Source organism: Mus caroli, unplaced genomic scaffold, assembly GCF_978045245.1.
Source record: "Mus caroli unplaced genomic scaffold, Mus_caroli_1 scaffold_8, whole genome shotgun sequence".
Taxonomy (NCBI): domain Eukaryota; kingdom Metazoa; phylum Chordata; class Mammalia; order Rodentia; family Muridae; genus Mus; species Mus caroli.
In genome coordinates this window covers 116,908,549-116,962,299 of record NW_028227263.1, presented here as the reverse complement: position 1 = coordinate 116,962,299, position 53,751 = coordinate 116,908,549, and the positions used below count along the sequence as shown (strand labels likewise).

At 50.1% G+C, this 53,751-nt stretch overlaps 4 protein-coding genes across 4 annotated transcripts; 2 read left to right on the top strand and 2 right to left on the bottom strand.

The window, feature by feature from the left end:
• The first annotated feature begins 19,231 nt into the window (after window positions 1–19,231).
• On the top strand, window positions 19,232–21,772 carry Eid2 (EP300 interacting inhibitor of differentiation 2). The gene has a single exon (XM_021168677.3). It carries the CDS (start codon window positions 19,400–19,402, stop codon window positions 20,108–20,110), a length of 711 nt encoding a protein of 236 aa, XP_021024336.1. The 5' UTR covers window positions 19,232–19,399; the 3' UTR covers window positions 20,111–21,772.
• A 5,326-nt stretch (window positions 21,773–27,098) lies between these two features.
• Window positions 27,099–28,116, top strand: Eid2b (EP300 interacting inhibitor of differentiation 2B). Its single transcript, XM_021169081.3, has one exon. The coding sequence runs from the start codon at window positions 27,154–27,156 to the stop codon at window positions 27,607–27,609; it is 456 nt and encodes a 151-aa protein (XP_021024740.1). The 5' UTR covers window positions 27,099–27,153; the 3' UTR covers window positions 27,610–28,116.
• A 6,095-nt stretch (window positions 28,117–34,211) lies between these two features.
• Window positions 34,212–41,053, bottom strand: Selenov (selenoprotein V). The gene is made up of 6 exons (XM_021168362.2): window positions 40,226–41,053; window positions 38,206–38,230; window positions 38,035–38,088; window positions 37,868–37,942; window positions 37,344–37,477; window positions 34,212–34,316 (listed from the first exon to the last, which is right to left on the bottom strand). Exons 1-5 carry the CDS (start codon window positions 40,981–40,983, stop codon window positions 37,400–37,402), a joined length of 990 nt encoding a protein of 329 aa, XP_021024021.1. The 5' UTR covers window positions 40,984–41,053; the 3' UTR covers window positions 34,212–34,316; window positions 37,344–37,399.
• A 493-nt stretch (window positions 41,054–41,546) lies between these two features.
• Dll3 (delta like canonical Notch ligand 3) lies at window positions 41,547–50,696 on the bottom strand. Its single transcript, XM_021168479.1, has 9 exons — window positions 50,634–50,696; window positions 50,224–50,505; window positions 49,226–49,283; window positions 47,938–48,180; window positions 47,564–47,781; window positions 46,399–46,621; window positions 44,197–44,776; window positions 43,895–43,979; window positions 41,547–41,573 (listed from the first exon to the last, which is right to left on the bottom strand). The coding sequence occupies exons 1-9, from the start codon at window positions 50,694–50,696 to the stop codon at window positions 41,547–41,549; spliced, it is 1,779 nt and encodes a 592-aa protein (XP_021024138.1).
• Between the last annotated feature and the right edge of the window lie 3,055 nt (window positions 50,697–53,751).

The window sequence follows — 53,751 nt, the reverse complement described above, 5'->3', positions numbered from 1 at the left end:
TGCACTCACTACCCCAATGTTTTCCTTTTCTACATTTATGGCATATTCCTGGCTGTCTAGGTTTATCTAATGGAGTCCTTTTCTCATTTTGGGGGCATTGTCTTCTAAAATGTCCTCTCTGGCCACATTTATAACAAGTATCATTATTAGATTTACCCAACTGCATTACAGCTGCTGCCAGGCCTGCATTGGTTAACGGGCCCCCTAGTTCTCTGCAAACCTTCATCCAAACTTCTAAACCTTTATGTTTATAGGGTGTAATGGCTGCTCTGCATTCCTTAGTGCATTGCTCATACACTAGCTGTTTTACCAAGGGCATAGCTGTATCAGGGTTTCCAAAAATTCTAGTGGCTGCCTCAACGAGGCATGCTAGAAAATCTGAAAATGGTTCTGTGGGACCCTGCAAGATTTTTGTAAGATTGCCTGAGACTGCGCCTTTGTTCGGCAATGCCTTCCAGGCTTTGGTATCTACCTCATTTATTTGGGCATAGATTGCTTCAGGATAATTTGTTTGATCTAAAGCAAAATGTCCTAAACCCAGAAGCATGTCTGCATCCCAATGTCTCTGAGGATCTTGTCCTGTGGCTATAATTTGCTGCTGCCTGACTGTTTGCATATTCATAGGACAAGGACTTCCAGTCTAAATACTGTCTGGATGACAAACAAGCCCGAGTAATATTATTCCAGTCCCCTGGGGTGAGGCAAGATCTAGCAAGCGCCTCGACCTGTGCAACTACAAAAGCTGCACTCACCCCGTAGGTACGGACTGACTCAGCCAGTTGCTTAATAGTTTTAAAATCTATTGGCTCATGATACCGTTGTCCCTGGCCATCTAAGAAGACAGGGAAAGTCAGTCCAACTTCCTTCCAAACCTCTGGGCAAAATGAGGTACCTTGTTTACCAGCTTTTGTGGATTCCTTTTTTCCTGTATACTCAGGGTTAAGAGGTGGAACGGTTGGCACTTTCGATTTTACTCTTTTGCCAACCGACCCCCTCCCCTTTTTTTTTGTTTTTTTGTTTTTCGAGACAGGGTTTCTCTGTGTAGCCCTGGCTGTCCTGGAACTCACTCTGTAGACGAGGCTGGCCTCGAACTCAGAAATCTGCCTGCCACTGCCTCCCGCGTGCTGGGATTAAAGGCGTGCGCAACCACGCCCGGCCCGACCCCCCCATTTTTAAAGGATTGGTTTTGTATGACCAATCTGGGTCATACCTATCCCTCTCATACCGAGCTGTCTCTTCTTCTAGGTCAGCTTCCTCATCTTTATCAAGCTCTGAGTCACTGGAGTCAGAACTTGCTGAACTTATTGTTAAGTCTTTTAATGAGGGATATATTTTTGCTATTTCCTTTTCTTTCTCATTATTTCCTTTTCCTTTTGAATTTGCCTTTTCTCCCTTCTCCTTTTCTTTCTTTTTCGCCCCTTTTCTTTCTTTTGCTTATGTGTTTTCTATCTTCCTCTGACATACTTTCTTGTTGTTCCTTGAGAATTTTCTGACCTGCCTTAACTGCTTCTATCAAACAAAAGCAGAGGCCAGAAATTACAAAAAACGAAACAAAAACGCTAAGAGCTACCCACACTGGGTCCACGGGCGAGAAAAACATCCCTCCTTTTAACCGGGGATCAATTTGGGAGACTTACTGGTACCGCCGTTCCTCAGATGAAGAGTTCTGAATCCACGAGATCCTCAGGTCCCGTGCAGGCCATCAATTTGTTGCACTCACCTCGTCCGGCAAGGAAAAACGCAACACGGTCGGATTCTTCTCAACAACTTTATTCCAGGAACACCTCGATGTTACAGGAACCCCGGGAACTCAGGGAGGACTGCTTATATACACCCCAGCACTGGGGAGGGCTATGTGTCCTCCTGGGATTGGTCAGTCTGCCGGCACTTTAATTTACATGCACCTGCTCAGGAGGGGTTGGCGCCAGATTCGGGCTAGCACCTGCGCAGTGGCGTGTACCGGAGACCTGCGCCATCTTTTAGTCGCCGGCTGCCTACATTTTATCTTCTGTCAGGATCATTCAAGGGGAACGGGGCTGTCAATGAACTTTTGAAACCTCAAAACCAACCCTCAGTGACACCCCTCCTAATCCTTCTCAAACAGTTCTAGTAACTGGGGACCAAGCATTCAAACATATGAGCCTGTGGAGACCATTTTCATTTAAACCACCAGTGTGTCTAATCAACGTGCCTGTTTGAATGTGTGAGTTAATCAAGGAAGAAATTATAGGAAATACCCGGCACCTGCTCAGGTCTTCAGGGCCTGGACTACCCCTGCTTTCTTCACTCCCTGAAGTAGGCAGTTTGGAAACTCAGGAGAACAACATGTTAGAAGGATTCTAGTAAGAGGCAAGTGGATTTCTGAGATCAAGGACAGCCTGGTCTACAGAGTGAATTCCAGGACAGGAGGACAACATGTTAGAAGGATTCTAGTAAGAGGCAAGTGCATTTCTGAGATCAAGAACAGCCTGGTCTACAGAGTGAGTTCCAGGACAGCCAGGGCTATACAGAGAAACCCTGTCTCGAAAAAACAAACTAAAAAAAAAAAAAAAAAAAAAGGAAGATTCTAGTAACCTCCCTCAGGGCTTTGGATTTTCAGATCTTTCTCCAAAGCTATGGATGTGTTTGTAGGTCATTTGCAACTCATCCCACCCTCTCTGCCTCAGTCAAGGCACCCTGGGTAGAGATATTTATCAAAGCTCTGAGAGTCCTCATCCCCAGACAAGGCATACTCTTCCAGTAGTGTGTCTATGTCAAAGGGCATAGACACCCAGGGAGGTTGGGAATGTCCCAGGCAGATTTGGTCCACCTCTAAAAGCTGAGAATCAGAGGTACCAGCTTCCTCTGGCTTTTTTGCTCCAAAATTCTTCTGTGACTCCTGGACACTGTTGTCTGAGCTCTTGGGATTCAGCAGATGAGCACAGTCAGCCGTGGATGTCGGGTTCTGGTCATCTTTCAGGGATTGGGTCTGCTTGCTTGGTGTCCCTCTTGCTGGCGTGGCCTTGTTAGACAATACTCTTGTCCTTGGCTTGGCCTTGCTAGATGATGCTCTTCTCCTTCGCTTGGCCTGGTTGATCGATGCTTCACTCACTGGCATGGCCTGGTTGGATGATGCTCCACTCACTGGCATGGCCTGGTTGGATGATGCTCCACTCACTGGCATGGCCTGGTTGGATGATGCTTCACTCACTGGCATGGCCTGGTTGATCAATGCTCCACTCACTGGCATGGCCTGGTTGGATGATGCTCCACTCACTGGCATGGCCTGGTTGATCGATGCTTCACTCACTGACATGGCCTGGTTGATCAATGCTCCACTCACTGGCATGGCCTGGTTGATCGATGCTTCACTCACTGACATGGCCTGGTTGATCAATGCTTCACTCACTGGCATGGCCTGGTTGATCGATGCTTCACTCACTGGCATGGTCTGGTTGGATGATGCTTCACTCACTGGCATGGCCTGGTTGATCAATGCTCCACTCACTGGCATGGCCTGGTTGGATGATGCTCCACTCACTGGCATGGCCTGGTTGATCGATGCTTCACTCACTGACATGGCCTGGTTGATCAATGCTCCACTCACTGGCATGACCTGGTTGATCGATGCTTCACTCACTGGCATGGCCTGGTTGATCGATGCTTCACTCACTGGCATGGTCTGGTTGATCGATGCTTCACTCACTGGCATGGCCTGGTTGATTGATGCTTCACTCACTGGCATGGTCTGGTTGATCGATGCTTCACTCACTGGCATGGCCTGGTTGATTGATGCTTCACTCACTGGCATGGTCTGGTTGATCGATGCTTCACTCACTGGCATGGCCTGGTTGGATGATGCTTCACTCACTGGCATGACCTGGTTGGATGATGTTCTTCTCCTTTGCTTGGCATGATTGAATGTTGCTTTTCTCACTGGTGGGTTCTGGTTGGATGATGCTCTTCTCCTTCGCTTGGCCTGGTTGGATGATGCTCCACTCACTGGCATGTCCTGGTTGGATGATGCTCCACTCACTGGCATGTCCTGGTTGGATGATGCTCCACTCACTGGCATGGCCTGGTTGGATGATGCTCCACTCACTGGCATGGCCTGGTTGGATGATGCTCCACTCACTGGCATGGCCTGGTTGATCGATGCTTCACTCACTGGCATGGCCTGGTTGATCAATGCCCCACTCACTGGCATGGCCTGGTTGATCAATGCCCCACTCACTGGCATGGCCTGGTTGAACGATGTTCTTCTCACTGATGTGGCTTGGTTGGATAATGGTTCTCTCACTGGCATAGCCTGGTTAAACCATGCTTCACTCTCTGGCATGGCCTGGTTGGGTGATGTTCCTATCACTGGTGTGGCCTGGTTGAACCATGCTTCACTCTCTGGCATGGCCTGGTTCACCAATGCTCCGTTCACTGGCATGGCCTGGTTCATCAATGCTCCGTTCACTGGCGTGGCCTGGTTCATCAATGCTCTGTTCACTGGCATGGCCTGGTTCATCGATGCTCCATTCACTGGCGTGGCCTGGTTGGATGATGTTCCTATCACTGGCGTGGCCTGGTTGAACCATGCTCTGTTCACTGGCATGCCCTGGTTCATCAATGTTCTGTTCACTGGCATGGCCTGGTTCATCGATGCTCCATGCACTGGCATGGACTGGTTGGATGGTGTTCCTATCACTGGCGTGGCCTGGTTGAACGATGTTCTTCTCACTGATGTGGCTTGGTTGGATAATGGTTCTCTCACTGGCATAGCCTGGTTAAACCATGCTTCACTCTCTGGCATGGCCTGGTTGGGTGATGTTCCTATCACTGGTGTGGCCTGGTTGAACCATGCTCTGTTCACTGGCATGGCCTGGTTCATCAATGCTCTGTTCACTGGCATGGCCTGGTTCATCGATGCTCCGTGCACTGGCATGGCCTGGTTCATCGATGCTCTGTTCACTGGCATGGCCTGGTTCATCAATGCTCTGTTCACTGGCATGGCCTGGTTCATCGATGCTCCATGCACTGGTATGACCTGGTTGGATGATGTTCCTATCACTGGCATGGCCTGGTTGAACCATGCTCTGTTCACTGGCATGGCCTGGTTCATCGATGCTCCATTCACTGGCGTGGCCTGGTTGGATGATGTTCCTATCACTGGTGTGGCCTGGTTGAACCATGCTCTGCTCACTGGCATGGCCTGGTTCATCAATGCTCCAGTCACTGGCATGGCCTGGTTCATCAATGCTCCAGTCACTGGCATGGCCTGGTTCATCGATGCTCCGTTCACTGGCGTGGCCTGGTTCATCAATGCTCTGTTCACTGGCATGGCCTGGTTCATCGATGCTCCATGCACTGGTGTGGCCTGGTTGGATGATGTTCCTATCACTGGCATGGCCTGGTTGAACCATGCTCTGCTCACTGGCATGGCCTGGTTCATCAATGCTCCAGTCACTGGCATGGCCTGGTTCATCAATGCTCCAGTCACTGGCATGGCCTGGTTCATCGATGCTCCATTCACTGGCATGGTCTGGTTGAACCATGCACCACTCACTGGTGTGGACTGGTTGGATCCTGCCAGAATCAAATATATATATATAAACTTGAGACAGGGTTTCTCTGTGTAGCCCAGGCTATCCTAGAACTCAGTCTGTACACTAGGCGGGGCTCAGACTCACAGAGATCTGCCTGCCTCTTCCTCTTGGATGCTGGGATTAAAGGCATATGCCACCATGCAGGGTTTTAAACAATTTTTTTTAATTTTTAATATTTTTATTACATATTTTCCTCAATTACATTTCCAATGCTATCCCAAAAGTCCCCCATAGCGCCCCCCACTTCCCTACCCACCCATTCCCATTCTTTTGGCCCTGGCATTCCCCTATATTGGGGCATATAAAGTTTGCAAGTCCAATGGGCCTCTCTTTCCAGTGATGGCCGACTAGGCCATCTTTCGATACATATGCAGCTAGAGACAAGAGCTCCGGGGTTCTGGTTAGTACATCATGTTGTTCCAACAATAGGGTTGCAGATCCCTTTAGCTCCTTAGGTACTTTCTCTAGCTTCTCCATTGGGAGCCCTGTGATACATCCAATAGCTGACTGTGAGCATCCACTTCTGTGTTTGCTAGGACCCGGTTAAACAAATTTTTAATTGTCATTTTTAATTATGTTCCTGTGCACATGAATACAGTGCCCATGGAGACCAAAAGAGAGTATTAGATCCCCTCAAGCTGGTGTTACAGGTGGCTGTGAGCCACCATGTAAGTGCTGGGAACCCACTCCTATGGCAAGAGCAGCCAGTGCTCTTAACTACTGAGCACCAGCAATTTATCTTTTCTTCATTTGCTTTTTGAGACAAGGTAGTCAGGTCTACCAGCTGACCCTCATCACCATTGCCCTGAGAGCAGGATAAGGAACGAGTGAGTCCAGAGGAAATGCACTCTCCTCAGATGAGGGACCAGCTGCTTCCTAGCCTCCTCATTATATCTATTATGTTCCCTCTAGCCTCCTCATTCTGGATCCAGGAAGGTAGGTGGTGTGAGACTCTCATCTGTGGCTGGAACAGGCAGACTGTTCCAACCCGAGATCACAAGACACGAAGGAAAGGCAGCTCTGGACTACCAAGGACAACATTCTCAGCCATGTGTGGTGGCACATAACTTTGAGCCCATCACTTGGAAGGCGGAGATGGGAAGGTCAGGAGGTCAAGGTCATCTTCAGCTATATAAGTTTGAAGCCTGACTGAGCAAAATAATACCCTGTCTCAAATAAAATAAAATAAACAACTCAATCTCCAGAGCACTGTTTTTTTTTTGTTTTTTTTTTTTAAGATTTATTTATTTATTATATGTAAGTACACTGTAGCTGTCTTCAGACACTCCAGAAGAGGGCGCCAGATCTCGTTACGGATGGTTGTGAGCCACCATGTGGTTGCTGGGATTTGAACTCTGGACCTTCGGAAGAGCAGTCGGGTGCTCTTACCCGCTGAGCCATCTCACCAGCCCCGGAGCACTGTTTTATCAACACTACACATGGGAGAATATAGGAATCAACCCCTTTTAGAAAAGGTCCTCCGGTTTTTGAGTTTGGCTTCCAGCACCACCAAGATGGCTCAGAACCATCTGTAGCTCCCAGTGTAAAGGAGGTGCTGCCCTCTTCTGGCCTCCCTGGGTCCTTCACATCCGTAGTGCCCAGACAGTGCCGCAGGCAAACACTTAGAATCTTGGTTGTCAACTTGACCATATTTGGAATTTTTAACTAAAACCCAAACAGTTGGGCATACTTTCAAGAGATGATTTTTTTCTATATTATTAGATATATTAAAACCCACCCTACGTCCAAATCCTTTGAGGTTAGAAACCCCATCCTGGCCAGGTAAGAGTGGAAGAAGCCTTTAATTCCCTCACTCTGGAGGCAGAGGCAAACAGAACCTTTTGAACTCTACCCACTGCAGTCCTCGCTGACCTGGAACTCACAAAGATCTGCCCGTCTTGGCCTCCCAAGCACAGGAGTTAAAACGTTGCGAACCAGCAAAAGGAAGGATTCTTAGTTCTGCCACTTCCTTTCCAGGCTCTAGTCTATCACAGGGAGAAACTAGACTCAAGGTTCCAGGCCCCAGGGGACCTGGAGACGTCCCAGTGGCTGAACAGCTCCCATTGTAAGGAGACAGTTGTCTAAGTCCAGACGTCTCAGGGACAACGTGTAAGAACACAGTTGTCTTACTGCAGACATTTCAAGGACAACTCCTCCGTCTTGCTTGGCAAGGTCAACAAGTTCATGTTCCCAGGCCCAGGAATCGACTCCTATCCCGATTAATGCAAACTCCCTATCTCAACTCTATGTCAAAATATGACTGGGCAGTGCTATAGCCCACCCTGCTCTTCCTTGCTTTATGGTCTTATCCTTTAAATATGCTGTGCAATGTCCCTTCAGGGTCATAGTTCAGCTCCCGAGTCTGTCCCGTGGCCCTGATCAATCACTAGTGGCTTGATTACAATAACTTTTTGTCGTTTATGTTGGATTGAAGCAGACCCCACAACAAAAAAAAGTGTGTACAACTAATATATACCAAATATACACCACACCTAGCTGATAATCTCTGAAGGGAGGGAAGGAAGGAAGGAAGGAAAGAAGGGAGGGAGGGAGGGAGGGAGGGAGGGAGGGAGGGAGGGAGGGAGGAAGGAAGGAAGGAAGGAAGGAAGGAAGGAAGGAAGGAAGGGGGAGAGAGAGAGAGAGAGAAAGGAGGGAGGCAGGGAGGGAGGCAGGGAGGCAGGGAGGGAGGGAGGGAGGGAGGCAGGGAGGCAGGCAGGGAGGGAGGCAGGGAGGGAGGCAGGGAGGGAGGCAGGGAGGGAGAGAGGGAGGGAAAGGTGTGAGGATTATGGGAGACCGTTACTCACACACTATCAGTGAACATGGTCGTACCATTCCTCAGCATATACCCAAAGGGATCTAAATCAGAATGCCAGAGAGCCACCCAGACACCCGTGATGACTGTGGCCACACTCACAGTAGCCAAGAGATAGTATCAGCCAAGAGGTCTATCGATGAATCATTGGATGAAGAAAACAAGGTCTAAGTCGCTGGGAAGTTGTTTTCAGTGACAAGAGGGAACTGTCATGTGCAAATTACTGGAGATCATTCTGTTAGGGTAGGTAAGCCAGACTCACAAAAATACCGCATTCCTTTCCTCTGAGAGCTTAACTAAAAATTAGAGTGAATAAGCAGGGTATGTTGACACTGTGCCTTTAATCCCAGCACTCAGGAAGCCCAGGCAGGTGGAGCTCTAAGAGCTTGAGGCCAGCCTCAAACAGAACAAGTTCCAGAATACTCAGGGCTACATAGAGACCCTGCTTCCCTGATCCCTCCCCACCCACCCACCCCAAAAAAAGAGAGAAAGAAAGCAGAGAGAAGAAGGAAGGAGCCAGGCAGTGGTGGCACGTGTCTTAGTTCCAGCACTAGGGAGGCAGAGGCAGGCAGCCTGGTCTATATGGTGAGTTCCAGGATAGCCAGGGCTACACAGAGAAACCCTGCCAGACAAGGGAAGGAAGTTTGGAAGGGGAGAGAAAAAGGAAGAAAAAAGGGAACACCACTCAAAAGAGATGGAGGGTGTCCTGGAGGCCGCAGCGGGGGAGTAAATATTATCTAACATGTATACAAATATGAAGCTCGTTATTTTGTACAACTAAAATATACCAATGAATATCATAATAGTTTTTTAAATTGAAGTGCAGGAGACAGAGAGATAAATGTATTTGTTTGTTTGTTTGCTTGCTTGCTTGCTTGCTTGTTTCTTTGCAGGAATCCAATTTTTATATAGCCCTGGCTATCCCCAAACTAACTCTGTAGACCAGGCTGATCTTGAACACAGAGCTCCTGTCTCTGCCTCCAGAGGGCTGGGATTAAGAGCGTGTAACCACTGCCTGGCTAAATGTATTTTTTTTAATAAAATGTATTTTAAAAATATTTTTGGGGACTGTAGAGATGGTTCTGTGGCTCAGAGCCCTTGCTGCTCTTACAGAAAACTCCAGTTCCGACCCCAACACCCACACCAGCTGATTCCAACCTTTAACTAATAGATTGCATTCTGTTCTTGCAAATAAAATTCCTGTTTGAGTCCCAGAAACCACGACCTCTTTCTCCGGGATCTCTCTAACCCTCTCCTGGTCTCCAGGTACACTCAAAATTATGCTCCCACAGACAAATACATGTAATTAATTAAAATGTTGAACAGATTGCTGGCCCATGGCTCAACAGTAGAATCCTTGCTTAGCCCAGGCGATACCATGGGCTCAGAGAGAAGAAGAAACAGAAGACAACACAGAAGCTAGGAAGGAAGGGGAGAACGGAGTCTGTAGCCCTGATGGGATCAGGCTGTGGAACTCCAAGAGAAGTTGGACACCTCCCATCTTAGAGCAGCCACAGCTATCGGTCCCACTCCACCCCACCCCACCCTCACCCCCCCACCTCCCCCACCCTCACCCCACCCCCAACCCCCACCCTTACCCCATCCCCAACCCCACCCCATCCCCACGGAGCTTCGGCCCTTTGCTCACCGGACATTGAATCCCTCTAAGCAGCAGATTTCTCGACCAGTCCGAACACTTCGAGAGTCCCTCCAAGACTGCACTCAGTGATGCAGGACTTGGAAATTTAAATAAAATCACACCTACATCATCAACCCGCGCCCAAACCCTCCCTAATCCAAGAGGGATAATCCTCTCCTGCGGCAACTCTACAGAACCCATTTTGACTTGAGTTGTCACGGAGGACACTGGGAGGCGGGAAGGTGTTTAAGCTCCAGATTCATCCCTCCACTCGGGATAGTCACAAAAGCAGAAGACAGTTTCAGCCCTGCATGGTGGCCGGTGATCGCTGCACTGTGGACACTGAGCGGGGAAACTTAAATTCAAGGCTAGCCTGGGCTACTGAATAAGCCTGGGCTCTATGCTGTGATGCTGTCCCTACATAATTTTCTTAAATTAAGAGCCAGGTCTGAGCCGGGCGTGGTGGTGCACGCCTTTAATCCCAGCACTTGGGAGTCAGAGGCAGGCAGATTTCTGAGTTCGAGGCCAGCCTGGTCTACAAAACCCTCTCTGGCCTAGAACTCTCTCCTGGTAGACCAGGTTAACATTAAACTCCAGATACATAGGTAGCAGAGGAAGGCCTTGTCTGACATCAACGGGAGGGGAGGCCCTTGGTCTTATGGAGGTTTGATGCTCCAGCATAGAGGGATGCTGGAAGGGTGGGGTGGGAGAGGGCAGGGGTGGGGGTGGGGGGTGAGCACCCTCGTAGAGGCAAAGGGGAGGGAGCAGAGGGAGGTTGTGGGATGGGGTCTTGTGGAGGGGTAACTGGTAAGTGGGATACCATTTGAGATGTAAACGAATGGAATGATTAATAAAAATGAAATAAAATAAGTAAAATAAATGTTTTTAAGAGAACTACAAAGCGAACTTGGACCAATGGTTAAGAACTGGTAAGGGTGTTTTTTGTAAGTGTCCAGCCTTGTACAACTCTAATGAAACTGTTGTTTATTTAAGATAATAGGTCATGAAGTTAGTCCTTGTTTCTGATGCTGTAAAGAAAATCTTGTTTTGCGGGAGATAACCAGGACACCTGAAAGGCCTCTGTGTGCAAAACAGGATGCAACTTTATGTTCTTAGCTTTTATAAGCCCCTGACCTATGTGGCTGCAAGCTACACTGGAGAACCCCCAATCTGAGTCTAGAGTATATTCACAGTCACGCTGGTGACTCTCCGAGCCCCAGGTCCTTAAGACCACTACGGTTCATTCTAACACGTTTACTTCTGGGACCAGTTTTAGGTTTATTTTTGCATACTGTACTGAAAAAAAGTCACACCATGTTCTTTTGCAAATTACTGAGTGCTGGAGTCAGGACTCCTTTCCCAGGAAGATGCTATGATGGTTAACGTTACATTTACGGGGCTGGAGAGATGGCCCAGTGGTTAAGAGGATTGACTGCTCTTCCAGAGGTCCTGAGTTCAATACCCAGCAACCACATGATGGCTCACAACTGTTTGTAATGCCATCCGATACCCTCTCCTGGTGTGTCTGAGGACAGCTACAGTATACTCATACTTAAAAGTAAATAAATAAACCTTACAAAAAACAAAAACAGGGCTGGCGAGATGGCTCAGTGGTTAAGAGCGCCAACTGCTCTTCCGAAGGTCCAGAGTTCAAATCCCAGCAACCACATGGTGGCTCACAACCATCCGTGACGAAATCTGATGCCCTCTTCTGGAGTATCTGAGGACAGCTACAGTGTACTTGCATATAATAAATAAATAAATTAGTTAATTTTTAAAAATTACATTTATGGTTTTAATTACTATGCTTAAAATGTGTGTATGTGTTATATAAATATTAATATATACCATATTAATATATAATATATCATATATCAGTAGTGGTGTTATGGGTCTGGGGTCCAAAGAGTCACCAGCATAACCATGAATATATTTTATTTAATAAAGGGACTTATATTGAGATACTGGTCTATACTCTAGACTCAGACTGGGGATTCCCCAAGTGTAACTTGCAGCCACATAGGTCAGGGGCTTATAAAAGCAAAGAACATTAAGTTATATGATATGTATTAAATATTGTATAAATACCCTGTCAGCTCACTTCCTCTTTCCTGGAATTGCTGGGCTATTCTTAAAAACTGTTCAATCTTATCAAATCTTTTACTGCCTCGGCTGTTCTTACAGGATAGAAAGGTTTGTAGGGGATAACTGCCAGTTCTGCTCTTGTGAAAAACTGCTTGCCTGCTCAAGATAAATGAGGGGGTCTCCAGACATCTATAGAAAGCCCTGCCTACACAAAGCAGTCTATGAGCTAACCCGATCCCAAAAGCTGTAACTTGGTGGGGTTTGCCTTTATAAACCCTTAACAGACATTCCTGGGTGACATGCCTGTGTGACGTACGCGAGGGCCACTTCTTGGGAGCATTCTCAGGTGCCAGGCGCCAGTCAGCCATAGCATCAGTAGCTGCATAAAAGCTTCTCATTTGCTGGGCGTGGTGGCACACGCCTTTAATCTCAGCACTTGGGAGGCACAGGCAGGTGGATTTCTGAGTTGAGGATAGCCTGGTCTACAGACTGAGTTCCAGGACAGCCAGGGCTACACAGAGAAACCCTGTCTCGAAAAACAAACAAACAAACAAACCAAAACAAAACAAAACAAAACAAAACAGCTTCTTATTTGTTCAAATGTATTTGTGCTCAGGCTGCTAAATCTCGGAATGACCCCATACTCATAACCCTTCAAACAATGTCTACCCCCCTCCTCTCGTTAATAAGTAGAAGAAAAAGAATCAGCCTTTGTAAGCCCAGGGAAAGGAGCTGACCTATAGTTACCCTCCAAGTTTATGAGGAAAACGGGCCTCAAGACCATGTTTGGGCCTTGAACTGGGAATTATTGGAAAGAACAGTATATTTTAAAATGGCTCATCATGACCTTAAGGAAAAGGAGAGTCTATAGGAGAGCTTCATTCGAGTGAGAAAAGAGGGATGGGGACATGAGTCAACTGCTAAGATCTCTTGCTAACAACCTGAGTCGGAGAGGTCCCCAGTGCACCCTCATTAGAGGCTTACAACCATCTGTGACTCCAGCTCCAGGGAATCCAGTGCCCTCTTGTGGCCACCATGGGCACTGCATGCATGTGGTGCACATACAAACACTTGGACACACACACAGATAAAATTTCAAAGTAATTATGTTTTGGGATGTGATTATTTATTTGTGTGTTCCTGTGTGTGTGTGCACGCACACACACACACACACACACAAACACACACATTCTTGACTATTGGACCTCCTGGAGCTAAAGTTACAGGCAGGTGTAAGCTGCCTGAACAACATACACTCCTGCCAAGGCATCTCTCTCACCTTAAAAAAAAATAATAATGTTTTAAAAAGTGAAAATAGGAGAGAGAGAGAGAGAGAGAGAGAGAGAGAATGGGGAGGGGTGTTGAGAGAAGAACCTTCTGAGAAATTACCTAGGGAAATAAATAGCTGGCTTTTTTAAGTTTTGAGGGGTCTACTAGAGGTTTCTTACCATGTGATTTAGTTCAACATAGTATACACAGCAAAAAGCATGGGGGAGCCAAGTATCACAAATTAAGAGCTGTTGGCCACAGGAAGGTTGCTTCTTAATTCTGTACCAGGGAGAGAATAGAGAAGGGTGTGACCTGGTTTCTTCACACACAGCCATCTTAAAGGGGCATTACCATCTGCCACCTACATGGTCCGGGGGATGCACCAAATCACAGTTCCAACAAAATTCAAACTAGGGAACCCATGAGTTTACTGGGCTTGTTTACAGGGCGTGGGCGAGGGACTGCTGACAGGAGCCTGCAGTACTGTGAAGTCTCACTTAGCTAGATGATGGCTTCCCTCAATCTCTGTGGATGGAGTTCACTCACACTGACTTCCCACTGTTTACTCCAGGGGCCATCCACAATTAGGGCACAATGGCAGACAAACGTGTGGGAGGAGCAGGTCCCAACTCAGGTGAAAGTCTGACGTTCCCTAACCCCTTCTTCTCTGAGGAAGCCTCCGGATTGTTAACAGGTCTACTCCTGTGGTCTCTGACCCTAGAGGTCTCCTGCAAATCTGCACTGCTCATCTGATGGAGATGTTTGGAAGACTGAATTCTATAACACGGGTGGATATCCACTAGAGGACTCATCTGTTTATCAGATTATCCCTTCACCCACTGAAGGTCTTGGAACCTTATCAAAATCAGCTGACAAGGAGCTGGAGAGGTGGCTCAGTGGCTAAGCACTTCAGGAGATACAGTTCGCTCTGCTGAGTCCTTGGGCATCCACAGGCTGTGCACCTTCTCTCTCTCTCTCTCTCTCTCTCTCTCTCTCTCTCTCTCTCACACACACACACACACACACACACACACACACACACACACACTACATATATTAGAAACAACAGCAATTTTTAAAAGGGGGCCAAGTGAGTTAGCTCAGTGAGTAAAGGCCCTTGCTGCCAAGCCTGACAACCTGGATGCGGGGATTTGAGCCATCACACCCAGATCCATTCCCTAAATGCATCTTTCTCTCAGCTGTTCTCCACTGGTGATGTTCAAATGTTATGTCTCAGATAAAAAGGTCTGAGAAGCCAGATGAAGTGTTGTGGGCCTGGGTACCAGAGGTTTTCCACGGAGATCTCTACCCAGGCTGGGTGGGAAGGCCCCGTGAGGGGAAGTGAGTGCAGGCAGGGAGACAAAGCCTCTGCCGCACCTTCCAGGTCGCTAGCTAACTCCAATAACTCTGAGCCTCTCTGAACTGAGTCAAGTCAAGCTGGGTCAAAAAGCCAACAATCCAGCGAGGAGGCCTTGGGCAGCTCTTTGGGAGAGAAGATCTCTTCCCAAGTGTTACAGCTCTTGGAACAAAAGGCTCAGACAAAGGAATAGTTCTCAAATACCTTTAATTCCCTGCTTGGCTCTCCTAAATACAGTTCTGGCAATGATTTAGAGTTTGACAGCAAGCCCCTCTCATTGCCTTGGACTGAGAGTTTGGGGGAAAACTTATTTGCATGTGAGAGGGCTTGGTGCTGTTCATAAGTGGCTGATGGCCACGCCTCTCCTGTGGGGGTTGTGGGGCCGTAACTCCAACAGGAGCCAGGGTCCAGGAGACATGAGAGAATTCCTTCTGTCCCATGTAAGTGAATTATCGCTACCGGGTCCTGGGGTAGCCCATTGCCCCACAAAGTATCATTATATGCTTTCGTTTGTTTGTTTGAGTTGGTTGGTTGGGTTTTTGTTTGTTGTTGTTTTTTGTTTTTGAGACAGGGTTTCTCTGTATAGTCTTGGCTGTCCTGGAATTCATTTTGGCCTCAAACTCAGAGAACGGCCTGCCTCTGCCTCCTGAGTGCTGAGATTAAAAGCATACACCACCACTACCTGTCATGTGGTGCATGCTTTTAATCCCCATAATCGGGAGGCAGAGGTAGTCATATCTGTGAGTCCAAAGCCAGCCTTGTCAACAGTGTGTTCCAGGAAAACCAGGGGTACATAGAGAAACCCTGTCTCAGAAACAACAAAAAGTCGAAAATACTGACTACAGCATCCACTGTGCGGGGGGGGGGGGGGGAGCGGTGCACAGGCGCACACAGGCACGTACTGTCGTGAAGGTCAGAGGACAACCTGCAGTAAATCCTGCTCTGTGAAAATATACTGAACTTGCCGCCACACTCTCCCAATCGGGCTCCCTCTGGTGCTGTCCGTGGTGCTGACTCGCACTGCCTCTGAGCCTCTGCTTTCAATAGGCAAGGGCTGGAGTGACGGGTTTTGCGGGTAAGAGATGCTAGATATATGCTTGGTCTTGGGCGTCCTGAGCCAATGCTGATCCTTTCAGAGCCCACAACAGATCAGTACAGATATCACCAGAGTCGAACTTGGTGAACCAGTGAGTTCTATTGGGGTTACTTACAGGAGCAGAAATGACTTACAGACAAGCTGTATCACCAAAGCTCGATCCAGCATGAGTGACAGCTTACAAAGCTGAGCAGCTGGAGCACACCGCACACCCTGGAGAAGGCTAAATAGGTTGGAGAGTGTCCTCCCAAGTGATTCAATTGGTCTAAACCTCTTCCAGGCAGCTTAGCTGGTTTCTGCTTCCTCCAGGCAGCTGGTCTGGTCTAGGGGTCTTCTTTGCGGCTTTGCTTGTCTGAGAGTGACTCTCGGCAGCTTGTTTACTTTGGGAAGGAGAGGCCTAGCGAGTCTGATCAGTTTCAGGGACTTCCTGAAGCCATTTTGAGATATTTGCCTTCCTGCTTAAGGAGCTTCCCTGCAGACTGGAATGTTTCCCTCTCCGAGAAAACTGTCACACAACTTGCTCTCCACTGGGCTGCTGCCACCCGAGCCCCTTTCATACTATTTCTACAGTTTACATGAGTACCCTTCAAAGCCTGCATGTTAAAGACTTGGTTCTTAGGATGCTCCAGGGGGGTGCTGTGAGCCTTTACAAGACACAGCTGAGTGAGTAGGAATGGTCCCCACAGAATGGTATGTGTTTATGCTTGGTCCATAGGAAGTAGCGTTATTAGGAGGTGTGGCCTTGTTGGAGTAGGTATGGGTTTATTGGTGGACATGTGTCACTGGAGGTAGGTGACACAGTCTTTGTTTCTTGCCTGCAGATCAAGACGTTGAACTCTCAGCTCCTTCTCCGACACCGTGTCTGCATATTTACCTCCATGGTTCCCACCATGATGATAATGGACTAAGCCTCTGAAACTGTAAGCCAGCCCCAACTGCTTTTCTTTATAAGAGTTCTTGTGGCCGGCCATGGTGGTGCATGCCTTTAATCCCAGCACTTGGGAGGCAGAGGCAGGTGGATTTCTGAGTTGGAGGCTAGCCTGGTCTACAAAGTGAGTTCCAGGACAGCCAGGGTACACAGAGAAACCCTGTCTCGAAAAAAACAAACAAACAAACAAACAAACAAAAAAAAGAGTTCTTGTGGCCATAGTGTCTCTTCACAGCAGTAGAAACCCTAACTAAGACGATGACTTTATATGAGGTTCTTAGGTTGTGGGAACAACCACAGTCCCAAAAGCAACTGTGGGACTCGGTCTTGTCATTCTCTCTGCTTCATGGCTCATGATGCAAAGGGTTCTCTCCACCATGCACTCCCCAAATGATGTGCCCTTAGCAACGGCCTACAGCAGTGAGATGCTCAATCTTTGACTGGACCTTCGGAATTCTGGGCTAAATAAACCTCTTTATATATTGGCTACCTCCGGTCTCATTGTGGTAACTTGATGCTACAAATCGATGTTACTAATGTTTAGTCACTAATGACTAATGTGACTAGATGTACCCATCAAATTACATCACAGTGGGCACATGCACAACTGCCAAAGAGCATGGCAACAGGCTCTTCTCTCGTGACAGCTCCTCCTACAGTGTTCTAGAAGCAGAGGCATTGTATGCATCCTACCTGAGCATGCAATCAGATCCCCCTTCTATTGCATCCGTGTTAGACCTTGAATTATGCAATCTCAGTAAGACATAGCCACTTAAGTGCCACCTGGAAAGCACCAGACAGTCTGGCGGGGACAGGAAGGGGGGTTGAGGGGGGGAACCCTACAGTTTCTGTAAGAGATCAGCATTAGCTCAGGATACTTCAAGACCAAGGTCTCCTACAAAAGAGATCTATTTGCCCCAGAGAGACAAAGGCAGGGAGTAAGAGATAAATGCTGGAGATAGAGGAGGAGGCAAGAGGGGAGGGAGCAAGAGAAAGGGAGATTTCTCTAGAAGGAGGCAAAGGACTGGGATAGAGAGGAGACAGATGCGGCACATTCTGCAAATGGCAATTAGTAAAGGCTCAAAGGGAAATCCCCGTGATAGGATGAGGTGTTTAATTTTGATTGGACAGGTTAATTTGGATAGCCAAAGGGAGCTTTTGATTGCTGGACTTCAGTGCTTTGATAGCAGGACCTTGATAGCCAGCTTCAGGAGGAGGAAGCTTTAGGGATGAGATCTTACAGTTTTCTTAGTAAAGCATTGGGAATAGGAGAGAAGGGCAAGGCCTGCCAGAGCTGTGTTTTGCCAAGCTCTGGACAGCTAGAGCCCCTTCGCTTTCCAAAAGTTGTGTTCACAACTCGGGGTCTGACTTGGGGAAAGAGTGATATTTAAGAGTCCACAAAGGAAAGCAGATAGTTGACTAAGTGACATAAGTGACGGGAAGGACTTGGCTGCTAGTATACACCAAAATGTTGAGCAGTCACCAAAGGTCTCGAGTGCCCTGTGAGCAGCCGACTCACGGGAGACGTCTGCTCTCTCTTACTGTCCCATTCTTTTCTCAACATGTTCGCACGCACGAAGACTTCAGAGAACAACTTTTGGGCGTCATTTTTTTCCTTCCACCATGTGGGTTTCTGGGATTGAACTCAAGTCATCAGATTTTTGGGAAAGTGACTTTACCCACTGAGCCATCTTGTTGGCCTTTATGGTTCAGTTGTAAGTCTATCTATTTTTTTTTTGCCTTTAATTGATAAATCATAGTATAGTTAATAGGTTAATATAGTTAATAATAACCTGTACTAGGTTAGTTAACTATCTAGGCATGGTGAGACATGCCTATCATCCCAGACTCAAGAAGCAGAGGCAGGAAGATCAGGAGTTCAAGGCCATCCTTGGCAGTCTGAGCTTCGTGAAACTGTTTCAAAAACACAACCAAGAGACCAGAGACCTGGCTGCAAGGTTAAGAGCACTGGCTACTCTGGTAAAGGTTCAATTCCAGCACCCAGAAGAGTCCAGTTCCAGAGGATCCTGCGCCCTCTTCTGGCTTCTGTTGGCATTGTATTATGTAGTGCACATATAAACATGGAAGCAAACCATCATGTCCATAAAATAAAATACATACAAATAAAGAAAACTTTTTTTTTTTTAGTTTTTTCGAGACAGGGTTTCTCTGTGTAGCCCTGGATGTCCTGGAACTCACGCTGTAGACCAGGCTGGCCTTGAACTCAGAAATCCGCCTGCCTCTGCCTCCCGAGCGCTGGGATTAAAGGCGCGCGCCACCACGCCCGGCAAGAAAACTTTAAAGACTAATTTTAAAACTAAAATTAAATTTAGAAACTTAAACCGATTGGTGGAAATGTGAAAGAGACCCCCCCCCCCACCCTTCAACAGAAAGGATGCAACCGCTCTTCTGACGGCTAGGTAGCAATCTCAAGGCTCGCCAGCAAATGCCCGGAGGACACGCGTGCGCACTGCTCCTCGGCTTCGCCGTTGGAGCTACGCCTGCGCAGACGGCGAGGCACGCGACCCCCTACCCGTGCGCAATGCGCTCGTGGACGCGCCCTCGCGTGCACGCCCCGCGCCTCACGGCCCCGTTCTTCCCGGGTCTCCGCGAGCAGCGGTGCTGACCCCGCGGTCCGACATGTCGCAGCTGCCCGCAGTCAGCAGCGCCCCGCAGACGGGAGCAGCGAGCCGCGACCGCCGGCTCCCGCAGGCCGAGGTAGGCGGCGGGCGGCGTGCACTCCCGGGTCCGGCGCGACCTGGGGAGACTCGGGGACGCCCAATGGCGGCGGCCCGGGAAGGCCCCGCAGCCCCTGCGGCGGCGCCCAGGGGAGGCCGAGTGGCTGCAGCCCGGGAAGGCAGGGCGGCGGCGGCCCGGGGAGGCCCTGGGGCGGCGGCCCGGGGCGGCGCAGCGGCCCGCGAAGGCCCGGCGGCGGCGGCGGCGTCCAGGGAAGCCCGGATGGCAGAGGTGGCCCGGCTGCTGGGCGATCCGCTGGAGGAGGAGGCTCCGGAGGGCAGGCCCCGGTCCAGGGCGGGCGGCCTGGCCGCGATGCCGTACATGCGCTTCCGCCACCCCCTCAGCGTCTTGGGCATCAATTACCAGCAGTTCCTGCGCCACTACCTGGAGAACTACCCGATCGCCCCCGGCCGGATCCAGGAGCTGGAGGAGCGCCGGCGGCGCTTCGTGGAGGCCTGCCGAGCCAGGGAGGCAGCCTTCGACATAGAGTACCTGCGTAACCCCCAGAGGGTGGATTTTGACATTTTAACCTTTACCATAGCCCTGACTGCATCAGAGGTGATCAATCCCCTAATAGAAGAACTGGGTTGCGATAAGTTCATCCACAGAGAGTGAAGAGTCGGACTGCGGGGAGGGCACGGCACCAAGACCTCGGCATCCAAGTGAAACCGCATCCTGCAACTTGGTTTTAAGAAGTCAAAAGGATCTTGAGAATGAGGCAGTGCTTCCTCAGAGGGAGGAAACGCGTCAGAAAATTGGGGGTGGGGGGGGAAATGTCGACAGCATCGTAAGACTCCTACCGTTTCTTGAGTTTATGATCGGTTGAAATTTCTTGTGTTATGGAAAAGGTCCATCCTCGTGGCTTCGTTAATAAGTAAAGGACGGTTTTGTAAAACTGTAAAGACTTAAAATTGCCAGTAATAGAGCCCACGACGAAGACGACGCGTGAAGAGTTAAAACTGGTTTTAGGACGAGGTTTCTGTGGAGAACTTGACCTTGTCAGAGCAGGCAAAGTCTTCACGTCAGAGTCAACAAGAGTGTATAGTGTAAGAGGGATTTTGTGTCTCAGACATTGTGAATGGCGAACAACATAAATATTGTATATAGTATGTGATAAATCGTGTTTCCAAACATACCAATTTTCTGGGGTTTTATTTTCCATTTTTCAAATGTTTTGTTTCGTCTTTGTTTTGTAATTAATCTATTCCTAAGTCCCAAGGCTATGAAGGATTGAGAGTCTTTTGTCCTTCTCTCCTTGTCCCCATACCTCATGCAGCCTCTGAAGGCAGTTTCCCTCCTTGTTTCGTTTTTTAAACACAAAATTTTATTTCTCAGCAGAGTTGACATATTTTGGTTTGGATATTGTGATTTATTGTGAAGATGCCTTAAAGAACCTTCCCGACCAGTATATTTACTCCTTAGGGCTATATTCTCTGGTTACGCTGTTATGAACCAGGAATATACTGGTGGACGGTGGGCTTTTTCCCATCTGTTTCTCCTGGCAGTATGACGCCACCTCTGGTAGATTGGCGCCTGCGCACACCAACTGGCCCGTGGGCAGGCACATACTGCTTCAGTTCTGAACGCATTTTTCATGTCTACCATCCCAAGGTGGAATAAGTCTTATACTTGATGGTGTTATATACCTACTACTTTTGGGGTTTTTTTTTTTGTTTTGGTTTTTGGTTTTTTTGAGACAGGGCTTCTCTGTATAGCCCTGGCTGTCCTGGAACTCACTCTGTAGACCAGGCTGGCCTCGAACTCAGAAATCTGCCTGCCTCTGCCTCCCGAGTGCTGGGATTAAAGGCACGTGCCACCACACCCGGCTTTGTTTTGTTTTGTCTTTTAAGTTTCCATAAAATTGACGGTGCGTCTCACTAGCTTCTTAGGCTTTTTGTTCTTGGTAATATCTGTAGCCTGATGTCTAGACGTGACAGTCCTGGGCCAAAGGCTTGCCTTTGTAACTTTACAGATGCAGCTAATTGGCCTGTTGGTCCTCCCACCAGTGATTGATAATTGGATGTTTTCTGACTCCCTAGCCAACCATCAGATGCACAGTGCTTACCAGACTGACGGTAGAAAAAAAGACATATCAGTTGTAAGGTTTTTATTGTAAGTTATCTTTTCACTTAAGAATGAAAAGGTTGGGGGCTGGAGAGATGGCTCAGCGGTTAAGAGCACTGACTGCTCTTCAGAAGGTCCTGAGTTCAAATCCCAGCAACCAGATGGTGGCTCACAACCACCGTAATGAAATCTGGCGCCCTCTTCTGGAGTGTCTGAAGACAACTATAGTGTACTTACATACAATAAATAAATAAATCTTTTAAAAAAGAATGAAAAGGAGAAGCCTGGTGTGGTGGCGCACGCCTTTAATCCCAGCACTCAGGAGGCAGAGGCAGGCAGATTTCTGAGTTCACGCCAGCCTGGTCCTCAAAGTGAGTTCCAGGACAGCCAGGGCTACACAGAGAAAACCTGTCTCAAAAAAAAAAAAGAAAGAAAGGAAAGGTGGCTCAATGATAGCACACTTGCCTAGAATCCCCCAGTGAGGGGCTGGGGGCGTTGCTCAGTGGTAGAGCCCCTGCCTAGAATCCCCCAGTGAGGGGCTGGGGGCGTTGCTCAGTGGTAGAGCCCCTGCCTAGAATCCCCCAGTGAGGGGCTGGGGGCATGGCTCAGTGGTAGAGCCCCTGCCTAGAATCCCCCAGTGAGGGGCTGGGGGCGTGGCTCAGTGGTAGAGCCCCTGCCTAGAATCCCCCAGTGAGGGGCTGGGGCGTGGCTCAGTGGTAGAGCCCCTGCCTAGAATCCCCCAGTGAGGGGCTGGGGGCGTGGCTCAGTGGTAGAGCCCCAGCCTAGAATCCCCCAGTGAGGGGCTGGGGGTGTGGCTCAGTGGTAGAGCCCCTGCCTAGAATCCCCCAAGGAGGGGCTGGGGGCGTGGCTCAGTGGTAGAGCCCCTGCCTAGAATCCCCCAGTGAGGGGCTGGGGGCGTGGCTCAGTGGTAGAGCCCCTGCCTAGAATCCCCCAGTGAGGGGCTGGGGGCGTGGCTCAGTGGTAGAGCCCCAGCCTAGAATCCCCCAGTGAGGGGCTGGGGGTGTGGCTCAGTGGTAGAGCCCCTGCCTAGAATCCCCCAAGGAGGGGCTGGGGGCGTGGCTCAGTGGTAGAGCCCCTGCCTAGAATCCCCCAGTGAGGGGCTGGGGGCGTGGCTCAGTGGTGGAGCCCCTGCCTAGAATCCCCCAGTGAGGGGCTGGGGGCGTGGCTCAGTGGTAGAGCCCCTGCCTAGAATGTACAAGTCTCTTGGGTCTGATCCCACCCCCAACACACACCACAAAAATCTAGTTCCTTTTCCTCTCATGACTGTCCAGATTTTTGTTGTAGTTGTTGTTTTGGTTTTGGTTTTTTTCTCTGTGTAGCCCTGGGTGACAGTCCGATGGCCCTCATGGATGCACAGTCTGATGGCCCTCATGGGTGTCAGTCTGATGGCCCTCATGGGTGACAGTCTGATGGCCCTCATGGGTGACAGTCTGATGGCCCTCATGGGTGACAGTCTGATGGCCAGTCTTGGTGGTCAGTTTGACTTACCTGAGGAAAGGGCCGTCAGGTGAGAAATTACCTTTAGCACTTTGGCCTTTGGGTAAGTCTCTGAGGCATTTCTTCATTGCCAATTGATGTAGCCCACTGTGGGCAGTGCCATCTGTAGGAAGAGTGGTTGGACAAGCCAGGAGAGGAAGCCAGTAAGCAGCGTTCCTCTGTGGTCTCTGCCTCAGTTCTGCCTGGGCTTCCCTCAGGGATGGACTGTGCGTGACCTTAGAGTTATAAGCTGAAATGAATTCCCCACAATTGTTTTGGTCAGTGTTTTATAACAGCAACAGAAAACACCAGGGCATACGGCAAGGGCTCTCACCCTGAGCCATCTCTCTGACCCTCTGACTTTTTTTTTTCCATGTGCATTGACATTTTGCTGTATGTATGTATGTATGTATGTATGTATTATTATTATTATTATATAAGTACACTGTCGCTGTCTTCAGACACTCCAGATGGCATCAGATCTCACTACAGATGGTTGTGAGCCACCATGTGGTTGCTGGGATTTGAACTCAGGACCTTTGGAAGAGCATTCAGTGCTCTTACCCGCTGAGCCATCTCACCAGCCCAGCCTGTATGTATTTTTGTGTGAGATCCCCTGGAACTGGAATTACAGACACTTCTGAACTGCCATGTGGGTGCTGGGAATTGAACCCAAGTCCCCTGGAAGAGCAGCCAGTGTTCTTAACCACTGAGCCATCTCTCCAGCCCCGCTCTGACTTCTGTTTATTGGCTCCTTGGCCACTGCATTCTGTTTAATGTGGTGAGTGACCATGACTTGTGAAAATGATTTCCATAGCCATCTATCCATAGTCTCTGGAGAGATGGCTCAATAATTAAGAGCACTGTTGCTCTTACAGAGGACCCATGTTCATTTCCTAGCAATTACATGTGAGCAGCTCACAAACACAAACATCTGCAATCCCAGTTCTAGGGGAGGGATCTGATCTCCTATTCTGGCCTGCACAGGCATCAGCCACGCAGGCAGAGCACTCACACACATGAGCTAACGAGAAAAGGAATGGTTGTTGGGGCTGGAGAGATGGCTCAGCTGTAGGAGCGCTTGCTGCTCAATGGTGAGAACCAGGATTTGGATCCCAGCACCCGTGTTGGGCAGCTCACAGCCACCCCACAACTCCCACTCCAGTGGATCCAGTCCTCTTTTCTGGGTGCCAAGGTCACCCACTATACTGGCTGGGTTTTGTGTCAACTTGACACAGCTGGAGTTATCACAGAGAAAGGAGCCTCCCTTGAGGAAATGCCTCCATGAGATCCAACTGTAAGGCATTTTCTCAATTAGTGATCAAGGGTGGGAGGGCCCATTGTGGGTGGTGCCATCTCTGGGCTGGTGGTCCTGGGTTCTATAAGAGAGCAGGCTGAGCAAGCCAGGAGAAGCAAGCCAGTAAAGAGCATCCCTCCATGGCCTCTGCATCAGCTCCTGCCTCCAGGTTCCTGCCCTGTGTGAGTTCCAGTCCTGGCTTCCTTTGGTGATGAACAGCAATGTGGAAGTCTAAGCTGAATTAACCCTTTCCTCCCCAACTTGCCCCTTGGTCATGATGCTTTGTGCAGGAATACTAACCCTGAGTTAGACACCCACACACGTGTACATACACATTCACAAACACAAAAATACATAAGCACACACATATAAATAAAAATAACACATTTTTAAAGGGAAGTCTGTTGAATTTTGTCAAAGGCCTCCTCAGGTTATGAACATAACAGACATGGTACAACCTGTAATCCCAGCACAAAGGAGGCAGCAGCAGGAAGATGCTAACCTGGAGGCCAACTTGTGCTGTGTAGCAAGACCCTGCTTCAAAACCGAGAATCTACAGATGCGATCCTAGGTTATGTCAGATGCACCATGGCGAATTATGGAATCATGTTGAGACTAACACAGCATGGTCTTTATATTCTTTTCAAATTTACTTTTTTTTTTTTTTTTTTTTTTCGAGACAGGGTTTCTCTGTATAGCCCTGGCTGTCCTGGAACTCACTTTGTAGACCAGGCTGGCCTCGAACTCAGAAATCCGCCTGCCTCTGCCTCCCGAGTGCTGGGATTAAAGGTGTGCACCACCACACCCAGCTCTTTTCAAATTTACTAACAAGCTTTTTTGTGTGTATGACAGGGTCTCACTACGTGTATCCCTAGATGGACTGGAACTCTATGTAGACCAGGATGGCCTTGAACTCACAGAGCTCCTCCTGCCTCAGCCTCAAGTGCTGATTGAGCCCAGAGCAGCACCACTGAGCTACACTCCCAGGCAGTACGTGTGCATCTCCCACAGTATATACATAGTGTCAGAAGACAGCTTGCAGGAGTTGGCCTTCCTCCCACTCTGTGGGTCCAGGGGATGCAACTGAAGACATCCTCAGCACCGTTACCTGCTGAGCATCTCGCTGGCCCTCTAACCCTAGGCATATTTTTACTTTGAGTCATGGTCTTCATTGCCTAGACTGTCCTTGAAGTCTGTAGCCCAGGCTATCCTTGAACTTTGTCTTTTGGCATTGGACACCTAGGTAGCTGGGGTTCCAGGCTTGAGCTGCTACCGCTCCAGATGCTAGTGTTGGGGACAGCAATGACAGGTTGGAGACATGTAGCCTCTGGATTCCTCAAAGGCACGAGAAGGCAGGTGCAGAGTTGATTAGGTGACGGAGATACAGCTGCATTTCAGACTCTTAGCACACTTTTCACATTAGCCCAGGCCGGCCTAGAACTTGCCAAGTAGCCCAGGATGAACATAATCTCATCTTCCTGCCTCCACCTCCCAAAGACTGGGATTGCAGCTGTGCTCCACCACGGGTAGCTCTCTTGTTTTCTGAGATTATCGACAGGCAGTGGCCACCCTAGGAGAGATTCAACAGTGTATTACACACAAGTAAGGGAAGTGCTGCCACTGCGTGGGGGAAAGAGGCGTGGAAGTGCCGAGAGAAATGGCTACACCAACCGTAACGAGCAAAAATGAAGAAAATATGCCAGCAAGATGGATCACTAGGTAGAGGCGTTCACTTGCCAAACCTGACAACCTGAGTTTGGATCCACATGGTAGGATGGAACTGACTCCTAAACGTTATCTTCTGATCTCCATACACCTGCCGTGGCTCGAACGTGTCTGCACACACATAGCTAAATGTGACACAGAAGCCAGACTAGAGCACAACTGACTAGCAACTTGAGTTCAATAAGGTTGGAAGGAGAGAAGGCCACAACGTTGACCTTGACCTCCACAGCTGCATGGTTCCGACTTACACAGACACACTAAAAAACAGCCCGGAGATTAAAAGCACTTTTTCTTGCAGACAACCCAGGTTCAGTTCCCAGCACCTGTGTGGTAGCTCAAAACTACTTGCTTCCTCCCTCCCCACCTTTCCTTCCCCCTCCCCTCTCTCTTCTCTGTCTCTCAGATAGGGATCAAACCCAAGACCTTACACCCTAGGCAAGTTCTCAGCCACTGAGCTATCTCTAGCCCAGTTCACAAACACCCTGGAACTCTAGTTACCAAACCGTCTGATCAGATACCGTCTTCAGATTTTCTTAGGATCCAGACACACATATAGCTTACATATACAGATATGTAACAAAACACCCATATATGTGTTTGTTTGTTTGTTTGTTTGTTGAGACGGGGTTTCTCTGTCCTGGATCTGGCTCCAGAGATCCACCTGCTTCTGACTCTGGAGTGCTGGTATTAAAGTCGTGCGCCGTGCGCCGTGCGCCGCCACCACCGATAATTCCAGTTTTCTGGAGGCAGAAGCAGGCAGATCTGAGTTCCAGGCCAGCTAAATGTACATGGACGCTGCCTCAAACAAGGCAATAAAATAATAATAATAATAATAATAATAATAATAATAATAATAATAATAATAATAAAGTAAAGTATGTGATGCAGCCCCTGCTGGGTTCAGAACTGGAGGCGGCCGTGGCGGTAAAGGCACATGGCACCCCTAGAGGGCGATAGAGGTCCGGGCAGCCGTCCTTACGCAAGCACTTTTGTTTTCCAGGGCGCCGAGGCCCGCGCATGCGCACATCTTCACGCTGCCGCCGGAGCCGGTGCTTCTGAGGATTCATCGGTGGCAATGTCCGAGCTTCCCGGAGAGAGCAGGATCCCGGACCTGAGCCCCATGAACGGCGTCGGCGACGTCCTGCAGGCGGGACTGGGCGGAGGCAGTCCGGTCCCCGAAGCCCAGGAAGACCCGCTGGCCACAGCCTCCCAGCCCATGGCGCCGGCCCCGGGCCTGGCTCCCGGGCAGTTCCCCGGCGTGGCGGGCCTGATGGCGATCCCGCACGTCCACGCGCCGCTCCTCCTCCTAGAGCTGTACGAGCAGCGGATGTTCGAACACTATCTGCACACCAACCCCCTGATCCCCACCAGGCTGCTCCACGACATCGAGGAGCGCCGCCGGGTGTTCGTGGAGGGCTGCAGGGCCAGGGAGGCGGCCTTCGACGCCAACCCCCCGCAGATGGACTCGCACGCCCGCGCCTTCATGCTGGCGCTCACGGCCTCCGACGCCCGCGGCCCCACCGCCGACTGAGGGGTGGCCTTCACCTATAACCTCCGAGGAAGGGGGCCGGAGGACCGGGACTTCAAGGTCATCCTCCGCCATGTAGCGAGTTGGAGGCCAGCCTGGGCTACAGGAGACTGTCTTTTAAAAATAAAAAAAATAAAAATAAAAGATTGGTGGCCAGGAAGTCAGGTGACTCTTAGAATCAAGGGCAAAGGCAGATGTCTGGGCAAATGTCATGAGGTGGGGAATCCAAGCCAGAATCCAGCCGTGGGCAGGGTGGAATGAAGCTGGCCGGGAAAGAGAAGGGCACTTGAGGCTGACAAGCGAAGAGGACTCTTCGGACTTGCACCTTGTGACTGTCAGCAATCTTTCCCTCCCCTGCACTGGTTGAAAATCATGGTTGCTTCACTGCCAAGGACGATGGTTTTGCAAAGATGAAGTCTAAGAAAGATCAATGAAAAAGACCATAGAAATCAACGGAGATGCGGGAAGAAACCAGGGGGTGTGCTTGTTAGATTCCTTTGCTCCCGGGTTTTACTGGAGTAAGAAAAGAGCTGTAAACCACTTGGACATTTCAGAATTGAGGGTCGTCCCATCGTCGGCTGACAAGATCCATGTATCGTTACTTCTTGTGTTTGATGTTCTGTAGACGAGTTGTAAATATTCAGATAGGGAAAATGATCTATGTGTTGTGAGATGAATATTTTTCCAGACCTTGTGTAATTGCAACCATGCGGAAAATAGATGAGTGATTATTTAAATGATGTAGGCACAAGACTCAAATTACGCAAAAGATACTCTGGGAAGTTAAACTTATCTGCCAAATTGAAAATAGGTATCCATACAGATTTGTGTTTTCTGTAGGGTTTTCAAACAGTTTTATAAGGCATATATGAGCTGGTACCAGTCTAGTTATCCCCCAATCCTGGGTGCTGAGGATGGACCCCAAGCCTTCTTGCCCTGAATCAAGGTAGGGTAGGGTTTTGGCTCAGTGGTTAAAGGTGTCTGCTGCTAAGCCTTATTACTGAAATTGATCCCTGGACCCAAGAGGTGGAAGAATCCACACCCATTTCCTCCGAGCACCACTGGTGCACACGCAATGTGAAAAAATCTACATAGTACTTATATCAGCATCTGAGGTTTGATATGTTCGGTTATTGTGGAGGTAATTCTATATTTTTTTTTAATGACTACTATTTAAGTCTGTATCAACATATTTAATGAACTAGTTGTCTTCTGGATATCTGGGTTGTTTGAAAGTGTTTCCTTTTGGTTGTTTTAAAGATTTATGTGGGGGCTGGTGAGATGGCTCAGTGGGTAAGAGCACCCGACTGCTCTTCCGAAGGTCCAGAGTTCAAATCCCAGCAACCACATGGTGGCTCACAACCATCCGTAACGAGATCTGGCGCCCTCTTCTGGAGTGTCTGAAGACAGCTACAGTGTACTTACATATAATAAATAAATAAATCTTTAAAAAAAAAAATAAAAAAATAAAAGATTTATGTGTATGTGTGTGAGCCTGCATGCATACGTGTGTGCCGTGTCCATGCAAAAGACTGAGGAGACCAGAAGAGGGTGTTGGGTCTCCCAGAACTACAGTTTCAGGCAGCTGTGAGCCCCCATGTTGGCTCTGGGAACTGAACCCACTCCACTGAGTCATGTCTCCAGTCTTATTTCTTGTTGTTGGAAATAGGGTCTCTCGTTGTCGCTCTGGCTGGCCTAGAACCTGCTAAGTGGGTAGACCAGTCTAGCCTTGAATTCACAGAGATCCTCCTGTCTCGTACCTAGCTTTTCTGTGGGTTTTTTTTTTTGGGGGGGGGGTGTTGTTTTGGGTTTTGTTCATTGGGTTTTTTTATTTGTTTTTTTGTTTTGGTTTGGGGTTTTGTTTGTTTGTTTTTTGAGATGGGGTTTCACGGAACTGTGGCTGATGACGAATTCCTTGATCTACTTCCCAGGTTCTGGAACTAAGGGTGGGTCACTGCCCCTGGCGTTGCTTTGGTAGCATTCTGTGTTGCCTTTGCTCTTTCTTAGACTTAAACGGAGCAGTTACGGGGCAAAAGCATTGCTGTTTGTCTTAAGGATTCCCTGCCCTCTTTGGGCCTCTGTCTACTTCCATTCACCAAGGAACTCTGTGCCTCTTTCTCCACAACAGTCTTGGCTTTGGGAAAAACTCACACTAAGAGCACTGACTGCTCTTCTGAAGGTCCTGAGTTCAAGTCCCAGCAACAACATGGTGGCTCACAACAATCCATAATGAGATCTGATGCCCTCTTCTGGGGTATCTGAAGACAGCTACAGTGTACTTACATATAATAAATATTAAAAAAAAAAAAAAAAAAAAAAGGCAGTCGGAGATGGGTGTGATGGCGCACACCTGTAACCTCAATGCTAAATACTCCGGAGGCTGAGCCAAGCTGGTCCAGAGCTTAGGCCAGGGATGGCAGGCGGCACATGACCTCAATCCCTGCACTCAGGACACAGCAGCAAGCAGATCTCTATGAGTTTGAGGCCAACCTGGTGTACCCAGGTTCCAAAACCACCTTGGTTCCATAGTGAGATCTTCAAACAATAAAAAGTCTAGAGCAGCCTGGGCAATTGAGCAGAGAACTAGAAAACGTGCTCAGTGGGTAAACAGTTTGCCAAGAAGCCTGGTGATCCCGGGAACCATGTGAAGCTGCAAGGGCTGGCCCCTCCAGAGATGTCAGTCACTCTCCACATGCGCATTACCACACAGTAAACCTTTAACAATTCACCCACCCCTCTGAAGTAGGTTACGGATGGACCTCGACAGCAGTTGATGCTTCTGCCCTGCAAGGATGTTTGTAGCTGCACACGCTCAAACCTTGCTGCTTCCTGCCTGATGCACAATGGCCTTGTAGCCGAGTATAGTTGACAGCTCCAGTCTCAGACTCAGAAGGATAGGGCAGGATGGTTGAGTTTGAGGCTAGCCTGACACTTCATTGTGAGACCCCATGTGGGGTTGGCCACTGTGAATGGTAAAAGGGACATGCTGACATCAGCCTTCATTGGGACACTTGCAGCTCTGGGAGCACCGGGTCTTCAGAGACTTGTACTCTCCCCTATTTTGACAGGGAGAGGGGTTCAAGACAAGGTCACTGGATAACCCTGGCTATCCTGGAACTCCATAGACCAGGCTGACCTCAAACTCAGAGATCCACCTGCCTCTACCTTCTGAGTGCTGGGACTGAAGACGTGTGCCAACACTACCTGGCCTTTTTTTTTTTCTTATGCAGCCACGTGGTCTTCTCAATTTGCTCCATGTCCTTGGGTTTTAAAGCTTTTAGAGGTCTTGCAGCATTTTTTGCTAAGAATATTTTGGGATTTATGGCTGGTGTGAATGAGGTTTTGTTTGTAAATGGCTCCTGGCATCCAGCTTGTCCAAAACACCTTTATCCATTACACTGCACCATCTTGCCTCCACCATCTCACAAATAAACCATATCTTTTTTACTTACTTTTAAAATATTTATGCATATGAGTGTTCTATTGGCATATTTGCAGAAGAGACCAGAGTTCATGACTACAGATGGTTGTGGGCCACCATGTGGTTGCTGGGAATTGAACTCAGGAACAGCAGCCAGTGCTCTTAACTGCTGAGACATCTCTCCAGCCCCCAATAAATTATATTTTTTAGATAGGATCTCACTACATATGTAGTAACCCTGGCTAGCCTGGAACTCACTATGTAAACCAGGCTGGCTTCTAATTCACAAAGATCCTGCTGAAATGCTGAGATTAAATGCATGTGACACCACCTCAGACAGTTTTTTAAAACTCAGTAGTGGGCTGGAGAGATGGTTCAGTGGGTAAGAGCACTGACTGCTCTTCCGAAGGTCCTGAGTTCAATTCCCAGCAACCACATGGTAGCTCACAACCACCCGTAATGAGATCTGACGCCCTCTTCTGGTGTGTCTGAAGACAGTTACAGTGTACTTAATAATGATGAATAAGTCTTTGGGACTGAGCAAATGGAGTTGACCTGAGCGAGTGGGATGACCAGAGCAACCGGAGCAAGCAGAAGTCCTAAAAATTCAATTCCCAACAACCATATGAAGGCTCACAACCAGCTGTACATGTACATACAATAAATAAATAAATCTTTTTTTAAAAGCTCAGTAGTTTTACAGCATCCTATTTTAAAATTTTAATCTGTGTGTGTGTGTGTGTGTGTGAGTGTGTGTGTGTGCTCCCTACATATATGCCTGTGCCTAGTGCCCTCAGAGGCCCAAAGAAGATGTAGGACCCCCTGGAACTGGAGTTAGAGGTGGCAGTGAGCTATGACATAGGTGCTGGGAATTGGACCTGAGTCCTCTGGAAGAGTTTAATTCCCCAGACCCCACGTAAGATGGAGAGTGCGCCGAGCAAGCCCAATCCCAAGAGTTAGGCAAAGTTCTTGGTTTGGATCTTTGTATTTAAAGCCAGCCTCCTCTATACAACAAAACCCAGGACAGCCAGGGTTGCACAGAGGAAAAAAAGGAAAAAAGTGGAGAACTCATGTCACAAAAGTTTCCTCTGATTGCGTACACAAGAGTAATAACTATCGGGCTGGAGAGATGGCTCAGTGGTTAAGAGCACCGACTGCTCTTCTGAAGGTCCTGAGTTCAAATCCCAGCAACCACATGGTGGCTCACAACCATCCATAAAAATATCTGATGCCCTCTTCTGGTGTGTTTGAAGACAGCTACAGTGTACTTAGATATAATAATAAATAAATGTTTGGTTTTTTAAAAAAAAAAACTATCAAGTCACTCAAATTTCTAAAATATTTTTAATTTGAAATATATTTTTGAAAAGAGAAGAAAGCTTTGAAATCAACCACAATCCCTCTTTCCATTTCAGTGGTTTGGGTTGGTTGGGTTGGGTTGGTCGGGTTGGGTTGGTTGGGTCGGGTTAGGTTGGTTGGGTTGGGTTGGTTGGCTTAGGTTGGTTGGGTTGGGTTGGTCGGGTTGGGTTGGTTGGGTAGGGTTAGGTTGGTCGGGTTGGGTTGGCTTGGGTTGGGTTGGTTGGGTTGGGTTGGCTTGGGTTGAGTTGGTCGGGTTGGGTTGGTTGGGTCTGGTTAGGTTGGTCGGGTTGGGTTGCGTTGGGTTGGGTTGGTTGGGTTGGTTGGGTTGGGTTGGGTTGGGTTGGTTGGGTTGGGTTGAGTTGGGTTGGTTGGGTTGGGTTGGTTGGGTTGGGTTGGTTGGGTTGGGTTGGTCGGGTTAGGTTGGTTGGGTTAGGTTGGGTTGGTTGGGTTAGGTTGGTTGGGTTGGGTTGGTTGGGTTGGGTTGGGTTGGGCTAGGTTGGTTGGGTTGGGTTAGGTTGGTTGGGTTGGGTTGGGTTGGTCGGGTTGGGTTGGTCGGGTTGGGTTGGTCGGGTTGGGTTGGTTGGGTTGGGTTGGTTGGGTTGGTTGGGTTGGGTTGGGTTGGGTTGGTCGGGTTGGGTTGGGTTGGTTGGGTTGGGTTGAGTTGGGTTGGTTGGGTTGGGTTGGTTGGGTTGGTTGGGTTGGGTTGGGTTGGTCGGGTTAGGTTGGTTGGGTTAGGTTGGGTTGGTTGGGTTAGGTTGGTTGGGTTGGGTTGGTTGGGTTGGGTTGGGTTGGGCTAGGTTGGTTGGGTTGGGTTAGGTTGGTTGGGTTGGGTTGGGTTGGTCGGGTTGGGTTGGTTGGGTTGGGTTGGGTTGGGTTGGTCGGGTTGGGTTGGTTGGGTTGGGTTGGTCGGGTTGGGTTGGTTGGGTTGGGTTGGTCGGGTTGGGTTGGTTGGGTTGGTTGGGTTGGGTTGGTCGGGTTGGGTTGGTTGGGTTGGGTTGGTCGGGTTGGGTTGGTTGGGTTAGGTTGGTTGGTTTGGTTGGGTTGGTTGGGTCGGTTTAGGTTGGTCGGGTTGGGTTGCGTTGGGTTGAGACAGGGTCTCACTAAGTAGCTCTGACTGTTCTGAAACTCAGGGACCTGCCTGCCTCTGTCCCCTGAGTGCTGGGACCTGAAGGTGTGAGCCAACACTGCCCACCTGGCTTCAACTTTTAGCTGTGCCAATAGGATCAAAAGCTTTCCAAACACGTCTTGAATTAGGCTGTTGGAAATGAAGGCGTGACAAAAGTTACAGACTGGCTTTGACAGTATGAGGAGTCGAGGCTGGACCGCCAGGAACCTTGTATTCCTCTAGCCGTATATCCTGAGTGATTTAGTCAGCTTCCCATCACTGACCTGAAGTGCTGGAGACAATCAAGTGCTCTTACAGGGAGGAAAGGTTCACTCTGGCTCAGAGTCACTGGCCCTTTGCCTTGGGCCTGTGGTGACACCGTACGTCATGGCTGACCTCATGGTGGAGGGAAAGCGAGGAGAGAAAGGAAAGGTCTGGGCTCCCAGTGTCCCCTTCCAGTGCACACACCTAACTTCCTCCCACTAGGCCTCACCTCCTAATGGATTTCCACTACCTCCCAACAGCAGCACAGCCTGGGGACCAGGCCTTTAGCATATGAGTCTTTAAGGGCATAGTATGGACCTTCCTCGTCCTTCCTCCCAGCTCAGTCTTGGACCAGATGGGGGAAGATGCTGAAGGCCCAGGTGACAGCCTCAGACCTCAGGTGTGAGTGTGGTGGTGACAGCAGACATTGTCAGACGCCGACACAGGGAAGCAGTTTACATTTTTCTTTACTCTCCCAAGCCCCACCCAAGCCCCAGCCACCATCAGAAAAGGACCTGGTTTGGAAGCATTTCAGCCCTTCTCATCATCCTGCTGAGGCTCCTGAGATGGGGAGAGAGAGAAAACAAAACAATAATGATGCTCCATAAAAAGATTAGTAGTTCTGTAGGGCTTTGTGTTCTAAGGCAGTCCATGGATCAGATACCCATTTTATACATATATATACACATCATATACATATACATATACATATACATATACATATACATATACATATACACCACTGAGCTACATGTCCAGCCCGTTTGTGGTTTGTATGTGCAGTATATGTGCACTTGTGTGTATGGGTGCACGTGTTGTGTGCCTATATACTACATGTGGAGGCCAGAAGCAGATGTTAAATATCTTTTATCCCACTCGAACTTTTTTTTTTGTTAAGGTTTATTTTTCTTTCATATGTATGAGTGTTGGCCAGCATATAAGTCTGTGTATACCATGTACACACCTAGAGCATGAAGAAGCCTGAAAAAGGTGTTTGATTCCCCAAAACTGGAGTTACAGATGGCTGTGAGCCACCATGTGGGTGCTGGGAATTGAACTCAGGACCTCTGCAAGAGCAACGCCGTGCTCTTAACCCCTGAGCTGTCTCTCCAGGCAGCACCTTATTTTTGACACAGGGTCTCAAGCACATGGTTTCAGCTAGACTGGCTTGGCAGTATGACTCTGGGATCCACATAGTCTCTGCCTTGAACCCCGGAGTCACAGGAACACGTGGGCATGCCCAACTTTATACCCCAGTGCTGTGAATTTGAACTCAGTTCCTCTTTCTTCACAACCAGTGCTCTTCCTCACTGAGCCCGCTCCTTAGCCTCCCCAATCTTTTGATTTCTTGAGGCATGCTCTGAGGAGCCCATGTTGTCCTCAAACTCCCAGTGAGCCGTCTCCTGCCTCAGTTTACCTAGTGCTTGTAAGTAGGATTACAAATATGAACCACCATGCTCAACTGTAAAAAAAAAAAAGAGAGATTTTTGAGACCCTTGACTGGATATTAGATAATCTGAAGACATGCCTTTTTCAGGCATCATAATGGCCTCATATTTCCATTTTTTAAAACTTTTCTCTTAGAACCAGGAGGTAGCCCACACCTGTAAATCCCAGCACTTAGGAGGCTGAGGCAAGAGATTCTTGAATTTTAGGCCAACCTGAAGTAATTATTAGCTCACAAAGTCTAGAAATAAAAACTTCCCGTATCGGGCTCAGAAGTGGAGTGGTTTCTTATGATGTACCAGTGAGGGGCTGGGGGCATGACTCAAAAATAGAGCACTTGCCCAGAATCGCCCAGTGAGGGGCTGGGGGCGTGGCTCAGTGGTAGAGCCCCTGCCTAGAATCCCCCAGTGAGGGTCTGGGGGCGTGGCTCAGTGATAGAGCCCCTGCTTAGGAGGTCAAATCTCTGCAGCTCATGCCTCACAAATTCAAGGTGAAAAATCAATGCTATTTAAATCATTGGAGACATCTTTTAATATCTCGAATATTTTAATATCTTATAATAATGCCAGATTGCCTTTGTGTGCTGTGTCTACAATCCATTGCAGATCAACATAGCCCAACACACTGGCCACATCTTACTGTTGAGGAGTTGAAATGTGTTATGGATCTAAGAACTGGGTTTTTAGTGATTTTAGCTTTACTTTTTTATTTTGAGACAGGGTCTCTCTATGCAGTCCAGAATGGCCTCAAACTCACCTCAATCCTCCTGCCTCAGCCTCCTGAGTACTAGTACATTATAGGCATGTGCTACTACACCCTATCTCAAAATAAGACAGGAGAAGAAGAAGGCTGTGCATGCAGCTCCCATGTAAAACTCTCACTTCCCATGTGTGAGGCCCGGGGCTGATGCAGGACATTAGATCATACTGTGAGCCCCAAAATTGTGTCATTTCCTGAATAACTCAGGTTCTAGCTGTGGTCTGGCTCAGCCCTTAGCACACACCTTTAATCCCAAACAACGAAGGTAAAGTTAGTTTGTAGAAGGGAGCACCCATGTTTGAAAGTGATGTCTGAGTGGTCAAGTGATGAATCAGGGAAAGAGTTGTCAGAACAGGATCTGCCCAGGTCTCAGGAGCAGAGCAGAGCCCGAAAGGGAAGCTACTTAAGGGAGCAGAGCAGAGAGAGAGAAGGGAGGGGGAGCTTTACTGGTCCAGTTGTATGAGGCCAAGCAGAGCAATCCAGTGAGAAGCTGAGAGAAGCCAGATTGAATCAGTAGGCTGGGAGAGGAGTCTGAGCAGAGCAGCTGAGTTGAACCAGCCTGCCAGAGATCAGAAAGGACTAGAAAGGGTGAGTTTATTCAGCAGTAAGTCTCAGAGGCTGGAAACATTCTAGGCCTAGATAAGACTGTACAGAGGCTAGAAGCCTCCAGGACTGGGCCTACGGCAGCAGATGGAGGAAGAAGTCTTAGAGATGACAGTCACGTCAGGATCCTAAACGTTACTTTACACAGGTCAATCTCCAGCACTGCAAGGAGACGGGGGGGGGGGGTGCGTGGGGGGGGGGATGTACACAGGCTCGGGCTTCACTCAGCAACACCTAAGAAACTGCGGATGGTGGCCACGCCTGTAATCCCCAGCTACTGGGAGGTGAGGCAGATGGATGCATAGCTAAGGGTCATTCTCAGCTCATAACAAGTTTGAGGCCATCCTGGGTTAGGTGAGACTCTGTCTCGAAAATGGGGGGTAAAGAGTTGAGGGGATAGCTCAGACCTGTAATGCCAACACTTAGGAGGCTGAGGCAAGGGGGTTGCTGGGAGTTCTAGGGCAGCCTGAACAACATAAAGGCGTCTAGAATAGGCTGAGCTCTGCAGTAAGGCTGTCTCGCGTGATGGGGAGCAGCAGTGATGCTCACTGAGTAGTGGTGCTTGCTGCCAAGTTTGATGATCTGAGTTCAATCCCCCAAAACCACTCTGTGGAGGAAGAGACTCCCACAAGCCATCCTCTAACTTCCACAAACACGTTATAGCATTCATGTGTCCCTCCCCCCAATATAAAATAAACGATGTGATGTGCCCTGATTTCAAGGGTGAGGGTCAGCTGAGCGGTAGGAGATCCTAAATATTGCCCTGCCCCGTTCACTTACTTGCATGCTTCCTCCTGGCCCTCCACAGCACCTCACTCATGTCCCCTCCACTGCTGCTACCTCTTCTTGATCTCTTCATCAATAGCACCCACAAGTTTTTTCAGACTGGACTCATCCACAAAGCCATCACCTTTCTGGGTATGGAGAGAAAGAGTCCAGACATGACCCAACCTCCTGGCGCCCCATCCCTACCCTCTGCACCCAGATGTGACCCGATCCCGACCTCCCGGCACCGCATCCCTACCCTCTGCACCCACATGTGACCCGACCCCGACCTCCCGGCACCGCATCCCTACCCTCTGCACCCACATGTGACCCGACCCCGATCTCCCGGCGCCCCATCCCTACCCTCTGCACCCACATGTGACCCGACCCCGACCTCCCGGCGCCCCATCCCTACCCTCTGCACCCACATGTGACCCGACCCCGACCTCCCGGCACCGCATCCCTACCCTCTGCACCCACATGTGACCCGACCCCGACCTCCCAGCGCCCCATCCCTACCCTCTGCTCCCAGAAATCACCTTCTTGGAATGAATCAGCTTCCCATCCACAAACACTTCGAACTCCCCTGTCACCTGGGTAGCTCTTTCCTCCTCCTGCCAGGGGAATGTTGTGGGTGGAGGATGCTGAGGGCTTCGGGGGGTGGGGGAACCCTGACCTCTCCTCCTCAGGCTACCAGTACACTTACAAACTCCAGAAGGTTTGGGAATTGATGCTCCAGGGTCCTTTTCAGTATAATGTACTGAGAGGAAGGACATGAGGTTATGGAGTCACAGGGTCACAGGAAAGAGAGCCGGGCACCCCCTTCCAGGCTTCCTATCGTTGACTCCCCTTACATTCTGAGGGAGTAACTACTCACCCGAAGGCCATAGCTTCAGAGGCCACTGCAAGCAGAGGGCAGGAGAGGGAGGCAGGAAAGAAATAAGGGAGCCATTATAGCAGCAGTGAGCCCGACTCTGCCCCCAACCCTGCCTGCTTGGACACTCCCTCATTCCCTTGGTACCTTCTCTGGGGGGGGGGGAGATCCTCCTCCTCCTTACATTCCTGAGTGCCCACATAATCGTGCCCATCATCCCTCACCCTTTATCCCCCACCTTGCCCAGCTACAAAAACCTCCTTGCTGGTCTTTCAGCACGCTGCATGTGTACAGGTGTGCACTGCCGCAGGGCCTTTGCACTGGTAGGTGATTGCAGAGTGCTCCTCCCCGGGGTGTTTGTGGCTCCTCTCCCTTCCTCAGGTCACTTCAGCAAGGCCGTCTTGACCCTCCCAATAGAAACTGTGACCCTCCCAGATGCCTTCTTGTACATGCTGGCTGTGGCATATTGCCTGCCCTTCCATGTCACAGCTACAAGGACAGGAGTCTCCACCTGTCCATTGCTCAGTGCCTGGTGCCACAAACACCTGATGATCGTGTAACAACAGCTGTCGAGCCAGCTGTGGCGCTCCATATTTTAATCAGACTCTGTGGTTTCCAGGCCAGCCTGAGCCACATAGTGAGTGACCCAGGACAGCCAGGGCTACACAGGGAGATGAGGAAGAGGAGGAGGAAGAGGAGAGAAGAAAGAAGAATGGGGAGAGGAAGGAGGTAGCAAGAGGGAGCCAAGCTTGGGAAGAGGAGAAACAGACACTGTGTGGCAGGAGAAGCAGAGGGAAGTTGCCTGGCTGGGCAGAGGATGGAGGAAGCGTGTGAGACAAGGGCCTGAAGTCTTCCAGAGCAACAGAGGCAATGAGGACACAGTCCTGAAGTGTGCTACTCCACCCAAGTCACTGCATGAGCCTGAGACAAGCAGCATCTGAGAGCTGCATTCAGCTCCTGAGCCTCTGTGCTCGTTCACCAGCTGCCCCCACCTCGTCCCCCGTCCCCATCCCCACCCACCCCCTTCATTCAGCAGCCCCATTCCTCTTCTCTGAGAAGTGGCGGCTCAAGGGTCACCAGGGAGTGAGACCATCACGACCACCCAGCCCAGCTCTGAGGTGGACAGCCTCTCCTCCTTCCTCAGGAAGTACCTCTCTGCTCACAGTTCTGCAGGCTGGCGTGGGGGTGGGCTGTGCATGGCCTGGCCTGCTAGGGAAGTGCTCAGGGCCCTCATTGTGAAGCGCAGCAAAGAATGGGAACGGATTCCCAGTCATAAGAATCAACCATGAGCCGGCACGCCTTTAATCCCAGCACTCGGGAGGCAGAGGCAGGCGGATTTCTGAGTTCAAGGCCAGCCTGGTCTACAAAATGAGCTCCAGGACAGCCAGAGCTATAAAGAGAAACCCTGTCTCGAAAAACCAAAAAAAAAAAAAAAAAAAAAAAAAAAAAAGAATCAACCGTGAATGAATGCATGGATGAGTGAATGAATGAGAATACAGTTTAGACCCATCGATCATGCAAATGTTGAATGGATGAAGGTGGATGAAGCTTCTCACTTCTACCAATAGAATGAATGAATGAATGAATGAATGAATGAATGAATAAGAGTGAATGCATGCATGAAGTTGAGAGGCAGGATTCAAGCAGCTAAATGAATGATTCTGACTGCCAGGTGGGAAAGGCCCATCAATGAATGAATAAAAGCGAATGACAGCAGTCACATTACTCATACAAACGTTTGAAGGAAGAGAGGCGTGAATGAAGCCTAAAGTCAATAAACATGCAAATGAAAGCAAATGAGTGAGGAAAGATCAAAGACAGAAATCACAGGGGTGCGTGGGAGTGAATGAAAGAAGCCGAGAGCCAGTGTAGGAAACTGATCTCAAAGGGACAGACAAGTGGTGGTCAGAACTCTGTGGATCTGCCTCCCTGCCTAGCGCGCCCACCTGGGCCTGCACACACACGCCCAGAGCTCCAGCATCTGCCGGCTCCCGTTCTTTAGCGGGTAGGGGGAGCCCCTCACCAGTACATCACACGGATCAAGATTCTGTTGGGCGTTGGGACGTCCTCGCTGGTAGATGGGATCTCCTTAGTGGAACCGAAGCTGGGTGCTGGGGAAATCGTGGAGAGCTTACCCAGACCAGGGGTTTCCTTCAGCGGGGAGGCCAAGAACTCTAGTGTAGGGTTGGGGCCCGGAATGGGGCCCAATGTGCTGGAGGCCATGGCAGTAGAAGCCAAGGAGTCTATGGGAGAGGCGGTGTCCGGTATGGAGCCTTGTGTCTTGGAGGACGAGGGAGTGAGCACTGGAAGGGGCCCCTGGATGGCCTCCGCTAGGCTGTGGATCGAGGGTTTCTGGTTTTGAGCGAGTGTGGTGGGATCCTTCAAGAGAGAGCTAGCACCCCTGGAAGAAAGGGGCTGTGCCGTGGGCGAGGCTAAGCTCGGGAAGAACCTCCCTGGAGAGATCTTAGGAAAGGCCCGACCTAGATTCGAGGCCCGGACTGGTGCTGGAGTCCGCACCGGTGCTGCAGCTGGGACTGGAGCTGAAGTTGGGGCTGGGGTTAGGGTTGGAGCAGGGACTGGGGCTGGAGTTGGGAACCGGATTGGAACAGGGTTAGGGACTTGGGCAGGAGCCCGGCCCCGGATGGAAGTTCGGACTGGAGTCGAGTTGGGTGCCGGGTTCGGGGCCCTGACTGGGGTCGCGGTTCGGATGGGAGCGGGTGTCCGGGCCGGGGTGTTTGCCCGGACTGAGGAGGGAGCGGGGACCCGCGCCTTGTTATTCATGGGGACCAGGTGAGACCCGGGTACCCCAGGCTAAGCGTCCCGCCTCGCCCTGCTTCCTTGAGCGAGGAGAGCTTTCGCACCCGAGGATTCTAAAAACCGAAGCAACCACGAGCAGGCACTGTTACACCGGGTTCCAGCCAGGCGGAGATTCCAAGCTCTGCGCCAGGGAACTTCAGATCTCACCGAATAGACACCGCCCCTGTCCCCATCCCCACCCAGTAGGAGCCCACTCTGCCTAGAGCTTCCCACTGCCACCCTGACACTCGTGCGTTTAGCTGGTTGAGTTCATTAAGCGCCCTCCTAGCGCTGGGGATTCCGGGGACAAAGCATCTCTGCCCTCCTTGCTTCCTGCCCATGATAGGAGGTCACACCCAGTATGAGAGTGACAGTCTAAAACCGTCAGTGCAGTGGAGAATACCAGCACCCATATAATTCAGAAAGGAGGCACCTCTCTGTAGGATACAAGGTCCGGAGAAAAATAGCGAAAACCCACACAAATAATCCAATTTACTCCCTGGGAGTGGCCAAAGCGAGACTCTGTCTTCATGCTGTATCCCCAGCTCCTAGAACAAGACCTGGATCAACCAATCCTGTGGAACCCGAGTTAGGGAGATAAAGGGGACGCTTGCACCAGGAAAGGGGACAAGTTTGAGAGGTGGAGTATAGGCAAAAGGCAGAGGTGAAAAGGATTGGAGTCAGGGACAGTGACCATGTAAGGCCGACTAGACTTCATTCTGGAACTCACAGAAGGATGCCTTAACAGGGGTTGTGGCTCAGTTGATAGAGTTTTCATAGCATTCACAAAGCCCTGGGTCCAAGTCCCCCGTGCCACACAAACCAGTTATGGTGACTCAGGATTGCACTCAGGAGATAGAGGCAAGTGGATCAAAAGTTTAAAATCACTCTCAAGTACAAAAACAAAACAAAAACAACCCCCCCCAAACCCTCAGGATGCACATGACCCTGTTGATGTCTCAAGAGATGTCAGCCTCTGCCTATGGCTTTGGGGCAGTATTTCTAAGCCAGGGAATATCCTTCTGGAAAGGGGGTGGGGCATACATAGACCAGACAGTCCATAATAATGTGGATGGTGATGACAGCCTGGGGCCACATTGTGTCAGTTCAGCCCCAGGAGGGCTATTAACTATATCTGCCTGACCAAGACCTCATGAAGACTCTAGGCCCCAGAATGCAGATGTACATTTCGTGACCATTACCATGCTGTGTTGCCAGAAGTCAGTGCAGTCTGTGCTTCCACAGGAAGAACACACAGATGTTTGTACTAGGTATTGACCTGGACCCTGGCACATCCCCTTCTCTAGTTGGCTGGGTTTTAAACATATTTTTGTTTTGTTTTGCTTTCTGTTATCTTTGAGAAAGACATACAGCTATATAGCTTAGGCTAGCCTTAAACTTACAATCCTCCTGCCTCAGCCTTCCCCCCCCCCTTTCTGAGACAGGGTCCCATTATGGATCCTTGACTATTCTGAAACTCGCTCTGACAAGGCTTGTCTTGAACTCACAGACAACCACTGCTCCTGCCTCCCAAGAGCTGGGATTAAAGGCATGTGCCATCATGCCAGAATCTCTTGGCTAATTTTAATTATATTTTAATTTAATCCCCTGTGCTGCAGCATAACCACAAGCCCAAAAACTTTTAGTGAGCCTTCTATCAAAGGACCAGACCTAGTCCAGTGTGGTGGTGCCTGCCTGTAATTCCCAGTGTGCAAGATGCAGAAGCTGGAAATCTGCTGCAGTTTGATGCTAGCTTGGTTGACAATCCAGTAGATCTAGAGAGTGAGTGGCTTCCAGGGCAGCCAAGGCTACAGAGAAACCCTGTGTTGAAAAACAACACAACTGGAGAGATGGCTCAGCGGTTAAGAGCACTGACTGCTCTTCCAGAGGTCCTGAGTTCAAATCCCAGCAACCACATGGTGGCTCACAACCATCTGTAATGGGATCTGATGTGTTCTTCTGCTGTGTGAAGACAGAGCCCTCATATCATATAAGTACCTGTTTAAAAAGGAAAGGAAGGAAGGAAGGAAGGAAGGAAGGAAGGGAGGGAGGGAGGGAGGGAGGGAGGAAGGAAGGAAGGAAGGAAGGGGCTCTCAACCTTCCCAATGCTTCAACCCTTCAATACAGTTCCTCATGTGGTGACCCTCAACCAGAAAACCATTTCATTACTACTCCATAACTGTGACCTTGCTGTTGTGATTCACATAATGTAAATATCTGATATGCAGGATCTGTGATGTGTGACGCCTGTGAAAGGGTTGTTCAATCCCCGAAGGGGTTGCAACCCACAAGTTGAGAGCTACCGGTTTATACAATGAGCTCCAAGCTATCACAAGATGCTGTCTCAATTTAAGGACAACAAAATCCTACTAGTCCCCTTATGAGACAGCTCTCTTAGTTTCAACATCAAAAACAAAGTTCATCTGTTGGAGTGGCGCACGCCTTTAATCCCAGCACTTAGGAGGCAGAGGCAGGTGGATCTCTGTGAGTTCGAGGCCAGCCTGGTCTACAGAGTTCTAGACTGGCCAGGGCTTTTACAGAGAGAAACTCTGTCCCGGGAAAATAAGAAGTTCTCAGCCTGATGTAGTTGAGCAAAATAAGAACCTTTATAGATGTCTCTGGGGAGATGAGAAAAACTAGGTTATAAATAAGCAATATGTACAATAAAGCCCTTTCAAAGAGTCCAGTCGGTGGGGGGAGGTAGAGATTGGACACCACAAAGTAAATAAAAATCATTCAGGCTCCATCTCCAGGCGATGATAGAGAAGGGGCAGGATCAGGCCTGAAAAAAGAAATGAGAAAGAAGCGTTAGAAAAGATATTGGAGGTGGGAGGAGCTGGCTGCCACTGAGCCAAGTGTCCAAGGCCTGGAATGTGGGAACATGGGTCGAGGATACCTCTCTTGCATAAATGGAAGGGGCTGGTATGACATAAATGGATCTAGAGTTTCCATCTTCAGGATGATTCCAGTCAGCCGACGAACTGTTGGAGGAGAGAAACAGGGGACAATTCAGACCCCACGAATTCTCATTTTTTATTTCCCACACCCATCGAAGAGGGAAACCGCACACTGGCAAGGGAGAATTCTGCAATGACCCCATCAGAAGAGGGCTAGGGCTAGAAGACCTGGGTAAGAAAGCCCAATCCGATAGAACCAGACCAGTCAATTGGCCACAGTGACAAGGTGTGTCGCCCTCACCTGGGGCCATCCCCAGCACCGTCTTGTAACCTCAGGTTGTTGAGTGCATCCGGGAGCGTGTGGACCGAAGGTTCCCGGGTCCCAGAAAGCAGGCGAGTCCCGGTATCCTGGCCAGGACCTCGGCGGCGAACGTGGATGAGCAAGAGTGCGGCGCCAGCCAAACCGGCGGCCGCCAGCAGCCCCAAGGCGGGAGGCAGAAGAAAGCGCTGTGGATCCGCCTGCCTCAGGCCCCGTGGGGCCGCAGGCACCGCGTCCGCGCCGTCCGGGCGCACGGCGAACTCGCATCTCACGCCCATGTAGCCGGGCGCGCAGGCGCAGACCAGGCCAGAGAAGTGGGCGTAGCAACGGCCTCCATGCGCGCAGGGGCGGGAGGCGCAGGGGTCGGCGCGTTCCCGGCAGTCGCGCCCGCCGAAGCCCAGCGCACACGAGCAGCGGCGCGAGCCGCCGCCCTCCACGCACGTGCCGCCGTTGGCACAGGCGCGGCCGGCGCAGTCGTCCAGGTCGTGCTCGCAGCGCGGCCCGGCGAATCCCGCGCGACAGCGGCAGCGCAACGCATGGCCCAGGTCCAGGCAGAGGCCGCCTGCGGGGAAACGGTGTCAGCGCCAACCGATCACCCACACCCTGCACCCCACACACCCACTTGTGTCTTTTCTACTGTTGGACCATACTTTAGAAATATCTAAAGAGCCACATCCATGCCTTTTTAAAAATTTGAACAGGTCTCAGTATGTGGCCAGCTTGGAACATAGGGTCCTCCTGTATTCTCCTCCCAAGTGCGGGGTTACAGGTGCAAGGCTGCCCATGGCTTCTTGAACCTAATCACCTCTTTCCCGCTCCTTTCTCCCCCGCCCACCCTATTTTCCTCCAGGTCTCTCCCTCTCCCTATGCTCTTTTCTCCGGGAAGCCCTCTCACTTTTCCTCCATTCCAGCCCAGAGCCGCTGTGCCCTGTGCCCTCATCCAGCCCTGATGCCTCTGAGTCCTGAGAGTGGGCAAAAGAGCCCCTGGGAAAAGGCAGCTGCTGGTACTTGCAAGGGACATTGTCTAGTACGGTCCCTTCTGTCACTCAGTCAAAGGAAACAATTAGCCCAGGTTAGCTTTGAATTTATGGTTCTCTGGCCTCGGCCTCAGAGTGCTAACATGTTCAACTGTAAACAGTATTTCAGACTCACTTACCTACCAGAGCCGTTACATTCATGATCTTATTTAACCCTTTGTTTGGGTTTTTGCTGTTGTTTGTTGGGGGCTAGCCTGGAACTCATATATAGCCCAGAATGACCTCGAACTCCTGATCCTCCCGCCTTCAGCTTCTAGAGTGCTGGGGTTTATTCGTGCAGCTTGGCTTCATGTAACCATTTAACACCCGTGTCAAATCGGGGTTCTCCCCAGCCTAGAATCTTCCTGGGCTCCATCTCACCCAAGTAAAGAGCGAAATCACCTCACCACCACCACCACCACCACCACCACCATCCTGAGACAGGGTTTCCCTGTGTAGCCTTAGCTGTCCTGGAACTCACCCTGTAGACCAGGCCGGCTTCAAACTCAGAAATCCACCTGCCTCTGCCTCCCAAGTGCTGGGATTAAAGGTGTGCGCCACCACGACCGGCCCAAAGTCACCATCTACCACCATCCTAGCAGGTTACCTGGTCTGCCCCTGTCACCAGCCTAAGCTCATCTGTCACCAGTCTGTTCTGGTGAGAGGACAGGCCGCACTGTCCTCTCTCTTGAACCACAACAGGGATTTTGGCTTCTCACTCTGCTAAATCCCCAGCATCTATATTAAAGCCTGACAGGCAGTAAAATCTTAAATAAAGACCTAGGAAGACTGGAGAGATGGCTCAGCAGTTAAGAGCACTGACTGCTCTTCTGAAGGTCCTGAGTTCAAATCCCAGCAACCACATGGTGGCTTACAACCATCCTTAATGACATCTGACACCCTCTTCTGGTGTGTCTGAAGACAGCTACAGTGTACTTACATATAAAATAAATAATAAATAAATCTTAAAAAGAATAAAGTAACACAGAAAATACCATTAATAAAAAAGACCTAGGAGATGAATATTCTTCCTGTTTCATGGGGGGGGGGGTCATGTCTCCAGGACATAGGGTACACAGGGCATACAGGCTGTATTTCCCACCCAGGATCATCTGAGTTACGCACAGACCCCATCCCATCCCTGGCCACTCTGGCTTCCCCACCTCACCATTCTGACATGGCTGCAGGCTACAGCGGTCCACCCTCTTCTCACAGTTAGAGCCTTGGAAACCAGGTGGGCAATGACAGATATAGGCAGAGTCAGGATCTTCACCGCCAACACACAAGCCGCCATTGAAGCAGGGTCCATCTGCGCACGTGACCCCGCTCACCTCACATCGAAGTCCGTAGAATCCCCGGGGACAGGCACATTCAAAGGAGCCAGGGGTTTCCTGAATAGAGAGAGAAGCTGGCTTTGGGCAAGAGACTCCTCGGAGCCAAATCTCTTCCTTCTTTACCATTATGGGTGGCTTAGTTCATCCCCAAGTCCCAGGGTACAGGATTTCCCCCAGGAACGCTGCTCTTCAATCTAGTCCATGTTGTTATTTCTACACGTGAAATCCTAGAGTGGGTGAAGCTCTGGAAACCGGGAAAGCTGTTCCCAACACAACTGAGCCTATCACATGGCACCTACCTGCCCTGCCCCCTCATACACACACACACACACACACACACACACACACACACACACACACAGTGCTCACTTCCCCCATGAGAGCAATTTTAAAAGACAGGTCTCTCTGTCCCCGAAGGCCCGGATAGCCTGGAACTCAGGAGTCAAAGTATCCCAAGTGCTGGGGTTACAAGAGTGAGCCACACCACACCTACCACCACGAGAGCTTCTTTCCTGCCCCATCCCCCACCTGAAGAGGAGACTGGACACCGTGCATGTGCAAGGCAAGTGGTCAGACACTGAGCTGTGGTTCCAGCTTCCCCACTAAGCTCCTTAGTGTGTGAAGGATTGAACCCTGGGCCTCTCTAAGGTTAAGAAAGCGCTTGACTCCTGAGCTGGGACCCCAAACCCTCACTGGTGGACAAGTGCAAAAGCAGGCTTGGTGGTGCACACCTGCGATCTCAGTGATGCTAACGGAGTAAAGACAGAAAGACTGGCCAGCTCAGGCTCAGTGAGAGTCCCTGACTCAAAAATTAATTGAAAGCCGGGCGTGGTGGCACACGCCTTTAATCCCAGCACTTGGGAGGCAGAGGCAGGCAGATTTCTGAGTTCGAGGCCAGCCTGGTCTCCAGAGTGAGTTCTAGGACAGCCAGGGCTACACAGAGAAATCCTGTCTCAAAAAACAAACAAACAAAAACCAAAAAACAAAAAAGATACTGACACTACAGCTGCCCCCATTGGCACATGGGTTCCCATCACAAGGTCCAGGCCCAGGTAAAAGGCATCCAGTGCTGGCAGGACCAGGGACCCTGGAGTTCAGGCAGCTACTGGTGGAGACAGGGACCGTGCAGAGGGGTCCAGTCCAGCCCTCCAGGCAACGGCATTCATCAGGCTCTTCACAGTAGCCGTGCTCCGGGCTGCAGCCTGCTCGACACACAGCTGCAGGAAGCAGAGGAGAGGCAGAAAGAACAAGACATGAATGCTAGAGCAGGTTGGGACCCAGGGCCCTCAGTTCCCTAAAAGAGATCAATGGGGTATGAGAAGGGACTAGGATCCGCGCTTAAGTAGCAGAGCAGGGCACGCATAGGGACTCACGCGGGGCTTCGCACTCGTCTGGGAATGGCGTGCAGGGTCGCAGTCCCGGGCCACACCGCGAGGGGGCACTGCGTGAGCGGCACAGGCGCGCGCAGGCGGCCCCGACGGCGGGCGGCTCGCAGCGCGCGCGGTAGGAGAAGTGCAACTCCCATGTGCCTGTGCGCTGCACATCGCGGGCCCACGGGCCCCCAGCCGCCAGGCGTCTGCGGCCGGCCACACGTGCTAGCAGGTTCCAGGCGGGCCCTGCGGAGAGAATGACGTAGAGCACTGAGATTCAGGTCATCCCCACCCCTCCTGGGAATTCCTTGTCGTGGTTAGGTGAAGAGTAGAAGCCCTCCTTAACAAGCCTGCCCTCCCCTTAATGCACCTAGGGACCTGCATGGCATATCTAGTGTTAAAATAACACTAACTCCTAAGATAACTCCTGTATTTGTCCCCCAAGATGTTAGAATATTAATATAGGAGACTTCTAACATCTTGTGCCATCAATAGCTAAGGACAGGATCTCCAAAAGTGAAGTCATAGCGCCCCCTCAAGGTTTTATGCGTAGTGGCTCCACTCATGCCTGTAATCCCAGCAAAAGCCTCACAAAGGGCAGAGTTACACCAGATGGATGGCCTAGTACCAATGGAAGAGCCTTACCCAGAAAGCTAAAAAGAGACAACCAACCTCAAAATGGTGGTTCATGCTCACAACGCCAGCACTCGGGAAGCAGAGGCAGGAGAACTGTGAATTCAAGGACAGCCTGGGCTACACAGTAAGTTCAAGGCCTGTCTACATTATGTGACACCCTGTTTCAAGAAAAAGACTTAAATTTTAGGTGCAGCATAGTGGGGGTAATTCCTATAATGGGCATTTTGAAGACAGTCTGGGCTACATGAGACATTGTTTCAAAATCAAGGCCAAGGAGATGGCTCAGAAGTAGAGTGTCCCAGGAATCTACTAGGGACTAGGAGCAAGGCTCAACGATGGAGTCTGGCATAGCATATGGGGAGTTCTTCTCTATTACAACAGATAAGATACAATGAATGGATTTTGGAGCCCTTTGTCTCATTTTGGGATCAGAGATGCTCAACCTCTATCAGGACATGGTCTTTACATTGCTACCATTAGGAATTTTGAATTATATTTATACCCAGATTGCCCACAGATCCAGAACCACTAGCCCAGCACCATATCCCAGGAGCTATGATGACATCACAAGCCCAGCGGGATTGCTCCACTTTAGAGGCAGCCCATTATCAGTGCTGAACTCGACACTGCCCCTTCCTACCCGTGAGACACCCACCTCCAGCATGCTCTCCCAGCTGCTCTCTCCAGGTTTCAATGACGAGGGAGAAGGTGCCCTGGTTGGACAGAGAAGAGAAAGAACCAAGAGAGGAAGCCGGTGGTCAGGGAAGCTCACTGACCTCCAGAACACAGCATGGAGTCTGGAAGCCGCCTCTGGGACTGAGCTACGGAGCATTCCCAGAAGGAGCTGCCGCGGGAGCCAGAAACATTTTGGTCTCATTCTGGATACCCCATTGTGCCAAGTGTTTGCACATACCTGTAATCCCAGCACTCAGGAGGCTGAGATAGGAGGGTTTCGAATATGAGGCTAGTTTGGGGTACCTAGCAAGACCCTGTCCAAAAGGACATACTAAGGTGTTCTCATCTACGGGTGAGGAAATAAAATATGGAAAAAGTTCCCAACGATGTCTACATTTCAAATACCAGCCCGGATTCTTTTTGAGATGTGCAGGGTACAGGGATGGGCACCAGGATTCAGAAAGTGACCTGATGTCCCAACCAGAAGAACTAAGGCTGGAAACATGAGCGATTAGGTGACCTCAAGAAAGTGCTTGAGAGGAGCCCCAGGTCCAAAGAGATCTAGAATAAAGACAAAGACCCCAACTCGACTTGCTATTGCACCCCATAATTCCAGCACTTGGGAGATGGGCGTGAGTGAAGGCAGGAGGATCAGGAAATCACGACCAGATTCAGCTACATAGTGAACTCAGAGACAGCCAGGCTTGTCTCTAAAAATACAAAACAAAATACAAGCAATAACAACAAATTGTCCACATATGTAAAACGTACTCGTGAGTATAACACACACACACACACACACACACACAACCACAAAAAAAAAAAAAGATGAGAAGCCCAGTTTTAAGACATCCCTGAAGAGGATAGCGGAGGGGGTCTGGGAATGTGGGTTTGGGGGAGGAGTGGGTAGTAAAGGCTCTGGGGCACGGGATGGTGTCCGGAGCTGGTGGGACAGAAAGAGGTGGAGGTTGGGCTCACCGGCCAAGCATCGCGGAAGGGCACACGTACGAGGCCATCAGGCAGCGGCAGGGCAGCCGCTGACTCTCCGGGGTGCTGCGTATAGACCGGGACGCTCGTGCTCAGTGCTGTGCCCAGGGCGCACAGGGACTCGGTGGCCTCCTGGGAGACTCCGGGCTTCAGGCAAACCCTGAAGAAGAGGCGGCAAGGGCCTCGGGCGTTGCAGGGGGAGCGTGGGGTCCCGGGGCCTGGGCCTGGCCCGAAAGAATGAATTTGTAGCTCGAAGACACCAGCCGGCAGTGCCTGGGACAGAGAGGGCCACAAGGTTAAGGGACCTAGGTATCTGTGTGCCCCATGAAAGTCTCTAAGACCTCCAGGTCTCGGCCCAAGCCCATCTGTTCCTTTCCTTTCTGTATCCCGCCGAATCTGACCTGAGGAAGGAGAAAAGCCAGGATCAGCGTCTGGGGAAGCGGAGACACCTGCAGAGAGACCATTGCTTTGGGGGACAGGATGGGGAAATAGTCTCAGGAGTAGCAGCTGCTGGATGCCTTATATTTGAGGGGACGCTCCGCCCCCTCAGGCCAGTCTTTTAGCTACCGGCCGAGAGGGGTCCCAGGGAAAGGGATACAGTAACTCTATGTGGGCGACTTGGTGAGGTTCATCCTGAGTGTGATTGCATGCGCCAATCTGAAAGTGGCAGGGGTTAATTTCTAAGATTCTGTGCGTACTGAAGTGGGAGAACGGAAATACAGATGCATTCCTCTCTATCATGTATGTACTTATGTGAGCTCCTGTCCGCTGTGGAGGACCCTATGAACCCATGAGTGCTGTGAATGCGTCTCCAGCCGGCTGTGTGTGAGGTTACAAGGAAGCGTTGTGTTTCGGAGCCCCACAGAGGAGGCGGTGAGGAAGACTCCTGAGTTCTTTGTGTGGACCCCTGTGTGTTTGTGGAAGACCTCTCGTATGTATGCATGCGTGTTTCCCCTTCTTAAAACAAAGCCCCCACTCCGCGAAGCCAGAATCGCCACCAGACGCCAGGCTACGAGCCTGGTCTTGGAGGGGCCTCCCAGCTGTATGTAAATGTCGCCATCTGCCGGGCGGCCGTGCCCCTCCCCCTTGGGCCGCAGCTGGGCCTCCCATTTGGGCTCAGGAAGGTGTGAGAGGCAAACGGACAGGAAATCAGTCTTCACTCTCCACCCCAGATGAATGGAGCTGCTCATCCCACCCCGGGCGGTGAGGAGGCGGGATTTCGCAGGATCCAGGCAAGTAAAACAATTTAGGTGCAGCTGGCCAGGCTCTCGTGTGCTGAAGTCAGACGGTGAGCAAGGCAGCTTGAACAGCGGAAACCCACTCCCCACCCCCAGTAAATACTGTTAATACTCAGAGCTAGTAATTTTAGGGAAAATACAAGTTGCTCCTATATCCACATTTGTCTTGTAGAGGGGAGACGGGCTATAGTCCCACCAAATGTTTAGTCGAAAAAGAGGCGAGGCGAGGGTGGGCATGGCAGACCTGTAATCCCAGCAGTGCAGAAGCAGGACAACCAAGAGAAAGAAGCCAGCCTAGACGACATAAAGCCTTTCTCAAAACCAATACAGGAACATACCACCAAACCCTACCACACCTGGTTTTGCTTCACCACGTGGCAAGGTGGTATTTCCAGAGCTCTGAATCACAAATAAAGCAGACTTTAAGGGATTTCTGAAAGCCTTCTTAGCTGTTTAGGACTTCGTTACACACAGAAACAGAGCCCCTGCTAAGGCCTGGGGTGTGAGGAGGATCCTGGAGCGAACACATTGTGAACAGCAAAGGCCAAGGCCCTGGGACGATCATGCCTGTCCGACCAGCCATCCCAGGAGCTTTTCCTCTCACTCAAGACTCTGCTGGCACACACCTTCCAGAGAGGCCCTCCAGATCATGCCATCCGGTCTAAAACAGCATCTTCCAGCTGGTGAGATGGCTTAAGCAGGGCACTTTCTGCCAAGCCTGGGGCCTGTTTTCTCCCTTGGCTCCACACGGCCCACCACTCTTACCGGATGCCCATGCCTACCCTACCCCCAGACATATAAAAATGTAAAATAAGCAAACACCTCTAAGGCCCCAAACCACTGCTTCTCTCCTCAGTTCTCTTTCCTGTGAACACTCCTTATGCCTGGTAAGCTAGCACTCCGGCTGAGCTACGATCCCAGCCTAGTCTGAGACAGAGTGGCCAGCCCCAAACCCTCCACACTCCTGCCTGTTTCCCGAATAGCTAGAATTATAGTCTTATGTGTTCCCCTTTTCTCTGCCCCCATTTTTTATCTCTATTCCCCCACAACTGCCTGCCTTACATCTCCCCTGAGGGAACAGTGGGACACTGCTTCCTAGCAGCCTTGCTCACTACTGTCTTGGGGGAGTGGGCTGAAACAGCTGGTACCAGCATGTACTTATGCAAAAAACTGCAATGTAAAGCTCACTCCTGCCCGGCATGGTGGCGCACGCCTTTAATCCCAGCACTCGGGAGGCAGAGGCAGGCGGATTTCTGAGTTCGAGGCCAGCCTGGTCTACAAAGTGAGTTCCAGGACAGCCAGGGCTATACAGAGAAACCCTGTCTCGAAAAACCAAAAAAAAAAAAAAAAAAAAAAAAAGCTCACTCCTAGAGATAGACACTAAGACCCCTGTCCTGAGAGCTTGAGTGGTGGGACCTGGGAATTCTGATCCCACTGCTGGGTGTGAGGAGGGGACATGACAATACACAAACGATTCCACACGGAGAGCCCCGGAGAACAGGGCATTTGGGGTTAAATGCTTCCCGCCTCATCATATGAGCACTGTCTCAGGGCTTCTGCACCTATGTTCTATTCTCTCCTCCAGTGGGAGTGACACGAGACAGAGCTGAGGTAGCAGACTTAAGTCACATTTCAAATCCATTCTAGAAGAGTGTGGGTACATGGCTATAACCACAGTACTCAAGAGGCCGAGGCAGGAGTACAAAGCCAATTTGAGCTACATAGCAAGATCACCTCAGACATGAGGCCCCCTCCCTCAGAGGGCTCTGAGGGACCCCGATTCCAAAAATCATGTACCCTCCACCCACAACCCATTTCACCCAGGATCCTATCCCTAGAGCAAGCTTTGGTCCACTGTTGTTCTTTTAATCCCAGCACTGAAAGGAGAAGAGGCAGGCAGTTCTCTGTGAGTTGGAGTCCAACCTGGTCTACAGAAAGAATTCCAGGCAGCAAGTTATAGAGTGAAATCTGTCCTGGAAGAAGGAAAAAAAAAAAAAGGAAGTCCTCAAAATCTGTTGGGAGCACTCCTCTGTATTGCCTCGTACTCTAGGCTGAGAGCTCTGATTTTACTTGTAATTCTTTGTATAGTGTCTTGCTACATAACCAGTTTTGCTTCAAACTTGACAGTTCTCCTGTGTCTTAAAAGCTGAAATTACAGCCCTGTGGCACACCAACCCTTCCCTCCATGGTACCACCAAAGGCATTTAAACAACCTAGAATGCAGTCTCATCTGGCCCATGTCTTCAAACTGCCAAAAAGCATTAATTTTTGGTTTTACGCA

Coding starts and splice junctions, on each gene's coding strand:
- Eid2 (XM_021168677.3), top strand. CDS start 19,400: ATGTCGCAGCTGCCCGCAGTCAGCAGCGCCCCGCAGACGGGAGCAGCG.
- Eid2b (XM_021169081.3), top strand. CDS start 27,154: ATGTCCGAGCTTCCCGGAGAGAGCAGGATCCCGGACCTGAGCCCCATG.
- Dll3 (XM_021168479.1), bottom strand. CDS start 50,696: ATGGTCTCTCTGCAGGTGTCTCCGCTTCCCCAGACGCTGATCCTGGCT. Junction 50,506..50,633: donor TGGCTTTTCTCCTTCCTCAG/GTCAGATTCGGC, acceptor TCTCTGTCCCAG/GCACTGCCGGCTGGTGTCTT. Junction 41,574..43,894: donor CTTCCATTTATGCAAGAGAG/GTATCCTCGACC, acceptor CGGGTTCCACAG/GATTGGTTGATCCAGGTCTT.